This window comes from Chenopodium album, chromosome 23, assembly GCF_948465745.1.
Source record: "Chenopodium album chromosome 23, dcCheAlbu1.1, whole genome shotgun sequence".
NCBI lineage: Eukaryota > Viridiplantae > Streptophyta > Magnoliopsida > Caryophyllales > Amaranthaceae > Chenopodium > Chenopodium album.
Genome location: NC_137856.1, coordinates 18791754 through 18863842, shown reverse-complemented (window position 1 = coordinate 18863842; position 72089 = coordinate 18791754).

The following is a 72089-nucleotide window of genomic DNA, read 5'->3' as shown; positions in this document are numbered from 1 at the left end:
CATCTCCGGTGGTAGTGAGTTCATTGCCAACAAGGCCAAGATCTCATACGTGTACCAACCTTGTCTTAGGGTTGTACATCGTCTATTGGGCTATGTCTTGTTCCCCAAGCAAGAGATGGGGAAATTGAGTAAATTGGAGCTCAAGGTCCTTTGGCTTTCTACTCGCCCGGAGTTTGTGGGCCGGTTGAACTTGGGCTACATCTTTGCCCAATATTGCTTGGAACTTCGCAAAAGGAGGATGGGAGAGATCCCTTGTGGGGGTACGGTGACTAGGCTTGTGACTCACCTTCGCCTCAATGATTATCTTCCATTTTGTAAGGAGATCGGGGATGCGGCTTCCATCTATCTTGATATGCAACAATTGGGCCAAATCCAATTTATCTCCAAGGGTTTCAGTGAAGGGAGATATGAGTGGCTAAGGGGCAACGAGCATTGGTGCTTCTTGCCTAACCCTAGCTTGACTTCTTTGGCTAGGATTGCCAACAATGTTTGGCATTTTCCCAAGTCTTTCCGGCATCCCACTTTGATTCCGAGGAGGATGAAGAAGAAGAAGGAGATGAGGAAGAACAACAAAATCAACAACAACAAGAACATCAACAACAACAACATTTTTCTCCACAACAACAAGCTTCTCATGAGCAAGAGCAAGAGCAAGGGCAACATGCTTTTGCCAATGATTACTTGAGAACTCTTAGTGAGCAAATGAGTGGATTGAAAATCCACATTGATGGCATGTATGATCAAGACTTTGGGGCACTCTATGACCAAATAAGAGGTATTCAAGAAGTGCAACAAGGTATGTTTTCGCAACAACAACAACTCTATGATATGGAAGTTAACCGTGGGAACATCACTCCCCCGGTTAACTATCCGTATTTCCCGCCCCAACAAGGTCCTCTACCTTCGTTTGGGCATCCTTATTGGTCGGGGCCTTCTAACCTCGACACCGAGCGTCACTATTACCCGGATGAGCATGGCAACTATGATTACAAAGCTTCGGGTGGTAGTGACTATAGGGGGGATCCTAACTACCCCCATGTCCATCCTAACCACCCTTTTGAGCTCACTTTGCCCGATAACTACACCCCTCTTGCTCCTTGGCAACAAGATCTTTTCAAGGGGCATTATGGGTGGCCCGATGGGTACACCGGAGGATGGGAGCCTTACCCTCATCCCTTCGATAACCCCGAGCGCAACAAAGACCCCGATGGGGCCGGGCCTAGTGGGAGTGGTGGTGGTGATGGTAGTAGTTATTAGTTCCCTTTTAGCTTCTCATGCTTTTTACCTCCATCCCTTATATTTTTGATACTTGCTTTGTTTTGTTTGGGATGTTGAGATGTATTTTCTATCTAGCTTGGGGGAACTAGTAACTTGCTCGGTGACCATGTTGTTGTTGTGTACATATTTTAGTTGCTTGCATGTTTATTTTCATTCCTCTTTTTGGTTTCCTCATTTTCTTGATCTCTAGGCTACTTTCCTTGTAGTTAGCTTGTTTGCCCTATTCGCTTGGATGCTTGTTGTTTGTGGAGATGTTTTGCTTGGCATGTTCTTGTTGATGATCCCTTAAATCCAAATCCCTCAATCCAAATCTCTTAAATCCAAATCTTGTAGTTTAGAGTAGTTCTTTAGTTTGTTTAGATTTTATTTCTTTTATTCTTTATTTTCTTTGGTTAGTTTAGCTTTTCTTTCCTTTAGTTGTATATATTCCTTGCTTTGTTTATTTTCTTTTATTTGTTGTTTTCTTTTCTTTGTTTTGAAGTTACTAACCATTTTCTTTGTTCATAGTTTCTTTTATTTCTTTTTCTCACTTGGTTCCTTGAAGAGCTTATGGATATGGAATGCTACGAGGTGGTTTCTTATTGCTTCGTTTATTTTTGCTATGCTTGGAATCCCGGTGAGACCTTTCTTTTTTTTTTCTTTTTATTTTCCTTGGTTGCATAGAATAGGATTAGTTTAGGAGAAGTTGAATGGTTCGAGGATGGATGCTTGTTAACACGTAATGTGTTTGGGATCGGTGACTTTGTTGTCTATCGATCACTTGTTTGTCGATTGGGATTTTTATGTGTTTAACATGCTTTCTAGACCTTTGCATGCTTTTCTCCTATGTTTTCCTCTCCTATGTCTCCTTTTCTTTTCTTTTACTCTCTTTTATTTTACCTTTTTCTCTTATTTTCTTTTATTTTTCTTTTTATTTTTGATGTGATTTTGAGGCATTGTTTTTCATTTCTTTTCTTTTGAGATGAACATTGTACATTGGACTTGTCTTTTGCATGACTTTCTTCCTAGGTTGTAAAGGTATGCACGGTTTGAGATTATGTTCGGTTGACTCTAGGATAGTGTATGCTAGGGTAGCTGGTTTGAACTTGGAGGATCATGAAGCCGGATTCTACTTGTTTGTGGTATGTTGGTAGTTGCTTCCTATAGTTGATTTGACACCATTGGTGAGTTTTTGCCACGACCTTGTGAGGTTACTTGTTTTTCTAGCCTTCAACATTCCTTGTATGAGCGGCGTGGATCCTTGACTATGCAAACCTAATCTAATAAAGCTTGATGTATGATTCTCAAACACGAGACCGAACTATCTAGGAAGGACAAAGGCACATTTTTCGGGGTGGTATTTTTCATTTTTACTATATTTTGTTATTTTCTTTTATTTTGGGTTTACATTTGCCTTCTTGCAACCATTTGAGCCTTATCCCTTTTTTTCAAGCCACATCTTTAGTTATTTGACCATTTGTTTCATTTTCTACCTTTCTTGAATTTTGTGAAGCAATATGATCATTTGAGATGAAGTTTGTGGTGGTTAAGTTGGAAATTTGGTTTTTATGAAAGCAAGATTGTGTTATGATTTCTTTGTGAATAATGGCAAATGAGTTTGAGTAAAAGCCGTCCTATATTATAAAAGGCATGGACAAATAAGTGCAAAAGTTGTAAAAGCCGTCCAAAGTTAAAAAAGGCAAGGACTTTGCAATTACAAGTTAAAAACACAAAAAAATGTGAAAAGTGAAAAATTCAAAAATATTTTGATGTATTCTTTTCTCCTACTAAGCATTGAGGACAATGCTCCATTTTAGCTTGGGGGAGAAGCGTGTACGCTTTTTGTATATATTTTTGTGAGTATAGCTTCAAGTAAGCTTGGGGGTGTTGTTTTTGTTTGGTAATTTCTTGATTGTGGTGTTAAGGATTGATCACCCTTTTGCTTCACTTTTTAGGAATATCACCAAATTTTTAAATTTTAGCCTACCTTCACCCTTTATGCCTTACGTTACAACCTTGGGGAAAGACCTTTCGACCTAGATAGTTGAGTCACTATTCGGAGGAGGGCATCATGGGTCATTGCCTAAGGAAAGGGGATGCATAGTCAAGATGTCGAGTAGCCTGAAAATATTTCTTTTCCGGTTCCTTCGAGGAATCATTGGGACACTCACTAAAGGGAGATTTGAGACTAGTGGGAAGAACGCGGTAAGATTGTTTGGGATGAAAGTGAATTGTGATAACTAGTTCCTATGCCTAGCATACCCTATGTTTCAATCAACCTAGGATATCTTGAAACGTGCATACCTTAACTACTTGAGAAAGATCATCATTCATTTGCTTTATAGTCTTTATGTAGATTCATTTCGTAAAGGTTTGTTTTTATTTCATTTTCTTTCTTTTAATTCTTTGGTTTGCCTCATTGATGTTTGGTTGAGAGTTATGGGTCAAACTCTTAGGATACCCTTACGAGACCTCACTCGTCCTCATAGGCGACTTTGGGGTTTAAAGGGCTTGTTGTAGCTAAAAACAACCGTGATTCCTACGACAATGAGTTTTAGTGTATATTCTTATCTTGAGTCTTTCTTTTTCGTTTTTAATAAAATTTTCATCCCCTCTTTTCCTTGCTTTGTTTTGCTCGAGGACGAGCAAAAGTTTAGCTTGGGGGAATTTGATGAGTGACATTTTTGGCACTCATTTGGTTCCTTTTTGGATGATTTTTATTTCATTTTATCTCTCTTTTCTTTAGTTTTCCTTAGTTTTATTCTTGTTTTCCTCATTTTATGCTTTTTGTAGTTTATTTCTCTTTTTCATGTCTTTTTCTAGTTTACTTGTTATTTTTCTCTTTTACTTGCTTTTTATCTTTTGCTTGTAGGTGGTAATTGATTGTCCAAGAATTCCCGAGCCTCCTCTCTACGAGTTTTCATTGCTTTTATGCCTAAAGAAGGTGCAAGAAGTTTCAAGTCAAAGGTGGATCCAAGGGGCAAGCTTCAAGGCTTTGTTTATGCCTTATTCATGGCTTTCATTCTTCAAGAAATTCAAGAAAGTTTCTGCCCACTTTGTCCTCCATCATCATCATCCTGGATGCGTGCACCACTTGAGCTAGGGCGAAGAGAAGAAGGGGAGGAAACCCAGCTATGTGCGGGCGCACAAAGGGAGTGTGCGGCCGCACATTGGTCGTGTGCGGCCGCACACCAGGTGCGTGCGGGCGCACATGCCTGGGTGTGTCCCGTGCGCGCCATTCTCCCTCCTCCGAGCGCCCGCACTTACGAGGGTCTATTTTTGGGCGTCATTACCGACCTCCTCCTTGTATGTATAGTTATTTCTACCTATTTTTAGAAAGGAAGTTTTAGATTGAATTTGATAGTTAGTTTTTGGGAGAATTTTAGAGAGAGAAACTCAAGAACTAGAGAGAGAAACTCATGATCTTTGGTGTTTGTTCAAGAATTCATCATTGTTTTTGATCTTTTGATCAAAGTTTTGTAAGGATCTTCTTCTTAATCTCAATTCAAGTTTGACTTTAGTTGATTTCATTAGTTTTTCATGTTGTTGATGATTGATTTGGTTATTGATTGAATTTTGATTGATTTTGATTGATTGTTGGTTTAATCTTTGAATTCAAGCATGTTGATGATGAATTTGATGAATGTTGTAGTTTTGATCTCCATTTCTATGGCTAGTGAGTAGTTTCCTAGCTAGGGAGATGGTGAAGCATATATGAATGATGGAATAGTGTAATTTGGGGATAATTGATGGAGTTGATGATATGATTAAATTGGTTGATCTTTCATGTGCATGTGTGTGATTAATTGAGGTTTGGCCATCTTTGATTAATACACTAGATTGCATTATAAGCTTGCTATGATACGGACCATTGATTAGTAGACTTGCAATTTCACGATTGAGGTGCTTTGTGACGTTCCCTAGTTAGTGTTTAGCGTAGTTGACGCTAGTTAGACCTCTAGGTGAACCACCTTAGTATGCTCTTTTGGATACATGATGATTTTCCTTCATATCGTTTGACCTCCCAAATTACCGATTCCATTATGATTGCATGTGGATCCATTGCCCTAGTGTCTTAGATTAATTTTATACAAGTTTGCATTACCTAGTTTAGACCTAGTTCTACCTCAAACCCCTTCTTGATTCCGAAATAGCTTGATCTAGACTTCGTGCACTTGATATCCATTCCATTGGGTTCGACCTTGACTTGCCACTACGCTATATAGGGGTTAGTTAAGCTATAAATATTGTTTGATAGGGTGCGGTGGTAGCCCAACGACCTACCATTCTCCTCCACATCACGTCGGTGCGGGCACTCGAAGGAGAGAAAATGGTGCGCACGGGAGCACACCCAGGCAGGTGCGCCCGCACGCACCTGATGTGCGGCCGCACACGACAGATGTGCAGCCGCACACTCCTCTAGTGCGCCCGCACAACGCTGCTGCTTCCTCTTTTCTTCTTTGCCCTAGCTCACGAGGTGCACACATCCTAGATGATGATGATGGAGGACAAGGTAGGCAGGAACTTCCTTGAATTTCTTAAAGGATGGAAGCCATGAGGAAGGCATAAACAAGACCTTGAAGCATGCTCCTTGAACCTCCCTTTGACTTGAAACTTCTTGCACAAGCTTTAGGCATGAAAATCAATGGTAAACTATGGAAAGGAAGCTCGGGAATCCTTGGACAATCAATCACAACCTACAATCAAAGGATAAAAAGCAAGTAAAAGGGAAAAAAAGCAAGTAAACAAGAAAAAGCATGAAATAGAGAAACTAACTACAAAAATCATAAAATGAAGAAAACAAGAATAAAACTAAGGAAAACTAAAGAAAAGAGAGATAAAATGAAATAGAAATCATCCAAAAAGGAACCAAATGAGTGCCATAAATTTCACTCATCATGTTTGTATTGGTAGAATTGATGATCATGTTTGAGTAGTTGTTTGGTTAGGGATTTGGTGAAGCTTATGATGTAATGAATTGATGTAAATTGGGGATAATTGATGGAGTGGATGATGTGATTAAACTTGGTTGATTGATCATGTGCATGTGTGTGATTAATTAGAGAGTAGCTAACTTTGATTATTGCAGTAGAGTGCATTGTAAGTTCACATTGATACGGACCATTGATTTGTGGCTTGAATTTACACGATTGAGGTGTCTTGTGATGTTTCCTAGCTAGAGTTTATCGTAGTTGACGCTAGTTAGACCTCTAGGAGAATAGCTTGACATGCTCTTTCGGTTGCATGATTGATTTTCCCTCACATTGCTTGACTTAGTCGACTTTCCATTCCAATTTGCATTGTTCATTGCTATTATAAGTGAATCCTAATCCCTAGCTCTTATATTTGTTTGGTTTCTTCGTTTTAGTAGTTGTTAGAGTCACCTTTTATCTCTTGTCTTCGACCTAGCTTAGGCATATAATTGGAAGCACTTAGGCATTACCGTTCCTTTGGGCCCGACCCTTGACTTACCTCTATAATTGTATTTAGGTTTGTTGAGTGTTTATAAATTTTGTTTGGCTTAGGGAGAATTAGCCCAACGACCTAGTTTTCCCAAGTCATTGATTCAAAAAGCTTTATTTGAATGTTTGACTTTCATTTAATTCAATTAGCTTTGATGAATGCATTTGATTTTCATTTGATTTAAAAAGCTTTGTTTGAATGTGTTTGACTTTCATTTGACTCAATTAGCTTTGTTGAATGCATTTGACCCGAGAACCATAATCTTTCTTAGAAAAGGACTGATTCAAAAAGCTTTGTTTGAATGTGTTTGACAATCATTTGACTCAATTAGCTTTGTAGAATGCATTTGACTTTCATTAGACTCAATTAGATTTTTATGAATGCTTTTGACTTTCATTTGAATTAATAAGCTTTGTTAATTGCATTTCACTTTCATTTAATTCAAAAAGCTTTGTTTGAATGTGTTGACTTTCATTTGACTCAATAAGCTTTGTTGAATGCATTTCACTTTCATTTGATACAAACAGCTTTGTTTGAATGTGTTTGACTTTCAATTAACTAAATTAGCTTTGTTGAATGCATTTGACTTTTATTTGATTCAAAAAGCTTTGTTTGAATGTGTTTGACTTTCATTTGAATCAAGTAGCTTTGTTGAATTAATTTAACTTTCATTTGATTCAAAAAGCTTTGTTTTAATGTGTTTGACTTTCATTTTATTAAAAAGGTAGTGTTGAACGAGTTTGACTTTCATTTGACTCAATTAGCTTTGTTGAATGAATTTATCTTTCATTTGATTTAAAAAGCTTTGTTTGAATGTGTTTGTCATTCATTTGATTCAAAAAGCTTTGTATGAATGTGTTTGATTTTCATTTGAGTTAATTTTCTTTGTAGAATGCATTTGACTTTCATTTGAATAAAAAACCATTGTTTGAATGTGTTTGACTTTCATTTTACTCAATTAGCTTTGTTGAATGCATTTGACTTTCATTTGATTCAAAAAGCTTTCTTTTAATGTGTTTGACTTTCATTTTATTAAAAAAGCATTGTTGAATGAGTTTGACTTTCTTTTGACTCAATTAGCTTTGTATGAATGTGTTTGACTTTCATTTGACTCAATTAGCTTTGTTAATTGCATTTCACTTTCATTTGATTCAAAAAGCTTTGTTTGAATGTGTTTCACTTTCATTTGACTCAATTATCTTTGTTGAAAGGATTTGACTTTCATTTGATTCAAAAAGCTTTGTTTGAATGTGTTTGACTTTCATGTGGTTCAAAAAGCTTTGTTGAATGAGTATGACTTTCATTTTACTCAATTAACTTTGTTGAATGCATTTGACTTTGATTTGATTAAAAAAGCATTGTTTGAATGTGTTTGACTTTCATTTGACTCAATTAACTATGATGAATGCAATTGACTTTGATTTGATTCAAAAAGTTTTGTTTGAATGTGTTTGACTTTCATTTGACTTAATTACCTTTATTGAATGCATTTGACTTTCATTTGATTCAAAAAGCTTTCTTTGAATGTGCTTGATTTTCATTTGACTTAATTATCCTTGTTGAATGCATTTAATTTTCATTTAATTTAAAATGCTTTGTTTGAATGTGTTTGACTTTTATTTGAGTCAAAAATCTTTTTTTAATGCATTTGACTTTATTTGATTAAAAAAGCTTTGTTTGAATGAGTTTGACTTTCATTTGGCTAAATAATCTTTGTTGAATGCATTTGACTTTCATAAGGTTCAAAAAGCGTTGTTGAATGTGTTTGACTTTCATTTGACTCAATTAGCTTTGTTGAATGCATTTGAGTTTTATTTGATTCAAAAAGCTTTGTATGAATGTGTTTGACTTTCATTTGACCCAATTACCTTTGTTGAATGCATTTGACTTTCATTTAATTCAATATATCACATTTTTTTTGCTATTGAAAACAAGTTGTCTTACTAGTTGTTGCAAGGTTTCATCAAATTTTGTCTTGTTTCCATATATCAACAAATTCTGACAACTAATATTTTATTTGTAGCGATTTTGAAACAAATATAGGCAACAAATTTTTGAATTGTTCCTATTAGAAATTAGCCATCTCACTAGTTGTTGTATTTTACATTAATTTGATTCAAAAGGCTTTGTTTGAATGTGTTTGACTTTAATTTGACTCTATTAGCTTTATTGAATGCATTTGAGTTTTATTTGATTCAAAAAGCTCTGTATGAATGTATTTGACTTTCATTTGACCCAATTACCTTTGTTGAATTCGTTTGACTTTCATTTGATTCAATATATCTTTTTTTATGTTGCTATTGAAAATAAGTTGTCTTACTGGTTGTTGCTAGATTTCATCAAATTTTGTCTTGTTTCCATATATCAAAAAATTCTAACAACGAATTTTTTATTTGTAGCGATTAAGAAACAAATTGAGGCAACAAATTTTTGAATTGTTACTATTAGAAAATAAGCATCTCACTACTTGTTGCATTTTACATTCATTTGATTCAAAAAGCTTTGTTTGAATTTGTGTGTTTTTCATTTGACTCAATTAGCTTTGTTGAATGCAGTTGACTTTCATTTGATTTAAAAAGCTTTGTTTGAAAATGTGTTTCACTAGCTTTATTGAATGCATTTTACTTTCATTTGATTCAAAAAGCTTTGTTGAATGTGTTTGACTTTCATTTGAGTCAAAAAGCTATGTTGAATGCATTTGACTTTCATTTGATTCAAAAAGCTTTGTTTGAATGTGTTTGACTTTCATTTGACTCAATTATCTTTGTTAAAAGGATTTGACTTTCATTTGATTCAAAAAGCTTTGTTTGAATGTGTTAAACTTTCATTTGACTCAATTGTCTTTGTTGAATGTATTTGACTTTTATTTGATTCAAAAAGCGTTGTTGAATGTGTTTGACTTTCATTTGACTCAATTAGCTTTGTTGAATGCATTTGAGTTTTATTTGATTCAAAAACATTTGTATGAATGTGTTTGACTTTCATTTGACCCAATTACCTTTGTTGAATGCATTTGACTTTCATTTAATTCAATATATCTTTTTTTTTGTTCCTATTGAAAACAAATTGTCTTACTAGTTGTTGCTAGATTTCATCAAATTTTGTCTTGTTTCCATATATCAACAAATTCTACAACTAATTTTTTATTTGTAGCGATTTAGAAACAAATTGAGGCAACAAATTTTTGAGTTGTTCCTATTAGAAATTAGCCGTCTCATTATTGTTGCTAGATGACAACAGATTTTTTATTTATTGTCATTTAGCAATTCCATTTTACAAAACTTTTGGCAACAAATTTCTAGTTGTTGCTATTGGGGACACTTGTTTTACTATTTGTTGCTAAAATGACATCACATTTTAATTTGTTACTATTAGAAATAAGTTGTGTTATAAATTGTTGTTAATTTATTAAGAGTCATTGAAGTAATTTACATAATATATTATAATAAATAAAACGAAAACAAGTCATCTTGTTCTATAAAAAAAGAAATATTAGAAGGAATTAATAATCGTTCAATCACTTTTAGCAATAAACGAAGGCGATAAAATAATATATATTATTTTATAAGTTCATTAGAAAGAGCATGTAGAAAATGGGAATGCTTCTTACAATTTTACCCGAATTTGCTTGATTTTGGTTCTACAAGACCTTAAAACCTTATGAATTGCTTTGTTTTTGTGATTTATTTTGTGAGGCAGCTATGAATACATATATTTGACATGAATCAAGCCTTTTAAAGTTTATTAGAAAGAGCATGTAGAAAATGGGAATGCTTCTTCCCATTTTGGCCGAATTTGCTTGATTTTGGCTCTACAAGACCTTAAAGCCTTATGACATGCTTTATTTTTGTGATTTATTTTCTTAGGAAGTTATAAATACATATATTTGACATGAATCAAGCCTTTTCAAGTTCATTAGAAAAGAGCATGTAGATAATGGGAAGGCTTTTTCCCATTTTGCCCGAATTTGCTTGATTTCGGTTCTACTAGACCTTAAAACTTTATAACTTGCTTTATCTTAGTGATTTCTATGCTTAGGCAGTTCCTAATGCATATATTTGACATGATTCAAGCCTTTATAAGTTTATTAGAAAGAGTATGTAGAAAATGGGAACGCTTTTTACCATTTGGGCCGAATTTGGTTGGTTTTGATTCTACAAGACCTTAAAACCTTATAACATTCCTTTGTTTTTGTGATTTCTTTTGTTAGTAAGTTATAAATACATATATTTGACATGGATCAAGCCTTTTCAAATACATTAGAAAGAGCATGTAGAAATGGGAATGCTTCTTGCTATTTTGCCCGAATTTGTTTGATTTTGGTTCCACAAGACCTTAAAACCTTATAACTTGCTTTGTTGTTGTAATTTCTTTTGTTAGACAGTTATAAATACATATATTTGACATGAACAAGCCTTTTTAAGTTCAATAGAAAGAGCATGTCGAAAATGGGTACGCTTTTTCCCATTTTGCCCGAATTTGCTTAATTTTGGTTCTACAACACCTTAAAACCTTATCACTTGCTTTGTTTTTGTGATTATTATGCTTAGAAAATTATAAATACATATATTTGATATGATTCAAGAATTTATAAGTTCATTAGAATAGCATGTAGAAAATGGAATGGCTTCTTACTATTTTGCCCGAATTTGCTTGATTTTGGTTCTACAAGACCTTAAAACCTCATAACTTGCTTTGTTTTTGTGATTTATTTACTTATGGAGTTATAAATACATATATTTAACATATCCAAGCATTTATAAGTTTATTAGAAAGAGCATGTAGAAAATGGGAACGTTTCTTCCCAATTTGCCCAAATTTGCTTGATTTTGGTTCTACAAGACCTTAAAACCTTATAACTTGCTTTTTCTTTGTTACTTATTTGCTTAGGAAGTTATAAATATGTAAATTTGACATTATTCAAGAATATAAAATTTTATTAGAAAGAGCATGTAGAAAATGGGAGTGCTTCTTACTATTTTACCCAAATTTGCTTGATTTTGGTTCTACAAGACCTTAAAACCTTATGAATTGCTTTGTTTTTGTGATTTCTTTTGTGAGACAGTTATAAATACATATATTTGACATGACTCAAGCTTTTTCAAGTTCATTAGAAAGAGCATGTAGAAAATGGGAATGCTTCTTCCTATTTTGGCCGAATTTGCTTGATTTTGGCTCTACAAGACCTTTAAACCTTATGACATGCTTTATTTTTGTGATTTATTTTCTTAGGAAGTTATGAATACATATATTGGACATGAATCAAGCCTTTTCAAGTTCATTAGATAGAGCATGTAGAAAATGGGAACGCTTTTTCTTATTTTGTCCGAATTTGCTTGATTTCGGTTCTACCATACCTTAAAACCTTATAACTTGCTTTGTCTTAGTGATTTCTATGCTTAGGCAGTTACAAATACATATATATGACATGATTCAAGCCTTTATAAGTTCAGTAGAAAGAGCATGTAGAAAATGGGAACGCTTCTTCCCATTTAGGTCAAATTTGCTTGATTTTTGTTCTAAAACACCTTAAAACCAAATAACATGCTTTGTTTTTGAGATTTCTTTTTTTAGGAAGTTATAAATACATATATTTAACATGAATCAAGCCTTTTCAAGTTCATTAGAAAGAGCATGTAAAAATTGGAAACACTTCTTCCCATTATGCCCGAATTTTACAAAATGTGTGAAATCTCGACGCCATAGCCTCGACGCTGGTGGGTTACCGTCAAGGTAAAAAGAATTATCCCGTGGTTTGGCGACGCTTTTCTAGGTCGAACTAATTTTTAGACTTGGAAAAGCGTCGAGATTTAGTGATATCACATGTCTGGCACGTGAGATATTAGATAAGCTGCACACAAATCCAAAGAAAGGGAAGACTATAAACTACCGCTTTCAACACTATTGAAAAATCCCTCATTTCTACCAGATCTACTCTCCACCGCCGCAAATTGAAATTGTGTAACTGGTTTGCAATCTTCTTGCTTGATGATTTGAATGTTTGATAGATATATCAATTTCTTCCATGGCCGGCCTATTGTCATACAGATTTTAGGTATAATCTTATTACTCTTTAAATTTCGATTTTTGGGTTTTAATTTCTTACTTTTTTCTTCTCATAAATCTCTCCTAATTTATCATGGATGAAGAAGAGATGAAGAAAGGAGTAATGGATTGTGAATTTGTTGTCATGAAGTAGTCAATTCTCACCTTTACATACGAGTATATTCTCTCCTTTAGATTACTATTTTTCAAACTATTTGAGTATTAATTTCATCGATTTCTAATGATTTAGGTTTATTTTGTTTGTTTTGGCGATTTAGGGTTTGAGAATTTTGTTGTCAATTAATTGATAAATCAATTGGGTAAATATGCTGTCAAAAAAACATATATTTTTTTCTTGAAAACAATCGATTAAAATCTGATTTAGTAGCAAGTTTTTCATTTTAATTTTTATATATTTTGTATAAATTTTGTTCTTTTAGTTTATGTTGTGTAAATATGTTATATCAGTATATAGCAATCATTAGGGTGAAGGTTATGCTATGAAATTGTATTTATTTGCTCTTGCATTTGTCTGTTGAAATCACCTATGATTTTTAGGATCAAGTGTATGTATTGATGTTGTGCTTTGCTTGGAACCCGTGATACTGAAGAAATTGGAAGAATATGGAGGAAATTGACTTTTGAGAAATATTAGTTCCCTTCTCGGTGGGTCTAAGTGATCAAATCTATATGTACATTTTTCATTTGTATGATGCAGAGTTTTTTAAGCTACTTCACCCACCCAACCCTTTAAATTGAAATAATAAACTTTTTTAGATGGTAGTATCCGGGTCTTAAAAAAAATCACACACACAACATAACTGATGTCTTGTTGTGTGGCTGTTCTGCTGAGTAAGGTTGTTACTTGTTAATAATTGTTTGATAACTCAAGTTTTTTTATTATCAAGCACTTGTTATTTTTGAGAAATCAGACCATTAGTTTCAAGAGTGAGGAGAAAAGCCTCTTGGTTACGTTGGATGCCTTTTTATGGGAGGTTGTAATTGATTATATCTGGTTATTTCAGTTGTTTGGACTTTTTTGTTGATAGGTTGCCATAGTTGGGAGTTTTTATGCTCCAATTTATACTCGTGATAAACTATCAAGTGTTTGAAATTCAAATTAGAGTTTTGCTGCTGTTTGGAAGACTGTAAAATTTTTTTAGTGTTCTGTTTTAGAGGTTTATGCTTAAAGAGAAACCCACAATATGTATTTTGATCAAGATATTACTAAATCAGTATAACTTTTTTTTTCCCCTACTTTTTTAAGGGTGAGATTTTTTTTGAGTGTGTTTTGTTCTAACTAATCAAGCGAAGACATTTAAGATAAGCCGTATCATTTGTTCTGTTGTATCTTTGACATGAATTTCAGAAATTTTGTATAGTTAATGTGTGCTCTGATTGTACCTATTGGTTGTGAATGCAGGCAGCAACTTATTTCAGTGGTAACTATAGTAGGAGTTTGAATTGAGTTTATACTTGTTAGATCCTTCAACTCTTTAAAGGTGTGCTCTCATAATGATTGGTAGTGTTTCGTCATCTTGGATTAATGTTTTCGTTTTCAGTTAAGAATTATATAATCAATTTATATATATTCACATGTGGGTGTCTAAGTAATAATTAAGATAGGCTCTGAGTGTCTAACTATATTTACTAGTGTGGGAGCATTTGATTTGCAGAAATATAGTGTATGACATAATGCATGGTTTTATGACTCATATCTACTTATTCACTTTAGTTACTTATATTTTTATTTCAAATACAAAATTTTAACAATTTCTTACATATTTGATATATTGATTGTCAATTATATTCTTACTAGGTTAGATCCCGTGCCATGCACGGTAATTTCAATATTTATCATTAGTTTAATACAATTATTTTATTATAAAAATAATATCAAATTGCAAAATAGGATAAAAGTTCTATAATTACAATTTTTTTGAATCTTTAAAGAAAACAGAGGAAGAAATGCATGCACGACTAATAAAAATAGCCATGGATTACATTACAAAGTTATAGATAATATTACATTATTGTATTATATGACTTTGTTCCCGTCATAAAATAAATAAACATATAAATCTTTGTTGACTGTGTAAAAATGAATACTTGCCAAATAGAAAAGAAATATTATTGTAAATTGAGTATTAAATTAAATACTTCTCTAAGAAGCTTTGAAGAAAAAAAAAAAAAAAAAACCTTTTGGAGGGAAAATTTTTAACCAGGTTATGACAAGTGTCATTTCTGGTTTCGCCTTTAGTATAGGTATATATTGATTAAGAGTGTTTAAACAACGATGATGTTTAACTTTTCAATTTTGTCGACTTATTTTATTCTATCTCTGACGACGTCAAGTCACCTCACTTTGGGTATTTCTAGTTACTACTAATACTTTACTCAATTCGTATTAATTTGAGATTGCTGTAATTAAATTTTATATGATTTATTTGGGATTACTCAAATTATATTCATCTGATTTATTTGTCAATTAAGTGATGGGTGAATTTTTTGTGTATTTCAAGCTATGTCTTAATTGTCCTAATATTTTGATTGTATTTTATTAATATTTTAAGCTAATTTTCTGTATTTGGGGTTAGGAAATTTAGATGAAAATTAAACTTGTCCAATTTTTATTTTTAACTTCAAATTGCAAGATTACAAGATTATCTCAAATTTTTATTTTAGAGTTGATCTTAATAGTATGATAAAGTATCGAACATGTTTTGTTTCTGAAATTCCTCTATGCCAACTACATGGAAGTGACCAACTCTTTCTGTGTTTATATTCTGATCTGAATGTAGTTTTTATACATGTTCTTGGCTTGATATTCGTCTTTCCTTCTTTTTATTTTTGCCAAATAAGGAATAAGAATAAAACAAATTATCTGTTACTTTGTTTGCCATGTTGTAGTGCTGCCCTTGCCGTTTCATGCTACTGCAGTGCTTCGATGCTTTTTGGATGCTATACATTAACTCTTTTAGTATATTTCAGTTAGGTGATTATAAATTATATAAGGTGTCTTAGAAATGGTTTTTTTTTATAAATCATCTTAATTAGAATTATAAGTTGTAGAAACATCAATGTTGTTGCTACAGGATGCTGTCTCTGTACCTTGCTACTGTTGTTGCTTCACAATGTTGCTACTGAATATTGATGTTGTCTGTCTCCCTAGGCAAGGCCACACTAAACCACTTGTTCCTGCCCAAGGATCCAGAAACATCATAGGGAAATGAGCATATTAAGGAGAAACTACATTGGAGATTGATTGAAGATTGCAGCACTTATGGTCACAATCTAAACTTCGCCAGGCCATACGGCCTCTTGCAACCTATGGAGCAGCAAAATTAAAGGTTGATTGAGGGTTTTTTGTGAAGCATGTCATGGAGCAGATTTATTCCACTACAAGTCACAACTAAATTATAAGTTGGATTTATATTTGTTATAATAGAAAACTCAATACTATGATATATTGTACAAATACTATATAATATATATATATATATATATATATATCTGTATGGAATAAAAAAATTTGGCCTAATTTTGTTGGATTTAAATTTGTTTATATTTTGGTAATAGTTTTCAGTTTGAGTTTCTTTTTTTGGTAAAATATTCTAGATTTTTATATAGAACATGGAAAAGAAAAAGCGTTCCCTACATACTAAACACCAAATATATATGATGTTAAAGGCACAAAAAAGCGTCACCAATTTTACAAATACAGACACAAAAAAGCGTCGCTAAAGTTGAGAAAGTGCGCCAACAAATGCAAATTTCGACGCTTCGTATAAAAACTAGGACACAATTAAGCGTCGAGATTTGTGACGCTTTTTGATGTCCCATAATTTTCTCGACTCACGTTTTTTCGACGCTTTTAACGCTTTTAAAAGCGTCGGGAAAAAAAATTTCGACGCTTTTTAGCGTCGCAAAAGAGCTTTAAAAGCGTCGTAAAAACGCGGATTTTGTAGTAGTGTTTGCTTGATTTCAGTTCTACTAGACCTTAAAACCTTCTAACTTGCTTTGTCTTAGTGATTTCTATGCTCAGGCATTTAGTAATACATATAAGTGACATGACTCAAGCTTTTTCAAGTTCATTAGAAAGAGCATGTAGAAAATGGGAATGCTTCTTCCCATTTCGGCCGAATTTGCTTGATTTTGGCTCTACAAGACCTTAAAACCTTATGACTTGATTTGTTTTTGTGATTTATTCTGTTAAAAAGAGCATGTAGAAAAAGGGAATGCTTCTTACTATTTTACCCGAAATTGCTTGAGTTCTACAAGACCTAAAAACCTTATAACTTTCTTTGTTTTTGTGATTTCTATGCTTATGCAGCTATAAATAGATATATTTCACATGATTCAAAAAATTATAAGTTCATTAGAAAGAGCATGTAGAATTTGGGAATGCTTCTTACTATTTTGCCCGAATTTGCTTGATTTGGGTTCTACAAGACCTTAAAACCTCATAAATTGCTTTGTTTTTGTGATTTATTTTCTTATGGAGTTATATATACATATATTTTACATGATCCAAGCATTTTTAAGTTCATTAGAAAGAGCATGTAGAAGATGGGAACGTTTCATCCCATTTTGCGGGAATTTGCTTGATTTTTGTTCTACAAGACCTTAAAACCTTATGACTTACTTTTGCTTTGTTATTTATTTTTTTAGGTAGTTAAAAATATTTATATTTGACATGATTCAAGAATTTGTAATTCCATTAGAAAGAACATGTAGAAAATGGGAAAGCTTCTTACTATTTTGCCTGAATTTGCTAGATATTGGTTCCAAAAGACCTTAAAACCTTAGTTATGCTTTGTTTTTGTGATTTATTTTCATAGGAAGTTATAAATACATATATTTGACATGAATCAATCCTTTTCAAGTTCATTAGAAAGAGCGTGTAGAAAATGGGAACGCTTCTTCTCATTTTGCCTGAATTTTTTTGATTTCGGTTTTACCAGACCTTACAACCTTATAAATTGATTTCTATTTGTTATTTATTTGCTTAGGAAGTTACAAATACATATAATTGATATTATTCAAGCCTTTATAATTTCATTAGAAGGAGCATGTAGAAAACGGGAACGCTTCTTCCCATTTTGGACGAATTTGCTTGATTTTGGTTCTACAATACCTTAAAACCTTATAACATGCTTTTTTGTGATTTCTTTTCTTAGGAAGTTATAAATACAGATATTAGACATGAATCAAACCATTTCAAGTTCATTAGAAAGCGCGTGTAGAAAATAAGAACGCTTCTTCTCATTTTGCCTGAATTTGCTTGATTTCGGTTCTACCAGACCTTAAAACCTTATAACTTGCTTAATTTTTGTAATTTTTATGCTTAGGCAGTTACTAATAAATATATTTGACATAATTCAAGAATTTATAAGTTCATTAGAATGATTATGTAGAAAATGGGAACGCTTCTTACCCTTTTGCCCGAAAATGCTTGATTTTGGTTCTACAAGACCATAAAACCTTATAACATCCTTTTTTTGGTGATTTATTTTGTTATGAAGTTATATATATATATATTTGACATGACGCAATCCTTTTCATGTTCACTAGAAAGAGCATGTTGAAAATGGGAATGCTTCATCCCATTTTGCTCGAATTGCTTGATTTCGGTTCTACAAGACCTTAAAACCTTATAACTTACTTTTTTTTTGGTGGGTTCTATGCTTATGCAGTTATAAATACATATATTTGACATGATTCAAGCATTTATAAGTTCATTAGAAAGAGCATGTAGAAAATGGGAATGTTTCTTACTATTCTGCCCGAATATGCTTGATTTTGGTTCTACATGACCTTAAAACCTTATAACATCCTTTGTTTTTGTGATTTCTTTTGTTAGGAAGTTATAAATACATATATTTGACATGAATCAAGCCTTTTAAAGTTCATTAGAAAGAGCATATAGAAAATGGGAACGTTTCTTCTCATTTTGCCCGAATTTGCTTGATTTCGGTTCTACCAGACCTTAAAACCTTATAACTTGATTTGTCTTAGTGATTTCTATGCTTACCAAGTTACTAATACATATGTGTGACATGACTCAAGCCTTTTCAAGTACATTAGAAAGAGCATGTAGAAAATGGGAATGCTGTTTCCCATTTCGGCCGAATTTGCTTGATTTTGGCTCTCGAAGACCTTAAAACCTTATGACTTGATTTTTTTTTGTGATTTATTCTTGTAGGAAGTTATAAATACATATATTTGACATTAATCAAGCCTATTCAAGTTTATTAAAAAGAGCATGTAGAAAAAGGGAATGCTTCTTACTATTTTACCCGAATTTGATTGATTTCAGTTCTACAAGACCTGAAAACCTTGTAACGTTCTTTGTTTTTGTGATTTCTATGCTTATGAATTTATAAATAGATAATTTTCACATGATTCAAACAATTATAAGTTCATTAGCAAGAGCATGTAGAATTTGGGAATGCTTTTTACTATTTTGCCCGAATTTGCTTGATTTTGGTTCTACAAGACCTTAAAACCTCATAACTTGCTTTGTTTTTGTGATTTATTTTCTTATGGAGTTATAAATACATATATTTGACATGATCCAAGCATTTATAAGTACATTAGAAAGAGCATGTAGAAAATGGGAACGTTTCTTCCCATTTTGCCTGAATTTCCTTGATTTTGGTTCTACAAGACCTTAAAACCTTATGACATGCTTTATTTTTGTGAGTGTTCCGTTAGATAGGAACATATTTGATAAATACTGATAAATCTCGGATAGAGCATTATTTGTAACCGTTCTTTACTTGGGCGGCTGGTGTTTTGGGTGTTTTTGTCCCTCGGGAGAGTTACAGCTCGAACACTGGTCCGGAGCGGCCTGTACCTGCAAGACAAACGGAGAAACCTGTTGGTTGGTGCTCCGCCTCCGACGATCAAGTTAGTAACTTGAAAGGAGAGAAAAAAGGAGCGGAAATTTAGGTGGGGATCTGCTAGGTTTCCTAGCTCAGTTGTCTCTATCAAAGGGACAGTTTGTAATAAATGGAAAAACGTGCCCTCAAAAAGAGGGGAATCCCCCTATTTATAGGGTCCTTGGGATCTGTGCCCCTGATTAGGTGATAGAACCCTAATCAGTGATGGGCTGCGCCGCATTGCGGCTTTCTCGGGATTTGGGCCTGAAGGCCGACTTTTTCCCCCCAAATATCTGGGATGACACGTGTCAAACAAGGATAGGTCCGTTTTGGACCATCCCCGGGCTGACACGTGTCGCCCTCTGATTGGGCCACATGGCGAGGTAAAATTACCCTAAGCATTTGACCCTCACAGATGTGACGTGGCACGCCACGTGGCATCTGTGACACGTGCCACTCTTTGAGCGGTGGTAAGTTTTGCCGCCAAAATTTTACAATTCAACTTCTGAGTAAATTACGGGAATATCCCTTCATTTTACCCACTTTATATAGCCGTTTACCCTCATATTTTTGGTACGTTTTACAAAAATTTTCAGAATAAACTTAGAGAGAATCTTGAAAGAGAGAATCAAAAGTCATCCGTCTGAGTCAGACGCAAGTTCGAAGAAAATCAGTCGCACCAACACAGGCGGACCCGTCTACCTTCAAATCTCAAATCTAAAGGTACCGTTCACCAGGGGCGGCTGAGTCTAGGACTGGTAGTGCCGTCTCAGGGTGTTGGAACCACCCTCATGCTTGGATTCCGACCATTTGCGCGTCTGTGCAAGACACAATGGCTCGGACAATGCAGACGGCACAAGACCCGAACTATAGAAGCGAAGGCTCAGGCGGCCAAACGCCTGAGGGAGAGACGTCTGGCTCTGAACACCAGATGGCTCCAGAGAGATCCCCTCCGCGTGGCCCCCCAAGTCCTCCTGATTCATTTTTAGAAGAGTGCGACCAAAGCGGGGAGGAGGTCGACGACCAAGGCGGTGAGGAGGCCGCCTCAGCTTTCGTTTCTCTATCTGGGGAGTCTCGCAACTTACCCCCAATTCTTGGGCAAATATTCTGGGGTATGTTGCCGCCTGTAAATTCCAACGGATTCACCCCGGCTGGGAAGCCTTCGCTAAGATGCAATATCTTAGCCGCAACCCAGGCGGGTACAGAGCGTGGTATACTCTAACCACGTTCCCACAATATATGATGACCTAGGATAAGGTCTCCAAATTTGACGGCTGGAAGCATAGGTTCTACCTGCTGACGGCTCCCACCAAGTGGGAGAACTTCGAGCTCCGCCAATATAATAAGAAGCCCGACCTTTTGGGTCGGAAGTGTTGTCTTCCTCGGATCCCGGATGAGGACTTCGACAAAATAATTGAGGCTGATTTCTTCGGCCTCACAGACGCGACACTGTCAACCGGGGAAACAATAAAAGTTCCCAAGAACTGGATCCCCAAAAGCGCCAGGTTTAGGGACGAAAGCTTCCTAGCCGCCTGCGGGCTAGGGCACATGTTTCACAGACGTATGCGCCTGAATAATTTGCGTCTGTAGTACTTTTGTGTCGGAAATATTTTTTGATAATGTTCTAACTGTTTTCCCGTTTGATCTTGCAGAAGAAGCATTAAACATGTTTCCTGAAGAGAAGACCCCCAAACGGTCCTCAGCGCAGATCCGCCGAGATTTGCCGGAAGCCCTGGCGCGAGAGCTTAGGGCCAAGGTAAACGCCTGACCCTGTTATGAGTTTACTTTCAAAGTTTCCTTTCTTCGTCTGCTAACATTAAGTTGTTATTTTTTCAGGGAGGCAAAGTGGACAAGACGTTTGAGAAGAGTCTCAAACGGGCTAGGGAGGAGACCCCCGTCTCTAACCCCAGCAAGTCTTCCAAGAAGGCCGCCTCCTCTGCTACTCCTGTCGCCCCGTTTGGGAGGCAAATGCGGATAGCAGGGAGGAAGGAGCAAGTGTCCGGCTCCCTTGGCCTAGACTTGGCCCACCCTCTTCCTGCAATCGGGGGGTTCTCAACGGCTGCCAGCGGCTCTTGCCTGGCCGGCTTTACAGGTAAGAACCCTTTTGAATCCCCGCCTGAACTGGGATGGCCGTTGCGAGTGAAATCACACTCCCAGCAGACGTCATCCTCAGACGGTCTGAACCAGATAGGCGCTGCTTTAGTAACTCAATCTGACGCTGATTGTGGTGCAGATCAATCGCCCTGTTGGCCAGACGTCCAGAAGCATTCCAGAGCCATGCTGGATGCTGTCGGCAAGCGGGATAAGGATGCTATCCCGGGGATAGAGACGTTCAACCTTGAACGTATTCTGACCTTCCTGGCTGAGGTAGTATACTTAATCAATTTTTCAATAACTGTTTCTGCCCCTTTCCCCGCCTGCATTCTTAACCCTGTTTATTTTTGTAGGCCTTGCTGCTGGTAGACGGGCTCAAGCGTCCTTACACCCGCAAAAGGGATGAGGTAAGACGGGCCAAGCAGTCCGCCACAAATGCCAATGATGTTGCTTTGCACTCCTCTATAGTTAACGAATTTAACACTAAAGCAACCCAAATGACGCAGGCGGCCAAGATTACAGAGCTGGAATCAAAGCTACAGGCGGCCAACCAGAGGGCTGAGGCTGCTGAGGCGGCCCCGAAGTAGGCGGAAGTCGACCTCCCTAAACTTAGGGAGGACCTCCAGAAAGCCCAAGAGAGCCTCCAAGCGCTTCAAGGAACCTCTTAAGAGAATGCTGATCTGAAGAGCAAAATTTCTAAGATGGAGGAGGAGGCGGCCAAAGCTCAAGAGAACTTCCGAGCAACTATCCAGGCGGAGCAAAACCGTCTGGTTGCTGAGATGGCCGCCGATAACGAGGTTATGATGAGGATCGCCTGGAGCGCCTTGTATCTTGAAAAGGATTATGGCGTCTGGGCTTTGGCTCACAAGTATGTTGATGAAGGTCATCTACTTGCGAGAGAAGGGTGAGCCAAAGCCTGAGTCCTTCCTCACCTGGGCAGAAACGGAGCAACCTGAACATGAAGCCGAAGCTGAAGCTGAAGCTCCAGAGGTTGAAATCATTGAAGAGGGTGAGAGGAACAAGGAGGGGCCGCCTGCAGGGCAGTAGTTTCAGTGGCTGAGCGCCAAGTCTTCTTTTTTTATTTTTTCTGCGGCAGTATGCCATCAAACTTGCTTTTCCGGCCTGTGTGCCGAGTATATTTGTAACTTTACCGGCTGTAGGGTTGTGTTAAACAATTTCCTTTTCCCGGACGGGGTCCGGTTAACATTTAATCCATCACAGCCGTTTGGCTGGGTGGAAATTCAATTAATGCACCGACTGAGTCGGTTTTTATTACTTTGCGCTTGTGTTTGCACTTCAACTTTTGCATTTTCAATTTTTGCCTAACTTATCAAAAGTATGCGGCTGTCCTTGCCCCTGGACGGCTGTGTGGTTGGTTTCAAGTGGAGTTGGTTGATTGACTTGGGAACGTCTGATGCTGCAAAGAGCATGATGCGTTTGTAAGTCAATCAACCACAGTAGTGATTGCCCCAAACCAACTACACAGCCGTACATTAACAGGCGTTTCAGTCACTAGCTAGACGGGGTTGACCGTGTAAGTAGAGATTGTATAGCTATTGCACAGCTTTTTTGCCCCAAACGAGGATGTGCACAATTTAAATGCGAAAAACACTAAGTAAGAAAAGCAGTCAGTCGCTGACTGATGTCCGTGGACATCCGGGTTCCCAACCTTAATCATTCTTTAAGTTGTTCGGGCAGACAGCTATGAATGGCTGATTCAGCAAGTTGGCTTCTCTCTGCGACGATTGCACCCGGAGGGGTGTCATCGGACGCCTTAGTCCATGTAGGGACAGGCGAATTTATAGGAAAATCAGCCATCTGGCCATTGACCTCTGGTCTTGTTTTAGACCGGCTGTGTAGCTACCAAGCGTTTTTGTGCTTAGCTTGGCCTCTCGTCAATCAGACGTTAATTCAATTTCCAAGTATCAAACTCAGAGAAACAAACATGTAACCCGTCTGGAATTCAGGCAGGGTATAAGACAATCAAAAGTGAAAACAAAAAGCAATTTCTCATTAATGTACTTCTTGTTTACAAGAATTATTACAACATCTCAGAAGTAGTATTTTTTCAAATTATCTACCTTCCAAGTTCTAGGCAGGCGCCTGCCGTCTAGGGTTTCCAGGTGGTAGGTGTCGTCTCTTACTTCTTCAAAAATCCAGTAGGGGCCTTCCCAATTAGGGGTTAGCTTTCCAAGCTCATTGGCCCTACCGGTTGCCTCCATTTTCCGTAATACTAGGTCATCCACTTTCAAAGGGCGCCTATGTACTCTCTTGTTGTAGGCTCTTGTCATTCTCAGACAGTAAATCTCATGACGCAAGGCGGCATTGCCCCTGCGCTCTGGAAGTGAGTCCAATGCTAGGCGCATTGCCTCCCAGTTTGCCTCTTCATCATATAGCATGACTCTGAGAGTTGGCTCATAGTGCTCGATGGGCAAGACGGCTTCAGCACCGTAAACCATGAGAAATGGGGTTTCACCGGCTGCCCCCTTTGCAGTTGTCCAGATGGCCCATAGGACATGCATTAATTCTTCAGCCCATAAGCCACCGGCTCTTTCAGTTTTCTTCTTTATACCGTCTGAGATCAGTTTGTTGAAGGCTTCAACTTGGCCGTTTGCTTGGGGTCGGCCAACTGATGCAAAATAACTTGAGATCCCCTGATCTCACAACCAAGTCTTAAACTGAGGCGTCTCAAACTGAGGACCATTATCAAACACCATAGACATAGGAACCCCGTACCGGGTGATAATATTCTTCCAGATGAAGGAGATGACGTTTGATGTCTTGATGTTCTTTACCGCCTCAGCCTCTACCCACTTGGTAAAATAATCCACAGCCACCAAGATGTAACGCTTTCCGCCTGGAGCAGGCGTGTAAGGACCCAAAATTTCCATGCCCCATTTTGCAAACGGGATTGGGCTGTGGATGGCCGTTAGATCAGTAGCCGGACGGTGAATAAGATTGCCAAATTTCTAGCACTTGTCACATTTTCTCACCAATTCCTTGGCGTCTGCCTCTAGAGTGGGCCAAAAATAATGCCGTCTGGCTCTGACGGCGAGAGATCTGCCGCCTATATGGGAGGCGTGGAACCCTGAGTGCAAGTCTTCGAGAACTTCCTTCCCCTTTTCTGGGGTTACACACTTCAAAAGAGGCTTAAGAAACCCCGCCTTGAAAAGCTCTCCATTTCACAACTCGAGGTTTGCAGCTCGCTTTTTCAGAATGGCTGTCTCGTGTGGCGAATCAGGAAGTGTCCCGTCTGAGAGATATGCCCGGATGCCATCCATCCAGGTAGAGCTTCGGTCTAGGACTCCAATGGATCTTCATAAATGCTTCTTTTTTCAAGTACTTCCCAAAAGACTGACCGAGGCGTATCATGGCAGGCGGAGGATGCAAGCTTTGACAGAGCCTCCTCTTTGACCGCCTGTAGATATTTGATCATAGCCGGGTGAGTTGCTTCAAATGTTCCCTCATATTGGCTAACGACCAACTGTGAATCAGAGTAGGCGTCAATTTTTGTTGCCCCTGCCGCCTTACACATGCGGATTCCGGCTAGCAGGGCTTCATATTCCGCCTCATTGTTTGAGGCCTGAAACTTGAACCGTAGTGCATACTCATATCTGTCCCCCTCAGGAAACTCATAAATTACGCCTGCACCACAGCCGTTCTTTGTTGAACTCCCGTCTACACACTTTCCAAACCTGATCCAGATTATCCGGAGCCACCGGATGGGTCATTTCCACAATGAAGTCGGCAAACGCCTGACCTTTCACTGCCTTTCTTGGTTCGTAAGTGATTTCCAGACTTTGCATTTCAATAGCCCATTTTAACATTCTGCCGGATGACTCCAAGGTAGACATCGACCGTTTGAGTGGCTGGTCGGTGTAATTCACCACCGGATGATCTAGAAAGTAAGGCTTCAACTTTTTGAATGCCATGTACAAAGCAAGACCAAATTTTTCAACCACGGGGTACCGGAGTTCAGCATTTTTAAGAACATGGGTAATGAAGTAAACCGGGAGCTGGACGCCGTCTCGCTCAGCAAGGAGAACGGCACTGAGAGCATGATCTGAGACGGCTAAATACATATACAACGTCTCCCTAGGTAGAGTGCTGACCAGCCTAGGCAGAGAGTGCAAGTGCTCTTTTAGCTTCTGGAATGTCGTCTCAGCATCGTCTCCCCATTCGAACCTGGTCTTTTTCCTGATTGCTTGGAAGAAGTAAAGGCATTTGTCACCTGACCGGCTGAGGAACCTTCCCAAGGCGGCCAGGCAACCAGTTAGTCTCTGAACTCCCTTGACAGAACGGGGTGACTTCATGTCAATTACCGCCTGTATCTTTTCGGGGTTAGCCTCTATCCCCCTTTGATCAATCAGGAATCCGAGAAACTTCCCAGACTCAACACCAAAGACGCATTTCTTGGGGTTTAACATGACCTTATGCCGCCTGAGGGTGGTGAATGTTTCTCGGAGATCAACAAGGTGATCCGTCTGTTGCTTGGATTTTACTATCATGTCATCTATGTACGCCTCCACATTCCTCCCAATTTGATTAATGAAGACCGTATTAATCATCCGTTGGAAAGTGGCAGGCGCATTCTTCAAGCCAAACGACATCACAGTATAACAGAATAACCCCAAATTAGTGACGAAGGCCGTCTTCTCTTGATTTTTTTTCCAGAGGGGTATCTGATGGATACCGGAGTAGGCATCCATAAAGCTCATCAAGGCGTGACCGGCTGTAGAGTCGACCAGACTGTCGATCTTTGGAAGCGGGTAACTGTCCTTTGGACACGCCTTGTTGAGGTCTGTGTAGTCAACACACATGCGCCAGGTCCCATTCGGTTTCTTGACAAGGACGACATTGGCCACCTAGTCGGGGAAATTACAGGGCCGAATGAACCTGGCGTCTAGCAGCTTTTTGACTTCGGCAGCTGCCGCCTGACTTCTTTCCTCGCCATGGTTTCTTTTCTTTTGCCGGATGGGCTTCTTTTTGGGATCCACGGCGAGTTTGTGGACAGCGAGATCCGGGCTGACGTCTAGCATCTCTTCCACTTCAAAGGCAAAGATGTGTTTGAATTCTTTCAGCAGAAGCTGCAAGCTTCCACTAAGAGTAGCATAAGCAACCGTCCCAACCTTCACAGTATGCTCTGGGCGGCTGTCGTCCAGAACGAGATCAATATTTTCTCCAGCCGGTTGGGGACGGAGCTCGTCTGACCGTTCCCCGGTCAGTGATTGCTATTTTTTCTCTTTCTTCATCTCCACTGGCAGAGGTGCTTTTCTTTTCTTACCAACTGCTGGTGGGGCAGGGTTGGCATCCTTGACATCGTCAAGGTCTATTGGTTCCTTCTCTTGGCCATCTGAGGCTACAGTATCTTTCACGGCTGAGAGATAGCACTCCCTAGCCGTCTTCTGATCCCCGTTCAGGGAACCAACAGAGCCGTCATCCCGCTCATACTTGATGAACATGAGAGACGGGATGATCACCGCCTTGGCTTCGTTGAGGGTTGGCCTACCAAGGATGATATTATAGGCGGTCAACTCCTCCACGACCAAGAACCTGACGACAATATGTCGTCCCTGGCTTTTTTCTCCCAGCCGGATGGGCAAGTCAACTCTGCTGGCTGGGTAGACCATCCCACCCCCAAAACCAACCAAGGGGTGGGTGACCGGATGCATGCTGCTGACATTGTATTTCAGCTTCTGCAAGCACCAGAGGCTGATAATATCCGACGAGCTGCCGGTGTCAATAAGGATCCGTCCAACCAGCTGGTTGGCAACCTTACATTCAATGACGACCGGGTCGTCATACGGACGGCGGACGCTGCCCCTATCCTTCTCAGTTATGAGGACGTCTGGGAAGGTAGAGGAGGCAGACGTCTGCTCATCATCATCCTTGTCCATCTTTCGAAGATGGCTTTTGGTGCCCCGGATGGTAGGGCCACCACATGAAAATCCGCCTGCTATGGTGTAGACCGGATCCTTGTCGGTTTCCGAACTACTAGTAGACTGGGGGCCAGCCTTGGAGGACTGACCCTTGTTCTTCTTCTTTGCCCCAGCTGGGGACTTAGAAATGTAGGACTTTAGAAGCCCCTTGTCATCCAGACAGCCCAACGTCCGCTGTAGACTGAAGCAGTCGTTGGTGTCATGGCCAACCTCCTCATGGAACTGGCAAAATTTATTTTTGTTTCGCGACTGGACGGAACTCTTCATCGGATTCGGCTTCTCAATAGACAGCCGGTCCTTTACCTCCATGAGGATGGAGTTGCAATCTTTGTTAAACTCGTACTTGGGGACGTACGGTTTAAACTCTTTCTTTTTCTTCTGGGACGACTGGTCAGAATCACTAACCGCCCAGACTTCTTTTCTCTTTTTGCTCTCTTCTTTTTTGTTACCCGGCTGAGCTGACCGGCTTTCTTTTTGTTTGTCAGACTTCTTGGAGTCTAACTAGCTACCAGGCGAGCAGAGGTCAGTAGCCTAAATGTAGCTCTCCGCCTCCCTTAGGGCTGCCTGTAGCGTAAATGCCCCTTTTCGAACAAGGTTGAACTTAAAAGCCGACCCGTCCTTCAGACCCTTGAAAAAGTCTGTGAAAGCTACCTCGTCAGACAGTCCCTGGATCTGTATTCTGACCAGGTTGAACCGCCTGACATATGAGCGTAGCCCTTCTCTCTCACCCTAACTAACGGTGCTAAAATCAAGGCTCGTTTTCTTGGCAGGAATGTTCATTGAGAAGTTGGTAGCAAACAAGCAGGCTAGCCTCTTGAAGCTATCAATAGAACCGGCTGGCAAGTTGCCAAACCACTGCTGGGCAATGCCCTTCAGTGTAGCCGGGAAACAACGACACCAGGTGGCATCGTCCCAACCCTGCAAGCACATGAGGTTGGTATATGCCATCAGGTGGTCTTCTGGGTTGGTGGTACCATCATAGGTGCCCACCAATACATTCTTAACCTTGACCGGCTGAGCCGCCTCGGTTATATTGGCTGCAAAGGCAGACGGCTGTTCGCCTAGCCTCATTAGCCGGAGCTGCCAGTCTAGAGGCTGGGCAGGGGTATATGCCGCCTGACCTCCAAAAGGAGGAGGCTGCATGAATTGAAGGACATATTGCCCATACTGCGCCTGGGGTGCGTATGGCATAGACCCTATCATCAGCTGAGGTTCGGTGTTGACGGATTTACCGCCTGTCCGACTCTCATGCAATGACAGAAATTTCCTCGTAGAAGCTTCCTTGAAGCTGGTTGGAAAGCTTGAGGTAGAAGCTGACTCAGACTGTTGCTGCCTCCTTCGATTGATGACTTCTCTAGCATCGAAGGTAGACGTCTTCTTGGCCTCCGGCTGGGGTCGCCGAGGCATCAGAATCTTAGACCAGTCAAGTTTTGCGGCTGCCTTTTCCTTTGGATGGGGAGTTGGCTGCCTGTCCTTGACTGGCTTCTTCTTCTTCCCATCATTGGGAGTTTTTTTAGCCGGCTGACTCTTGCTAGAGCCTGCCTTGTTTTGGTTGATCATAGCCTTGATTTCATCTTTGAAAGAGGTCATGAATTTCATGAGCTCATCTCGGGTGACTGGGGCTTGACCTTTGGCCTTCTGGGTTTCCCCTTCTGGCCTTCCAGATGGGCGCCTGCTTGGGCCCGCATGGTCCACATTTCGCTCCAACTGATCCCTGGAACGAATGGATTTAGAGATGAGGGAGCCATCCTTAGATGTGTAGGTCTCCACATCATTATCTTCTTCTTCTTCCTCCTCCTCAATGAGTACCTCTGGCTGAGGCTGAGGTGGAGGTTGAGGGATTTCAAACCCTTCCGGCTGAATAACCGGTTGCATGTCGTTTGGGTTACCCGTCTGAGTACCCAAACGTAGGGAGGTAGAATTGAGAATTGGTACAGAACTTTGAACCATCTTGAGGTACTCTCCCCACAGACGGCGCCAAATGTTTTGGGTGTTTTTGTCCCTCGGGAGAGTTACAGCTCGAAGATTGGTCCGGAGCGGCCTATACCTCCAAGACAAACGGAGACACCTGTTGGTTGGTGCTCCGCCTCCGACGATCAAGTTAGTAACTTGAAAAGAGAGAAAAAAGGTGCGGAAATTTAGGTGGGGATCTGCTAGGTTTTCTAGCTCAGTTGTCTCTATCAAAGGCATAGTTTGTAATAAATGGAAAAACGTGCCCTCTTAAAGAGGGGAATCCCCCTATTTATACGGTCCTTGGGATCTGTGCCCCTGATTAGGTGACAAAACCCTAATCAGTGATGGGCTGCGCCGCATTGCGGCTTTCTCGGGATTTGGGCCTGAAGGCCGACTTTTTCCCCCGAAATATCTGGGATGACACGTGTCAAACAGGGATAGGTCCGTTTTGGACCATCCCCGGGCTGACACGTGTCACCCTCTGATTGGGCCACATGGCGGGGTAAAATTACCCTAAACAGCTGGAATCTCCCTGTTCCATCTAGTGGATCCCGCTCTAATCGCTCCGAATCAATTAAATACATGCATTAAGATACAAAGGCTTCGTATTCCACAACAACGAAAGCACTTTTTCACTCTTTCATATACCCTTACTTGATTTATTTTATCAAAGAAACTTTGAAACTTTATAAGCTTTATTATGTTGATTCATTTCGGATATAGTGAATAAGTCATCGAATTAGTATCATGTATCGGAATTGAATGTAAAACAGCGTGCCTATGTATCTATTTATCTACAAAATAATAGGAAATATTTATTTTCTTAGGAAGTTATATATACATATATTTGACGTGAATTAAGCCTATTCAAGTTCATTAGAAAGAGCATGTAGAAAATGGGAACGCTTCTTCTCATTTTGCCCGAATTTGCTTGATTTCGGTTCTACCAAACCTTAAAACCTTATAACTTGCTTTGTCTTAGTGATTTCTATGCTTAGGCAGTTACAAATACATATATTTGACATGATTCAAGCCTTTATAAGTTCATAAGAAAGAGCCTGTAGAAAATGGGAACGCTTCTTCCCATTTGGGTAGAATTTTCTTGATTTTGGTTCAACAAGACCTTAAAACCTTATAACATGCTTTTTTTTTTGTGATTTTTATTCTTAGGAAGTTATAAATACATATATTTGACATGAATCAAGCCTTTTCCAGTTCATTAGAAAGAGCATATTGAAAATGGGAACGCTTTTGCCCGAACTTGCTTGATTTCGGTTCTACTAGACCTTAAAACCTTATAAATTGCTTTGTCTTAGTGATTTCTATGCTTTGGCAGTTACTAATACATATATTTGACATGATTCAAGCCTTTATAAGTTCATTAGAAAGGGCATGTAGAAAATGGGAACGATTTTTACCATTTGGGCCGAATTTAGTTGATTTTGGTTCTACAAGACCTTAAAACCTTATAACATCCTTTGTTTTTGTGAGTTTTTTTGTTAGGAAGTTATAAATACATATCTTTGACATGAATCAAGCCTTTTTAAGTTCATGTAAAAAATGGGTGCTTCTTCCTATTTTGCTCAAATTTGCATGATTTCGGTTCTACCAGTCTTTAAAACCTTATAACTTGCTTTGTTTTTGTTATTTCAATGATTAGGAATTATAAATACATATATTTAACATTATTCAAGTTTTTTTTAGTTTATTAGAAAGAGCCTGTAGAAAATGGGAATGCTTCTTACTATTTTGCCCGAATTTGCTTGATTTTGGTCAAACAAGACCTTAAAACCTTATAACTTGGTTTTTTTTGTGATTTCTTTTGTTAGGCAGTTATAAATACATATATGTTACACGAATCAAGCCTTTTCAAGTTTATTAGAAAGAGCATATTGAAAATGGTTACGCTTTTTCCCATTTTGCCCGAATTTGCTTGCTTTTGGTTCTACAGCACCTTAAAACATTATAACTTGTTTTGTTTTTGTGATTTATATGCTTAGTAAATTATAAATACATATATTTAATATGATTCAAGAATTTATAAGTTTATTATAAAGATCATGTAGAAAATGGAAAGGCTTCTTACTATTTTTCCCGAATTTGCTTGATTTTGGTTCTACAAAACCTTAAAACCTTATCAATTGCTTTGTTTTTGTGATTTATAGGAAGTTATAAATACATATATTTGAAATGAATCAAGCCTTTTCAAGTTTATTAAAAAGAGCATGTAGAAAAAGGGAATGCATATCTTTATTAAAAAGAGAATGTACAAATAAATATATTTGACATGATTCAAGCCTTTATAAGTTCATTAGAAAGAGCATGTAGAGAATGGGAACGCTTCTTCCCATTTGGGCTGAATTTTGCTTGATTTTGGTTTTAAAAGACCTTAAAACCATAAAACATGCTTTGTTTGACATTCATTTGATTCAAAAAGCTTTGTATGAATGTGTTCTACTTCCATTTGACTCAATTATCTTTGTTGAATGCAATTGACTTTCATTTGATTCAAAAAGCATTGTTTGAATGTGTTTGACTTTCATTTGACTCAATTAGCGTTGTTGAATGCATTTCACTTTCATTTGATACAAAAAGCTTTGTTTGAATGTGTTTGGCTTTCATTTGACTAAGTTAGCTTTGTTGAATGCATTTGACTTTCATTTGATTCTAAAAGCTTTGTTTGCATGTGTTTGACTTTCATTTGATGCAATTAGCTTTGTTGAATGCATTTGACTTTCATTTGATTCAAAAAGCTTTGTTTAAATGTGTTTGACTTTCATTTAACTCGTTTATCTTTTTTGAATGCGTTTGACTTTCATTTTATTCAAAAATCTTTGTATGAATGTGTTTGACTTTCATATGACTCAATCATCTTTATTGAATGCATTTGATTTTCATTTGATTCGAGAAGCTTTTCTTGAATGTGTTTGACTTTCATTTGAGTAAAAAAACATTTGTTAAATGCATTTAACTTTCATTTGACTTAAAAAACTTTGTTTTAATGTGTTTGACTTTCATTTGACTCAGTTAGCTTTGTTCATTGCATTTCACTTTCATTTAATTCAAAAAAGCTTTGTTTGAATGTGTTTGACTTTTATTTGACTCAATTAGCTTTGTTGAATGCATTTTACTTTCATTTGATTCAAAAAGCTTTGTTGGAATGTGTTTGACTTCCATTTAACTCAATTAGCTTTGTTGAATGCATTTGCCTTTCATTTGATTCAAAAAGCATTGTTTGAATGTGTTTGACTTTTACTTGGCTTAATTATCTTTGATGAATAAATTTGACTTTCATTTGATTCAAAAAGCTTTGTATGAATGTGTTTGATTTTCTTTTGACACAATTATCTTCATTGAATGCATTTGACTCTCATTCATTCAAAAAGCTTTGTTTGAATGTGTTTGAATTTCATTTGAGTCAAAAAGCTTTGTTGAATGTATTTGACTTTGATTTAATTCAAAAAGCTTTGTTTGAATGTATTTAAGTTTTATTTGACTCAATTATCTTTGTGGAATGCATTTGACTTTCATTTGATTCAAAAAGCTTTGTTTGAATGTGTTTGACTTTCATTTGACGCATTTATCTTTGTTGAATGCATTTGCTTTCATTTGATTCAAAAAGTTTGTTTTGAATGTGTTTGACTTTCATTTTACTCAGTTATCTTTATTGAATGCATTTGACTCTCATTTGATTCAAAAAGCTTTGTTTGAATGTGCTTGACTTTCACTTGAGTAAAAAAGGTTTGTTGAATGCATTTGACTTTCGTTTGATTCAAAAAGCTTTGTTTTAATGTGTATGACTTTCATTTGACTTAATAAGCTTTGTTAATTGCATTTCACTTTCATTTAATTCAAAAATATTTGTTAGAATGTGTTTTACTTTCATTTGACTCAATAAGCTTTGTTGAATGCATTTTACTTTCATTTGATGCAAAAAGCTTTGCATGAATGTGTTTGAGTTTCAATTAACTCAATAAGCTTTCTTGAATGCATTTGACTTTCATTTGATTCAAAAAGCTTTGTTTGAATGTGTTTGACTTTTATTTGACTTAATTAGCTTTGTTGAATGAATTTAACTTTCATTTCATTCAAAAAACTTTGTTTTAATGTGTTTGACTTTCATTTTATTAAAAAAGCATAGTTGAATGAGTTTGACTTTCATTTGACTCAATTAGCTTTGTTGAATGAATTTAACATTCATTTTATTCAAAAAGCTTTGATTAAATGTATTTGACATTTATTTGATTCAAAAAGCGTTGTATGAATGTCTTTGATTTTCATTTCAGTCAATTATCTTTGTTGAATGCACTTGACTTCCATTTGATTCAAAAAGCATTGTTTGAATGTGTTGGACTTTCATTTGACTCAATTAGCTTTGTTGAATGCATTTGACTTTCATTTGGTTCAAAAAGCTTTTTTTGAATGTGTTTGACTTTCATTTGACTCAATTAGCTTTGTAGAATGCATTTGACTTTCATTTGACTCAATTAGCTTTGTATGAATGTGTTTGACTTTCATTTTACTCAATTAGCTTTGGTAATTGCATTTCACTTTCATTTAATTGAAAAAGCTTTGTTTGAATGTGTTTTACTTTTAATTGACTCAATTAGATTTGTGTAGGGAATATTTCAAGCATCATGACCCCAAACTTGAACCCCACTGTGATCATACACTGAAGTACGGTGGCGTTCCAAAGGGAAGAAAAAGAGAGCAAAAGAGTCGCCAACAAGTTTTAGGAACTTGTAAACCCAAAAGACAATCAAAAAGAACCATCAACTCCATAAGGTCTTGAACCAAACAGGGTCCGAGGATGAGGGTACGAATCCAATCTACAAAAGAAAAGACCCGCCCTTTAAAATAGGCCTCTACTTTGTTCTGCTCGTATTCATACGCGCTTTTCGAATAACATACAAACATTATATTAAACCTACCCTGTTTAATCTATGTTAGTTAAATATTAATGCACAAACAAGACTATCATTGGCGATCACTTGAGTTAAAATTTTATTAGCCTAAACCAAATTATAAATTATCTTATTAAGCGTGATTTCAAGTACAAATTCCCTTTAACAATCATAAAAGGTGTGATCAAGCAATAACAATAAAATATATCAAGCAACATAATAATAAATCAACAATAATAATGATGATAATAGCATGATAAGGAATAATAAAGCTTAATAATAATAGCAATATCCTAGGCATGATATTAACAAGATTAATAACAAATCCTAGCATGTCACTAAACAATAAAGATCAAAGCTTTAAACCTAACATGGTACTAACATGATATTAGAAAGAGTAAAGGCACCCTAAACATGATACTAGAAAGCAATAAATCACATCCTAACATGACACTAGGAATTAAATACATCCTTACATGATACTAGAAATATTAAACAATAATAAGCATGCAATCTACATTGTGAAAGAAATAGAGAGTAAGCTAATCTACTTACTTTGAAGCCTCGTACCTCTTTCTAATAACAAAATACACAAGTTAGTAAACTTCAATGAAAATCAACAAAGAATAATTAAAGAATTAAATTGGAATCAAATTAAATAAAGTTTTGACTAGTTTTGGACCAAACCCTCAGAAATTATCAAACCTTGCATGTCTAGGGCGAAGGCAACTTCGAACTTGGCTAAGTAATTCTAAATCTTGTGAATGCGGAATATTGTATTTTGTAAAAAGGTTGGTTTAGAAAGAGAGAGAAAGAATTAAGCTATACTGCTTAGAGAGAGAATAGAGAGAATTGATGATGAGAGTTGGTGATCTGAAAACAGAAGTTCGGGACCCTATTTATAATGAAAATAGTCCGGAAAAATAAAGAATTTGATAAGGAATAAAACTACACGCTGTCGCCAGGAATCAACTCTGTCACGAGGCGACAGGGTCTATCGCGTGGCGACAACCTGTATTAGCGCGTTTTCTTCACGCGGAATCCGATCTTTAATCAACTTGATCTACGGAATCCGTACAGAAGATAAAATACGTATTTTTTAAGATAATAATAATAATAAAATAATGTTTTACTCCAAATAAAATCTATTTAAAATAAATAATTATTAAATCTAATAATATTAGAATTAAAAAGAACCTTCTAGAAACTTCTAGAAAATTATAATTAATCCTAATGATTTTAGGAATAATAATAAATTTTGGGCCCTCCTCTAGATCATGGGGCCGTATGTAAATAATTAACCAGGCACAGTTTAGTATTTTGGCCATAACTTCCTCATTATTCATCGGAATTGGGCTTATAATATATCATTGGAAAGGTCTTTTCGAGCCCCATCCAACTACACTATTATTGGACCTTAATTATGGAACAAAATAAACTGGTTTGACTATTTTCAAATAAATAGAGTCATTTTAAAAAACAAAGAGAAGAGAATTTTAATAAATCTAAACCGCAACACTTAACTTTAAACGACTTTCACCTCATTCGATTATGGTTCGATGTGAAAGGCATTCATCACTTGGTTTGGTTTTGGGGAGACACAAATGGGTGTCTACACTTTGTTGAATGCATTTCACTTTCATTTGATTCAAAAAGCTTTGTATGAATGTGTTTGACATTCATTTGACTCAATTATCTTCGTTGAATGCATTTGACTTTCACTTGATTTTAAAATCTTTGTTTGAATGTGTTTGACTTTTATTTGGTTCAAAAAGTTTTGTTGAATGAGTTTGACTTTCATTTTACTCAATTAGCTTTGTTGAATGCATTTCACTTTCATTTGATTAAAAAAGCATTTTTTGAATGTGTTTGACTTTCATTTGACTCAATTAACTATGATGAATGCATTTGACTTTGATTTGATTCAAAAAGCTTTGTTTGAATTTTTTTGGCTTTCACTTGACTCAATTAGCTTTATTGAATGCATTTGACTTTCATTTGATTCTTGAATGTGTTTGACTTTTATTTGAGTCAAAAATCTTTGTTTAATGCATTTGACTTTATTTGATCAAAGCTTTGTTTGAATGAGTTTGACTTTCATTTGACTCAATAATCTTTGTTGAATGCATTTGACTTTCATTTGGTTCGAAAAGCGTTGTTGAATGTGTTTGACTTTCATTTGACTCAATTAGCTTTGTTGAATGCATTTGAGTTTTGTTTGATTCAAAAAGCTTTGTATGAATGTATTTGACTTTCATTTGACCCAATTACTTTTGCTGAATGCATTTGACTTTCATTTACTTCAATATATCTTATTTTTGTTGCTATTGAAAATAAGTTGTCTTACTGGTTGTCGCTACATTTCATCAAATTTTGTCTTGTTTCCATATATCAACAAATTCTAACAACTAATTTTTTATTTGTAGCAATTTAGGAACAAATTGAGGCAACAAATTTTTGAATTGTTCCTATTATAAATTAGGCATCTCACTAGTTGTTGCATTTTACATTCATTTGATTTCAAAAGCTTTGTTTGAATGTGTTTGTTTTTCATTTGACTCAATTAGCTTTGTTGAATGCAGTTGACTTTCATTTGATTCAAAAAGCTTTGTTTGAATGTGTTTGACTTTCATTTGAGTTAAAAAGCTTTGTTGAATGCATTTGACTTTCATTTGATTCAAAAAGCTTTGTTGAATGTGTTTGACTTTCATTTGAGTCAAAAAGCTATGTTGAATGCATTTGACTTTCATTTGATTCAAAAAGCTTTGTTTGAATGTGTTTGACTTTCATTTGATTCAATTATCTTTGTTGAAAGCATTTGATTTTCATTTAATTCAAAAAGATTTGTTTAAATGTGTTTGACTTTCATTTGACTCAATTGTCTTTGTTGAATATATTTGACTTTAATTTGATTCAAAAAGCGTTGTTGAATGTGTTTGACTTTCATTTGACTCAATTAGCTTTGTTGAATGCATTTGAGTTTTATTTGATTCAAAAAGCTTTGTATGAATGTTTTTGACTTTCATTTGATCCAATTACCTTTGTTGAATGCATTTGACTTTCATTTAATTCAATATATCTCTTTTTTGTTGCTATTGAAAACAAGTTGTCTTACTAGTTGTTGCTAGATTTCATCAAATTTTGTCTTGTTTCCATATACCAACAAATTCTGACAACTAATTTTTTATTTGTAGCGATTTAGAAACAAATTGAGGCAACAAATTTTTAAGTTGTTCCTATTAGAAATTAGCCGTCTCATTATTCTTGCTAGATGACAACATATTTATTATTTGTTGCCATTTAGCAATGCCATTTTACAAAATGTTTGGCAACAAATTTCTAGTTGTTGCTATTGGGGACACTTGTTTTACTATTTGTTGCTAAAATGACATCACATCTTAATTTGTTGCCATTAGAAATAAGTTGTGTTATAAATTGTTGTTAATTTATTAAGAGTCATTGAAATAATTTACATAATATATTATAATAAATAAAATGAAAACAAGTCATCTTGTTCTATAAAAAAGAAATATTAGAATGAATTAATAATCGTTCAATCACTTTTAGCAATAAAACAAAGGCGATAAAATAATATATATTATTTTATAAGTTCATTAGAAAGAGCATGTAGAAAATGGGAATGCTTCTTACTATTTTGCCCGAATTTGCTTGATTTTGGCTCTACAAGACCTTATGCATTGCTTTGTTTTTGTGATTTCTTTTGTGAGGCAGTTATGAATACATATATTTGACATAACTCAAGCCTTTTCAAGTTCATTAGAATGAGCATGTAGAAAATGGGAATGCTTCTCCCCATTTTGGCCGAATTTGCTTGATTTTGGCTCTACAAGACCTTAAAACCTTATGACATGCTTTATTTTTGTGATTTATTTTCTTAGGAAATTTTAAATACATATATTTGACATGAATAAAGCCTTTTCAAGTTCATTAGAAAGAGCATGTAGATAATGGGAAGGCTTCTTCCCATTTTGCCCGAATTTGCTTGATTTCGGTTCTACTTGACCTTAAAACCTTATAACTTGCTTTATATTAGTGATTTCTATGCTTAGGCAGTTTCTAATTTATATATTTGACATGATTCAAACCTTTATAAGTTTATTAGAAAGAGCATGTAGAAAATGGGAATGCTTTTTACCATTTGGGCCGAATTTGGTTGATTTTGGTTCTACAAGACCTAAAAACCTTATAACATTCCTTTGTTTTTGTGATTTCTTTTTTTAGGAAGCCATAAATACATATATTTGACATGAATCAAGCATTTTCAAGTTCATTATAGAGAGCATGTAAAAAATGGGTGCTTCTTCCTATTTTGCTCGAATTTGCTCGATTTCGATTCTACCAGTCCTTAAAACCTTATAACTTGCTTTGTTTTTGTTATTTCTATGATTAGGAATTATAAATACATATATTTAACATTATTCAAGTTTTTTTTTAGTTCATTAGAAAGAGCATGTAGAAAATGGGAATGCTTCTTACTATTTTGCCCGAATTTGCTTGATTTTGGTTCTACAAGACCTTAAAACCTTAAAACCTTTGTTTTTGTGATTTCTTTTGTTAGAAAGTTATAAATACATATATTTGACATGAATCAAGCCTTTTCAAGTTCATAGAAAGAGCATGTTAAAAATAGGTACGCTTTTTCCCATTTTCTCCGAATTTGCTTGATTTTGGTTCTACAACACCTTAAAACCTTATAACTTGCTTTGTTTTCATGATTTATATGCTTAGAAAATTATAAATACATATATTTGATATGATTTAAGAATTTATAAGTACATTAGAAAGAGCATGTAGAAAATGGAAAGGCTTCTTACTATTTTGCCCGAATTTGTTTGATTTTTGTTCTACAAGACCTTAAAACCATGTAACTTGCTTTCTTTTTGTGATTTATTTTGTTAGAAAGTTATAAATACATATAGTTGACATGAATCAAGCCTTTTCAAGTTTATTAAAAAGAGCATGAAGAAAAAGGGAATTGTTCTTATTATTTTGCTCGAATTTGCTTGATTTCAGTTCTACAAGACCTAAAAACTTGATTTGTTTTTGTGATTTCTATGCTTATACATTTAAAAATACATGTATTGCACATGATTCAAACAATCTTAAGTTCATTAGAAAAAGCATATAGAATTTGGGAATGCTTCTTACTATTTTGCCCGAATTTGCTTGATTTTGGTTCTAGAAGACCTTAAAACCTCATAACTTGCTTTGTTTTTGTGATTTATTTAGTTATAGAGTTATAAATACATATATTTAACATGATCCAAGCATTTATAAGTTCATTAGAAAGAGCACGTAGAAAATAGGATCGTTTCTTCCCATTTTTACCCGAATTTGCTTGATTTTGGTTCTACAAGACCTTAAAACCTTATAACTTGCTTTAGCTTTGTTATTTATTTTCTTAGGCAGTTATGAATTTGTATATTTGACATGATTCAAGAATTAATAATTTCATTAGAAAGAGCATGTAGAAAATGGGAATTCTTCTTACCATTTTGCCCGACTTTGCTTGATTTTGGTCCTACAAGACCTTAAAACCTTATAAATTGCTTTGTTTTTGTGATTTCTTTTGTTAGGCAGTTATAAATACATATATTTGACATGAATCAAGCCTTTTAGAGTTCGTTAGAAACAGCATGTTGAAAATGGGTACGCTTTTTCCGATTTTGTCCGAATTTGCTTGATTTTGGTTCTACAACACCTTAAAACCTTATAACTTACTTTGTTTTTGTGATTTAAATCATTAGAAAATTATAAATACATATATTTGATATGATTCAAGAATTTATAAGTTCATTAGAAAGAGCATGTAGAAAATGGAAAGGTTTCTTACTATTTTGCCCGAATTTGCTTGATTTTGGTTTTACAAGACCTTAAAACTTTATAACTTGCTTTGTTTTTGTGATTTATTTTGTTAGGAAGTTATAAATACATATATTTGACATGAATCAAGCCTTTTCAATTTTATTAAAAAGAGCATGTAGAAAACGGGAATGCTTCTTAGTATTTTGCCCGAATTTGCTTGATTTTAGTTCTACAAGACCTTAAAACCTTATAACTTGCTTTGTTTTTGTAATTTCTATGCTTATGCAATGATAAATACATATATTTCACTTGATTCAATCAATTATAAGTTCATTAGAAAGAGCATGTAGAATTTGGGAATGCTTCTTACTAATTTTCCCGAATTTGCTTGATTTTGGTTCTGCAAGATCTTAAAACCTCATAACTTGCTTTGTTTTTGTGATTTATTTTCTTATGGAGTTATAAATACATATATTTGACCTGATCCAAGGATTTATAACTTCATTAGAAAGAGCTTGTAGAAAATGGGAATGCTTCTTACTATTTTGCCTAAATTTGCTTGATATTGGTTCCAAAAGACCTTAAAACCTTAGTACATGCTTTGTTTTTGTGATTTATTTTTTTAGGCAATTATAAATACATATATTTGACATGAATCAATCCTTTTCAAAATCATTACAAAGAGCGTGTAGAAAATGGGAACGCTTCTTCTAATTTTGCCTGAATTTGTTTGATTTCGGTTCTACCAGACCTTACAACCTTATAAATTCCTTTCTCTTTGTATTTCATTTGCTTATGAAGATACAAATACATATAATTTATATGATTCAAGCCTTTATAATTTCATTAGAAGGAGCATGTAGAAAATGGGAACGCTTCTTCCCATTTTGGACGAATTTGCTTGATTTAGGTTCTACAATATCTTAAAACCTTATCACATGCTTTTTTGTGATTTCTTTTCTTAGGAAGTTATAAATACATAAGTTAGACATGAATCAAGCCTTTTCAAGTTCATTAGAAAGAGCGTGTTGAAAATAAGAACGCTTCTTCTCATTTTGCCTGAATTTGCTTGATTTCGATTCTACCAGACCTTAAAACCTTATAACTTGCTTTTTTTTGTGATTTTCTTGCTTAGGCAGTTACAAATAAATATATTTGACATGACTCAAGAATTTATAAGTTCATTAGAAAGAGCCTGTAGAAAATGGGAAAGCTTCTTACCATTTTGCCCGAAAATGCTTGATTTTGGTTCTACAAGACCTTAAAACCTTATAACATCCTTTTTTTGTGATTAATTTTGTTATGAAGTTATAAATACATATATTTGACATGACTTAAGCCTTTTCATGTTCATTAGAAAGAGCATTTTGAAAATGGGAATGTTTCTTCCCATTTTGCTCGAATTTGCTTGATTTCGATTCTACAAGACCTTAAAACCTTAAAACTTGCTTTTTTGTGAATTGTATGCTAAGGCAGTCATAAATACATATAATTGACATGATTCAAGCATTTATAAGTTCACTAGAAAGAGCATGTAGAAAAGGGGATTGTTTCTTACTATGCTGCCCGAATATGCTTGATTTTGGTTCTACAAGACCGTAAAACCTTATAACATTTTTTTTTTGTGATTTTTGTTAGGAAGTTATAAATACATATATTTTACATGACTTAAGCCTTTTCAAGTTCATTAGAAAGTGCATGTAAAAAATGAGAACGCTTCTTCTCATTTTGCCTGAATTTGCTTGATTTTGGTTCTACCATACCTTAAAACCTTATAAATTGCTTTCTCTTTGTTATTTATTTGCTTAGGAAGTTACAAATACATATATTTGACATGATTCAAGCCTTTATAAGTTCATTAGAAGGAGCATGTAGAAAATGGGAACGCTTCTTCCCATTATGGCCGAATTTGCTTGATTTCGGTTCTACAAGACTTTAAAACCTTATAACATGCTTTTTTTATGTGATTTATTTTCTTAGGAATTTATAAATACATATATTAGACATGAATCAAGCCTTTTCAAGTTCATTAGAAAGAGCGTGTAGAAAATGGGAACACTTCTTCTCATATGATGTTATTTGGTAACAATAATTTTCATTTTGATGACCTTAAATAGTTAATTGACCTAAAAGAATGTCATTCTTCTAAGTGCTTTACTTATTTTGTCTAACCTTTGCTGAAAAGGTCAATAAATTTATTACATTTGCTAACACACAAGACAATGTCGTGATAGATGGTTTGATGAAATGTCCATGTGCACAGTGTCGAAATATTCCTGACAAGGGAATAAACGCGTCGTCAATTGTCTATCCCTAGATCAAATACAATTTAGGGGAATTCCCATTGGTACCACTAAGGAATTGACTTTTCTCAGTGGCACCACTAATTTTTTTTGACTTCTTTGTGGTACACCTCAGTTTATTACTTGTTAACTCACGTGATTAGTTCGTTAATCAATCGTTAATAACTTAGTAATTCTAGGTTAAAAGCTGAGATTAGGTTAATAAAGTAGGAAAAGACAAAAATGACCCCTTTTAATCCTTCCCTCCATCACCCATAATTAAACCCCTTCCCCTTCCATTTATGTCGATTTGACATAAAACAAATTCTCTTTCAAATTTCATCTCTCTCTCCTCTGCTCTCTGGTGAAATCACGACGAAGTCCAAGGGTTTTGCAAGGGAAATTCGCTGATCTTTTTGGTATACACAACAATTTGAGGATAATCTTGCATAATTCAGGTACATTAGCACTACTACTGTTCATTTTTGCATGATTTGGTGAAGATGTGATGTTCTGTTTTTTCGTTTCGAATTTAGGTTAAATTCATGATGTTAATGTTCTGTATTTTTGCGAATTTAGGGTTTTTTTTTCAGGTGTATTAAGTGCGTGATATTGTGTGTGCAATTATTTATGTAGAGTATGTATTTAATTTGGATGAAATCGCATGATCCTGTTTCATTGATTGCATGTTACTTGAATTGGAATGTAGTTTCTTATTTGATTGATTGTTGGATACCTGTTTTGGGATTTTTGTGCATGTTATAGTTAGTAGGATACCTGTTTTGGAATGTATATGCATGTTGTGGTTTGTTGGATATGATTTGGAATTTATATGCATGTTGTAAGTGTGTATAGTGTTTACCTTCTTTTGCAGAATGGGTGAGGTTGTGTTAAGGTTTCATTACTTTGACAAGCATGTTGATCTCAATGTTGACTTAGATAGATGTTAGTTGCTTGATTTGGTTATGGAGTTTGAGGACACTGCTGTAGTAGACTCTGAGTTTCCCATAGTCAACCCATCATTTGGTTATGGTTTCAATGAAAAGAATCACCCTTTACTAGATGATGCTGATCTTTTTAAGATGGTTCATACCCTAGGTGACTGTGAGGTTTACCACATTTGGGTAGGTTTTGCTAAGAAACCAACTGTTTTGAATAGAATGACCAATAGGCTAAGGATGAAGTCCAAATCTGCACAACCATTTGCTGCACCTTCCCAATCTGAACAACCCCATGTTGATCAACCTTCTCATAATGCACCCTTAAATGAACAACCCCTTGAAATGGAATCAGATCAACTTGTTCCTGAAACTGAAGCTCCCATTCCTGACCCTTCTCAAACTGATGCTCCCATTTCTGACCCTTCTGAAAATGAACCTCCCCTGTCTGACCCTTCCCAAACTGAACATCCCCTTTCTATTGAAGAGATAAACCTTAATAATGAGGCCTCTCCACCAAGGTATAATGAGGGTTATGAATCACCCCAAGAAGAAAGAAATCAGTCTGCTGCTGAGTATACCAAGGGTAGAAAAGAGTTTGAGAAAAGTATGGAGAAGATAGAGAAGTCTAGGAAAGGCAAGGGTGCAGCAAAGGGTAAGAAGAAAGCTACCACTAAAACAGCACCAATGCAACCACCATCTCCCAAGTCTCCAAACACAGTCTTCAAGGGTTTAGCACTTAGAAGGAGTCCTAGATTTTCACCTTTGACAGTGACTGACACACCTTCTGCTTCTGCTGGTGACACATTGACAAATGCTTCCCAAACAACTGTGTTTAGGAAAAAGGTATCTAGATCAACAGCTATAAGAAAGGGGTTAGGGAAAGGATCAACTGTTACTGAGAGAAGGATGCTAGGTGTTGGTGATAGAGTGAGTCAGCTACAAGGATCAGCTTCTAGGGTTAATGCAAATATGAGTGAGGGTAGTAGTGCTGGTGAAAATGTGGGTGAGAGGCAAGGCACAACTGATTCTAGAGTTAGAAGAAAGATGACTTTTGTTGTTGAAAGTTCTGAGTCTGTAGAGACACAACCAAATCATGGTGTCAATGTGAGTGAAGATGATGAGGATTCTGATGGGGATGTTGCACCAAAGGATTCAATTCCAGCAGATGAGTTAGCACAAGTAAATAGGATTCCAAAAGTGAAGGACAGTTGGAAACCATCAAAATGGTTTGATTTTTTTGATGATGAAGATGATGAGGATTATTTTCAGAGATTGTACAAGAATGGTGAGATGTATGAGGATGCTGACTTTGGTAAAATAACACTCAGGCCTTGGATGATTTTTACTGACAAGGCTCACTTCAAGGACACTCTGAAAGATTTTGCTGTCCAAGAAAGGTTTGCTATCAATGTAGAGTATGCTGACAACAAGAGATACAGTGCAGTTTGCCAATCTGAATGCTGTGATTGGAGATTGCATGCGAGCAGACTTGCAGATGGCAGAACATGGACAATTAAGAAAATATGGCCCAATATACACACTTGCAGGGGCTTAGAGACTTACAACCCCATATACAACCTAAACAAGCCTAATACGAGTATAAGGCAAGCATAGGGGTCGAACCACAGAGAACGGATAAACACCATCAAATGTTATCGACAATTAAGCTAGTCCGGAATAGGAGATAAATAAACTAAAGTCTAAAAATGCTAAAACAAGAAATAAAACGTTAAGGGAAATGGTTTAGATATAGCATTCACTTGAACATAAACAAAGGCATAGAAATTGAATTAACTGTGAACTAAACATGCTCAAATATCGAAATAAAGGGTCCAATCTAGCCGCCTTCCGGGGTCAATTGGCTTCTCCTAACATAGCCTCTATGTTTCCACATTAGAACCATATACTAAGAGGTACTATGAAATAACAATCGATAATAATGAACCTTAACTAAGTCAACTTTCGTTCCTTGTTAGCAAAGATTCACCTTTAATCAACCAACAATGTGCACTTGCAAGAAGATTAAAGAATATCAAGCATATAAAGACTTTAATCACAAATAAATCAACTCTAAACCTAGAACATGCTCAAGATCCAACTACACCACAACCATCCCCTTAATGGGGAAATTACTCACTAATCATGATAATAACAAGATTAATTAACAAATAACCAAGAATCAACATGATCAACAAGCAATACCAACAACAAAAATAATAATCAAAATAAAACAATAAAAATAGAGGAGAGAGAGTTAGAGATTCTCATTGATTGAAGATGTAAATCTATAGAAAAGATGATCAATTTCTTCTTCAAAATCCAAGTTCAACAATGGTGAAACCATCACTTTCTCTCTCTAAACTACCCTAATCCTAAGCTAACCATAGAGAGAGAAGATCTCCTAAAAACTAATTAGAGAGTAGAATATTAGCTAAAAAAGTTCTCCTTCTAATTACCCCAAAAATGGGTATTTATACCAACTTCATAAAACTAGGAAAAATAGAAAATAAAAGAAGAAAATAAATAAAGAAAGAAAAGGAAAATAAAAATAAAAAAAAGGAAAAGAAATAAAAGAGAAAAGAAAATAAGAAAAGGAAAAGGAAAAGAAATAAAGATAAAGAAAAAAGCAAAAGAAAAATAAACCCACAAATTTCCCCAAAAACCATCAGAAACCCGATTTCCCCTTCTTTTTCAATCTTGGCTGCTATGAACCTTCATCCAACATCACGCAACATCATCTTTGTTCATATTCCATCATCATCAGCAATTATCACTCAATCAAGAAATCGTGGCCGTCCAATTCTCATTAAAAATCACGTGAAAAGCTCGTGATTGACTCTCGTTTGTGCGCCCGTGCAGACATCGCACAGAGGTCGCGCAATTGCTTCTGCCTAGACTCTGTTTTTGGACTTCAATTACGTGCGCCTTCTAACAGGGCTGCGCGGCCGCGAAGGTCAGGGTAGCTGCAATTGTTGCGGTGCTGACGCTGGTAGCTGCTGATAATCGTGAGAGAAGGAGAGGGAAAGAGGGGAGTGCTGTTGGTGGTTTGCGGGGTTTAATTGGTGAGTAGTTTGGTGGTGATTGATGGTGGTTTTGGCGGTGGCTGGTGAATGGAGAGGGGTACTGCTTGGCTGCTGGTTTTGGGGCTGCTGCGTGCAGAGGTGGTGTGGTGGCTGTAAGGGGTGATTGCGGTGGTGGTGCTGGGCGTTGTGGGATTTTGCTGCGGTGGAGAAGTAGGGGAAGGTTGATGTAATTGGGGTTGCTGGTGTGTGTTTGGAGATGCGGTGGCTGGCTGGAGGTTTGATTGGTGGTTTAATTGGAAGTGTTGGTTGTCGTTGTTGGTGTTGTGGGTTTGCATGACTGCTGTTGGTGTTGGTGATGGTGGTGTTGCGTAGGAGCAAGGGAATTGGGTGCGTGAGGTGTGCTGGAGGTTAAGGTGTATAAAGAGGGAGTGTGTGGTGTAGGATAGGAGATGGTGGGAGGTAAGCTGGCAGTGCAGGCTGCTCTTGAAGAGGAGAGAATTGTATTGAACCTTGATGTCACCTACACATCAAACCAATGACAAAAATGGAAAAACGAGAAATAAAATAAAATTAACTATGAAAAATAAAGTAAAATAAAATAAGATAAATAAAGTAAAATAAAATGCTAAAACTAAAGAAATAATAAAGTAAAATGAAATAAAATAAAATAAAATACGAAAATAGACTAAAACTAATAAAATAAAGAAAATAAACTAAAACACTAAAAAAAAAACCAAAATAAACTAGAAACTTTATTAAAGAGAAAACAAGAGAATAAAAGGAAAAATAAGGGAAAACAAACACGAAAATAACCTAAACACTACCCCTAGGAGTGACATAAATGTCACTTATCAAATTCCCCCAAGCTAAACCTTTGCTAGTCCTCGAGCAAAGCTAAGTCAAAAGAGAACAAGATGGAATTATTGAAAGCAAAAGAAACAAAATAGAAATAAGGAGAAAGAATGTACACTAACTCACTGTCGTAGGAATCACGGTTGTTTTAAGCTACAACAAGCCCTTAAAACCCCAAAGTCGCCTATGAGGACGAGTGAGGTCTCGTGAGGGTTTCCTAAGAGCTTACCCCACAACTCTCGACAAAAGCCAAGGCAAGGAAACAAAAGGAAAAGGAAAAGAAACACGAAGAGAAAAAGCAAAACACATGCTCATATATGGACAAGAGATGAGGACAAGTACTAATGAATGCAAACCTTTTTAAATCAACAAATGTACGCACGTTCCAAGATGTCAATGGTTGATTGAAACATAACACATGCTAAGCATAGTGAACTACTTAGGACTCAATCCACCCTAGCCCCAACCAATCGGGCCACGTTCTCTCCACTAGCTTCAAATCAACCCTTAAGCTAGCTTCTCAAGATTCCACGAAGGAACCGGAAAAATATAAAGAAATGAGAAATTTGAGAAGGTAATCCCGACGTCTCAACTATGCATACTCTTTCCATAGGTTTGAAGTCTATCTCCCTCCACCGTTCTTTTGACCTAACCCACTAGAGTCTAAGGGTCTTTTTATTGGTTGTAACGTAAGACTAAGGGTTATGGCGGGGTAAAAATTTGAAATTTGGTGAAATTTCCTAAGTGAAGCAAAAAGTACGGCCGACACTCAAAAATAACTCAAGAATTCACTAAATATCAAGCAAAAATACCACTAATGCCATTCCCCCAAGCTTATTCAACACAAACACACAATATTCCCCCCAAGCTTGAACAAAGCATTGTCCTCAATGCTTAAACTAAGGAAGAAAATGAAACCAACTAAAATATTTTTGTTGTTTTTGTTTTTTTTTTCTTTTTTTTTTTCAATTCAATTTTTTTTTTTTTTTTTTTTTTTTTACTTTATTCATTGTCCTTGCCTTTTTCAAATTATGGGCGGCTTTTTCTTGAAACTTCATTTGATTTTCATGAATTGCATCATTCATCACAAGCTCAACTTTAACCAAATCTCAAAGTGCTTCTTGTTTATGATCAACATTCTCAAAACTCAAACCTCACATGCCAATGCTTCACTAACTATAAGGGTTGGTTAACATAGGCCACTAGGTTTGTAATGCGGTTTAAACAAGAGCGGGAAACATAAGGCTCAAATTGGTTAGCAAGTAGGTTTATGCAAAATAGAAAATCAAATTTGTAACAAAATAAAAAGAAGATAAAGAAAAATGAGAAAGAAGTGCCCTTTTCCTCCCCTAGAGTGCTTCGGTCACGATCTTGGGAGCTATAAGTCAAAACAAGGATCAAGACATGCATAGGTAAGGATCCAAATGTGCCACATAACAAAGTGATGAAGGCTATCTCACACGGGATTATAACTAAGCAAATACCAACTAAGGGTGTCAAATGCACTATAGAGAGCAACACCATCTTACCACATACCACGTGAACTAGGGCTTCATGGATTCCTAAAAGTTCTTAACCCGGATACCTTAGCATGTAATATCCTAGAGTCAACCAATGACACTTTCAAACCGTGCACACATTAACCACTTAGGAAGAAAGGCATTCAAGAGTAACAAATCCAAAAGATATATAATGTCCAAAATAAGATCAAACAAACACAATTTTGCTAAACTTGCCTTGAAGTAAACAAAAATCTTTTTGGATTTTCCAAAAGCATGAAAAACATGGAAATGCATATACTCAAGTGCATGACATATATGAATCAACATCCCACCAAACATGATAGAATACCCTCCCCCAAGCTTGAATGAAACCAAGCTCTCAAATAATAAACGATGAAACCAAGGAGGGAAAAACAAGGAAAAATTAATCCAACATTACCAACACATGATCATCAAGTCACAATAAGTAAGAGAGAGAGGGAAAAGAAGGATATTACCGGATATGGGATAAATGCAAAATCACACAAAAACCCAAAATAACCTCATATGAGCTACAATCTCTACAAATAAGGCTTGAATTCCACATGATATATAAGTTGAGGCACATTTCCTTGATTCTTGATCATCACCAATGCGCAAGAGTATATCAAGTTGTGTACCTATCAAGGAACACAAACATGTCCATGAGAGAAAATCTAATCTAAAAACAAAAGAAAATGAAAGCAATAAAACACGGGTTACTTCCCGCAAAAGCTTGTTTAACGTCCAAGCGAGACCAATCTAGTAAATAACCCGACAAAGAACGCAAAAGCTTGTCATATGCACCGGCAAAAATATCAAGAAATAGAGCATACGCGATGCTCATATGACAAGCAAACATAAAGTACAAGGAGACTTTATGTTTGAGAAAAGGGGGAAAAGAAATAGTAAAAGAATCAAAAGAAAAATCAATAAAATAAGAAGAAAAAGAAAGATAGGGAGGCAAACTATCCTCACAAAAATCTTTTTGGTTGGCATTATAACTCTTTTCCTCATCAACAATAAAAGAGTTGGGGGCTTCGGAAGCATGAATAGGACAAGGATTCCTAAGCGATTCTTTGAGAAAAGAAGGGAGGAACACAGGATAGTAGGGGATATGGCTAAACCTTTGGGAGAAAGGTGTATGAGAAAGGGGAAAAGGGGTAGCTACTCCCTCACCACAAGGTCTCACATCACTAATGAGGGCATGGAAATCAATCATGGAATCCTCAAATGAAGAACCCTCGCGATCTACATCTCCCTCAAGCTCAAAAACTCCAAATGATTCAACCTCAACCTCCTCTTCACCATCTTGAACAACATCTCCCATACCTTTCTCAAGGCCTACCATCTCAAAATCAGGAGTGAATGGGGGCAAATTTCTCTCAAACTCATCTCTTTCTAATGAAGCCTTATCAATGGACTCACTCATAAGGTTATAGGCTACCGTTTGAAACTCAAGAAATATTTATGCCATAATCTCAATTGAGTTCAAATCATCATGGATAGACGAGTCAAAAGCTTGCTCATTGGAATCATCTAGGGAACTATGGGACACACCTTTAGAATTCATGCAAAAATCGGATGCAATATAAGAAAGAACATGCACTTCATCATCATTAGAATGTACCTCATTACATTGAGCTATAGAGGGAGGGGAGTTGAAATCATGCATTACATGGTCACTATGGGGAGCATCAAGCACATCATGGGAATTCATATTAGACAAATCATGACAATTAGCATATTAAAATCATGAGAATCCCGAACATAACTCTCTTGATTGGCCCTCTCCCAATCATAATTATCCCTAGCTAACCATGAATAGAAATCCCAAGCTTTGTCCGAAGACATAGTTTCAAGATCACCATTTAGCATATTATCAACCACTCCTCTAAAATGCTCATTTAATCCCAAATTAATGATTTCACAATAATCACCCTTGGTAAAACCCTTAACACCATCCAAGAAATCCTCAAGTCTATTAAAATACACCCAAAACGGTTCATTATCAAATTGAGGAATAGAAATACAAGCCATTTGTTTTTCAAAAACGCAACACAAATAAAAACCAACACATATAAAGATAAATATACACAATGGACTAGTCTCAATAAGATAACACAATGGTAATGGAAGCCGTTCCCCGGCAACGGCGCCAATTTGACAAGGGAACAAACGCGTCGTCAATTGTCTATCCCTACATCAAATACAATTTATAGAACCTAAACAAACCTAATACGAGTATAAGGCAAGCATAGGGGTCGAACCACAGAGAACGGATAAACACCACCAAATGTTATCGACAATTAAGCTAGTCCGGAATAGGAGATAAATAAACTAAAGTCTAAAAATGCTAAAACAAGAAATAAAACGTTAAGGGAAATGGTTTAGGTATAGCATTCACTTGAACATAAACAAAGGCATAGAAATTGAATTAATTATGAACTAAACATGCTCAAATATCGAAATAAAGGGTCCAATCTAGCCGCCTTCCGGGGTCAATTGGATTCTCCTAACATAGCCCCTATGTTTCCACATTAGAACCATATACTAGGAGATACTATTAAATAACAATCGATAATAATGAACCTTAACTAAGTCAACTTCCGTTCCTTGTTAGCAAAGATTCACCTTTAATCAACCAACAATGTGCACTTGCAAGAAGATTAAAGAATATCAAGCATATAAAGACTTTAATCACAAATAAATCAACTCTAAACCTAGAACATGCTCAAGATCCAACTACACCACAACCATCCCCTTAATGGGGAAATTACTCACTAATCATGATAATAACAAGATTAATTAATAAATAACCAAGAATCAACATGATCAACAAGCAATACCAACAACAAAAATAATAATCAAAATAAAACAATAAGAATAGAGGAGAGTTAGAGATTCTCATTGATTGAAGATGTAAATCTATAGAAAAGATGATCAATTTCTTCTTCAAAATCCAAGTTCAACAATGGTGAAACCCTCACTTTCTCTCTCTAAACTACCCTAATCCTTAGCTAACCCTAGAGAGAGAAGATCTCCTAAAACTAATTAGAGAGTAGCATATTAGCTAAAAATGTTCTCCTTCTAATTACCCCAAAAATGGGTATTTATACTAACTTCATAAAACTAGGAAAAATAGAAAATAAAAGAAGAAAATAAATAAAGAAAGAAAAGGAAAATAAAAATAAAAAAAAAAGGAAAAGAAATAAAAGAGAAAAGAAAATAAGAAAAGGAAAAGGAAAAGAAATAAAAATAAAGAAAAAAGAAAAAGAAAAATAAACCCACAAATTTCCCCAAAAACCATCAGAAACCCGATTTCCCCTTCTTCTTCAATCTTGGCTGCTATGAACCTTCATCCAACATCACGCAACATCATCTTTGTTCATATTCCATCATCATCAGCAATTATCACTCAATCAAGAAATCGTGGCCGTCCAATTCTCATTAAAAATCACGTGAAAAGCTCGTGATTGACTGTCGTTTGTGCGACCGTGCAGACATCGCACAGAGGTCGCGCAATTGCTTCTGCCTAGACTCTGTTTTTGGACTTCAATTACGTGCGCCTTCTAACAGGGCTGCGCGGCCGCGAAGGCCAGGGTAGCTGCAATTGTTGCGGTGCTGACGCTGGTTGCTGCTGATAATCGTGAGAGAAGGAGAGGGAAAGAGGGGAGTGCTGTTGGTGGTTTGCGGGGTTTAATTGGTGAGTAGTTTGGTGGTGATTGATGGTGGTTTTGGCGGTGGCTGGTGAATGGAGAGGGGTACTGCTTGGCTGCTGGTTTTGGGGCTGTTGCGTGCAGAGGTGGTGTGGTGGCTGTAAGGGGTGATTGCGGTGGTGGTGCTGGGCGTTGTGGGATTTTGCTGCGGTGGAGAAGCAGGGGAAGGTTGCTGTAATTGGGGTTGCTAGTGTGTGTTTGGAGATGCGGTGGCTGGCTGCAGGTTTGATTGGTGGTTTAATTGGTAGTGTTGGTTGTCGTTGTTGGTGTTGTGGGTTTGCATGACTGCTGTTGGTGTTGGTGATGGTGGTGTTGCGTAGGAGCAGGGGAATTGGGTGCGTGAGGTGTGGTGGAGGTTAAGGTGTATAGAGAGGGAGTGTGTGGTGTAGGATAGGAGATGGTGGGAGGTAAGCTGGCAGTGCAGGTTGCTCTTGAAGAGGAGAGAATTGTATTGAACCTTGATGTCACCTACACATCAAACCAATGACAAAAATGGAAAAACGAGAAATAAAATAAAATTAACTATGAAAAATAAAGTAAAATAAAATAAGATAAATAAAGTAAAATAAAATGCTAAAACTAAAGAAATAATAAAGTAAAATGAAATAAAATAAAATAAAATACGAAAATAGACTAAAACTAATAAAATAAAGAAAATAAACTAAAACACTCCAAAAAAACCAAAATAAACTAGAAACTTTATTAAAGAGAAAACAAGAGAATAAAAGGAAAAATAAGGGAAAACAAACACGAAAATAACCTAAATACTACCCCTAGGAGTGACATAAATGTCACTTATCAATTCCTTCTTAAGATCTTGGTACCATTAAGGAGCATCTCTATAGGTATGGTTTTTTGCCTAACTATTTTGAATGGGTTCTTCATGGTGAACTGCACTTCCAAAGAGAATCCCAAAGTAGCAGCTCCATATCGACCGAGGATGCATTGAACCCATATAAAAACATGGTAGTAGATGCCTTTGGACTAAAAGGTGGTTTATAAAATATTGAAGAAGAGCCACATGCTAGTTACAAGAAGTTCTTTGACATGTTGAAGGCAGCGGAAGAGCCATTGTATGATGGCTGCAAGTTGTCTGTATTGTCTGCTGCTGCAAGGATGGCAAACATCAAGTGCCAGTATAATATTCCACATAAAGCTATAGATGGTGTTGCTTCCTTAATGAAAGACATGTGCCCAGATGAAAACAAGATGACAAATAATTTTTACAAGACTAAGAAATTACTTGAAGGGCTAGAACTTCCGCACCAAAAGATTCATGTATGTCCAAATGGATGTATGTTATTTTGGAAAAAACACAAAGATCTCAAAGAATGTCTATATTGCAAAAGGAAGTCGTTGTAAGACACTTAGAGAAAGTGGCAACAATTCTCCTCATAGTGCTCTTATTTAATTTCCTATAGGCCCGAGATTACAAAGATTATATGCAACAAAATCTACTGCGGAGCAGATGAGGTGGCATAAAGATAATACTCGAGTTCATGGCCTTATGTCTCATCCAAGTGATGGAGAGGCATGGAAACACCTAGATGATGAGTACCCTTCTTTTGCTGCGGAGCGTAGAAATGTCCGACTAGGTCTTTGTACCGACGGATTTTCACCATTTGGAAAGACAGGAAGGCAATATTTTTGTTGGCCCGTCATTTTAACTCCTTATAATCTTCCACCTGAATTGTGCATGAAGAAACCTTTTATGTTTCTATGTTTGATAATTCCAGGTCTGCAGAATCCTAAAGGGAATCTCGATGTGTACTTGCAACCTCTTATTGAAGAGTTAAGCAATTATGGGAGGTTGGGTTACCGACTTACGACATCTCGCAAAAATAAAATTTTAAATTGAAGGATGCATTGCTTTGGACTATTAGTGTTTTTCCGGCTTATGGCATGCTTTCATAATGGACCACGTCGGGTAGATTAGCTTGCCTATTTTGTATGGAAAACACTAAAGCTTTCACTCTTAAAAATGGTGGAAAACAAAGTTGGTTTGATTGTCACCGTCAGTTTTTACCCCATGATCATAATTTTTGATAAAATAAGAGTGCTTTTTTTAAAGACAGAGTTGAGAATGATTCCCCACCACCACGAATGAGTGGTGAGGACATCTGGAATCGAGTATCTTTATTTCCAAAAATTGTTGAGCAAATAAGGGGTGATGATAACGAAGCAGAAGGATATGGAAAGTTTTACCATTGGACAGAGCAAAGCGTCTTTTGGGAGCTTCCATATTGGAGCAAGCTCTTAATACGCCACAATCTTGATGTCATGCACATTGAAAAAAATGTATTTGATAATGTGTTTCACACTGTAATGGATGTTAAGGGTAAAACTAAAGACAATGTGAAAGCAAGAAGAGACTTGGGGGAGTATTCTAAAGGACGAAAATTGGAGGCACAAGATGTTGTTAATAGTAAAGGGGAATAACCGACTTTGAAACCGAATGCTCCTTTTATGTTGCCTAAAGAGAAAAGGAAACTTATTTGTGAATGGGTGAAGAACTTAAAGTTTCCTGATGGATATGCTTCTAATTTAGGTAGATGCGTTGATTTAAAGAAGTGTAAGCTATTCGGTATGAACGTCATGATTTCATGTTTATATGCAACAATTGCTACAGCGGTATTTAAAGACTTGTTACCCTGTAATGTGTGGAATGTTATTACTAAGTTGAGCCAATTTTTTAGAGATTTTTGCTCCACCACCTTAAAAATTACTGACATGGTGCGATTGGAAAAAAATATTCCTAAAATTATTTGCAAATTAGAGAGAATATTTCCGCCTGGTTTTTTTAATAGTATGGAGCATCTTCCTATTCATTTGCCATATGAGGCAAAAATTGGTGGGCTGGTTCAATATAGGTGGATGTACCCTTTTGAGAGGTAATTATATAAAATTCATCTTTTACTTTCTTTTTTTTAAATTAATTTGAAGATACTTAGCATTTTTTATTATAGGTTTTTATACCATTTAAAGAGGAAAGTGGGTAATAAAGCGCGAGTGGAAGCCTCAATTTGTAATGCCTACCTACTCGAGGAGGTAACAAATTTTTGCTCCCTTTATTTTGAAGAAGAAGTTGACTCTAAGGTGAAGGATTTAGGATTGGGTGCACATGCTGAAAGTGAATTGAACAATAATCCTGACTTACCTGAGATGTTGTCTTCAACTTTTGGACATAGTTCGTCAGAAGGTCAACTTTGTTACCTTGTTGAAAAAGATTACAAAGTTGCTCACCGATATGTTCTACGTAATTGTGAAACTCTACAACAATATAAAAGGTAAATTTTTATAAAAGTAACATAACATGTTGCTCGTAACATATCTATATGTTTCTATACTAATATAATTAACAGTTTGTTTGAAGAACAAAAGATCAGAGAACATAGATGCCAAAGTTCAGATGAAGTTTGGATCAAATATGAAGACATATATCCTGATTGGTTCAAAGATTATGTAAGTCACTTAACTAATATAAAATACTTATTAAATATATGATTAACTAGTGTTTTTATCATGTTAGTATATGACATTTTTAACCTTTGATTAATATAGGTATTGGAAAAGGGCATCAAAAATGACATTGTTCGCTCGTTAGCATTTGGACCACTAACAAGAGTTCGAAAATTCAATCACTATCACATCAATGGCTATCATTTTCATACTCTATCTCATGGAAAAAACAAGTCAACTATGAATCATGGTATATGTGTGAAAAGTGTCCAAGGAAGTGATTATTATGGAATTCTACAAGAAATAATAGAGTTAACTTATGTTGGAGCAAGAAAGCGTTATACAACAGTGTTGTTTAAGTGTGAGTGGTTTGATGTTGCACCTGGCATTAGGATACATGATAAGTATAATATTGTTAAGGTGAACCATTCAAAACAATATAATATCCAAAGTATGATCCGTTCGTACTGGCATATCAAGCCGAACAAGTATATTATGTTCCTTGTCCTAGTAGTAGTAGTAGTAGTAGTAGTAGTAATGAAAGAAATCAGTGGTGGTTTGTTTTCAATATTAAGGCAAGAGGAGTTATTAATGCGCCCGTTGAGCCTAATGCATTCCAAGTTGCTTTCTTATAATGAATATGAGGAAGTGGAAGAGGGAGAGGATGAGGAGGAGGAGGAAGAGGAATTAGAGGAAGATGATGATGAAGAGGAATATGAAGAAAATAGTTCATTTTAGATTAGACATTTTACTTTTTACTTTGGTTTATCTTAATTTTCAAATATTTTTAATGCCATTAACTTCTTGTTATTGTAATTTTGATAATTAAATTTTATATTATATGAAATTTATATCATATAGTTAATATTACTTCTTTAATATATTTAACTCTTATAGTGCCTATATTACCTTGTCTTTCTCATTTTCTAGTGTGCAGAAACACAAAAATGGTTCTAACTAGAGGTGGCTTTAATGGGAGGGTCCAATCATTAGGCGTCAACCTAATGTTTCATCACAACTTTCTTCTCAACAAACACCATCACATGGTGAAATGAATGATAATTCTCATATAGAAGAACTATATAGGGATCAAGAGGAGATGGAAATTGATGATGCAGATGGTGCTGGCTATAACGAAAATGAAGAGGAAGTAGAGTTTCTTGATAACATGGGTAATCTAGATGCTTCTCAAGTATTGCACAAAATTGAGGACTATGGTGAGTAACCCTAGTTAATACAATTGAATTGGTAATATATATATACATACATGTATATATACATTTATATACATTTATTTTTTGTTTCTAATTTCAGTGTTTATGAAAGGTTTCATTCTCGTTAAGTTGTGGATGAAGTTGTTGAAACAAAGCTAATTGAGTCAAATGAAAGTCAAACACATTGAAACAAAGCTGTTTGAATCAAAAGAAAGTCAAATGCATTTAACAAAGCTAATTAAGTCAAATGAAAGTCAAACACATTCAAACAATGCTTTATGAATCAAATGAAAGTAAAATAAATTCAACAAAGATAATTGAGTCAAACGACAGTTAAAAAAGTTTTTAAAATCAAATGAAAGTCAAATGCATTCAATAAAGTTTTTGACTCAAATGAAAGTCAAACACATTCAAACAAAGCTTTTTGAATAAAATGAAAGTCAAATGCATTCAATAAAGATAATTCAGTCAAATGAAAGTCAAACACATTCATACAAAGTTTTTTTATTTAAATGAAAGTCAAACACATTCATACAAAAATTTTTTATTCAAACACTTTCATTTGACTTAATTGTCTTTGTTGAATGCATTTGACTTTCATTTGATTCAAAAACCTTTTTTGAATGTGTTTGACTTTAATTTGACTTAATTATCTTTATTGAAAGCATTCGACTTTCATTTGATTCAAAAAGCTTTGTTTGAATATGTTTGACTTTCATTTGAGTCAAAAAGCTTTGTTGAATGCATTTGACTTTCATTTGATTCAAAAAGCTTTGTATGAATGTGTTTGACTTTCTTTTGACTCAATTATCTTTGTTGAATGCATTTGACTTTCATTTGATTCAAAAAGCTTTGTTTGAATGTTGTTGACTTTCATTTGAGTCAAAAAGCTTTATTGAATGCATTTGACTTTCATTTGATTCAAAAAGCTTTGTTTGAATGTATGTGACTTTCATTTAACTTAATTACCTTAGTTGAATGCATTTGACTTTCATTTGATTCAAAAAGCTTTGTATGAATGTGTTTGACTTTCATTTGACTAATCAATTATATTTATTGAATGCATTTGACTTTCATTTGATTCAAAAAGCTTTGTTTGAATGTGTTTGACTTTCATTTGAGTCAAAAAGCTTTTTTGAATGCATTTGACTTTGATTTAACACAAAAAGCATTGTTTTAATGTGTTTGCCCTTCATTTGACTCAATTATCTTTGTTGAATGCATTTGACTTTCATTTGGTTCAAAAAGCTTTGTTTGAATGTGTTTGACATTCATTTTATTCAAAAAGATTTGTATGAATGTGTTTGACTTGCATTTGACTCAATTATCTTAGTTGAATGTATTTGACTTTCATTTGATTCAAAAAGCATTGTTTGAATGTGTTTGACTTTCATTTAACTCAATTAGCTTTGTATGAATGTATTTTGATTTTCATTTGACTCAATTAGCTTTGTTGAATGCATTTGACTTTTATATGGTTCAAAAAGCTTAGTTTGAATGTGTTTGACGTTCATTTGATTTAAAAAGCTTTGTATGAATGTGTTTGACTTTAATTTGACACAATTATCTTTGTTGAATGCATTTGACTTTCATTGGAATCAAAAAACATTATTTGGATGTGTTTGACTTTCATTTGACTCGATTAGCATTGTTGAATGCATTTTACTGTCATTTGATTCAAAAAGCTTCGTTTGAATGTGTTTGACTTTCATTTGACTCAATTAGCTTTGTAGAATGCATTTGACTTTCATTTGACTCAATTAGCTTTTTATGAATGTGTTTGACTTTCATTTGACTCAATTATCTTTCTTAATTACATTTCACTTTCATTATATTCAAAAAGATTTTTTTGAATGTGTTTGACTTTCATTTGACTTAATTAGCTTTGTTGAATGCATTTGACTGTTATTTGATTCAAAAAGCTTTGTTTGAATGTGTTTGACTTTCATTTGACTCAATTAGCTTTGTATGAATATGTTTGACTTTCATTTGACTCAATTAGCTTTGTTAATTGCATTTGATTTTCATTTGATTCAAAAAGATTTGTTTGAATGTGTTTGACTTCATCAAATGAAAGTGAAATGCATTCAACAAAGCTAATTAAGTCAAATTAAAGTCAAACACATTCTAACATTGCTTTTTAAATTAAATGAAAATCAAATGCATTTATCAAAGCTAATTGAATCAAATGAAAGTCAAACAAAGCTTTTTGAATCAAAAGAAAGTCAAATGCATTCAACAAAGTTAATTGAGTCAAATGAATGTCAAACACATTCAAACTATGCTTTTTTAATCAAATTAAAGTCAAACTGATTCAACAAAGCTAGTTGATTCAAATCAAAGTCAAACTCATTCAACAAAGCTTTTTAAATCAAATGAAAGTCAAACACATTCAAATAAAGCTTTTAAAATCAAGTGAAAGTCAAATGCATTGAACAAAGTTAATTGAGTCAAATGAAGGTCAAACACATTCATAGACAGCTTTTTGAATCAATTGAAATTGCAATGCATTCAATAAAGCTAATTGAGTCAAATGAAATTCAAACACATTCAACAAAACTTTTTTAATCAAACGAAAGTCAAACACATTAAAACAAAGCTTTTTAAATCAAATGAAAGTTAAATGCATTCTACAAAGTTAATTTAGTCAAATGAAAGTCAAACACATTCAAACAATGCTTTTTGAATTAAATGAATGTAAATTGCATTCAACAAAGCTAATTGAGTCGAATGAAAGTCAAACACATTCAAACAAAGATTTTAGATTCAAATGAAAATCAAATGCACACAACAACGATAATTGTGTCAAATTAAAGTCAATCACATTCCTACAAAGTTTTTTGAATCAAATGAATGTCAAACACATTCAAACAAAGCTTTTTGAACCAAATGAAAGTCAAATGCATTCAACAAAGCTAATTGAGTTAAATGAAAGTCAAACACATACAAGCAAAGCAATTTGAATGAAATGAATGCAAATTGCATTTAACAAAGCTAATTGAGTCAAATGAAAGTCAAACACATTCAAACAAAGCTTTTTGAACCAAATGAAAGTCAAATTTATTCAACAAAGTTATTTGTGTCAAATTAAAGTCAATCACATTCATACAAAGTTTTTTGAATCAAATGAATGTCAAACACATTCAAACAAAGATTTTTGAACCTAATGAAAGTCAAATGCATTCAACAAAGCTATTTGAGTCAAATGAAAGTCAACCACATTCAAACAAAGCTTTTAGAATTAAATGAAAGTGAAATGCAATTAACAAATCTTATTGAGTCAAATGAAAATCAAACACATTCATACAAAGATAATTGAGTCAAATGAAAGTCAAATGCATTCTACAAAGCTAATTGAGTCAAATGAAAGTCAAACACATTCAAAAAAAGTTTTTTGAATCAAATGAAAGTCAAATGCATTCAACAAAGCTAATTGAGTCAAATGAAACTCAAACAAATTCAGACAAAGCTTTTGCATCAAATGAAAGTCAAATGCATTCTACAAAGATAATTGAGTCAAATGAAAGTCAAATACATTCATACAAAGCTTTGTGAATCAAATGAATGTCAAACACATTTAAACACAGCTTTTTGAACCAAATGAAAGTCAAATACATTCCACAAAGATAATTGAGCAAAATAAAAGTCAAATGCATTGAATAAAGATAATCGAGTCAAATGAAAGTAAAATTCATTCAACAAAGCTAATTGAGTCAAATGAAAGTCAAACACACTCAAACAAAGCTTTTTGAACCAAATGAAAGTCAAATGCATTCAACAAAGACAATTAAGTCAAATGAAAGTCAAACTCATTCAAACAAAGGTTTTTGAACCAAATAAAGTCAAATGCATTCAACAAAGATTTTTGACTCAAATAAAAGATAAACACATTCAAACAAGCTTTTTGAATCAAATGAAAGTCAATCACATTGAAACAACGCTTTCCGAATCAAATGAAAGTTAAATGCATTCAAAAAAGATAATTTAGTCAAATGAAAGTAAACACATTCATACAAAGCTTTTTGAACCAAATGAAAGTCAAATGCATTCTAAAAAGCTAATTAATTTAAATGAAAGTCAAACACATTCAAACAAAGCTTTTAGAATCAAATGAAAGTCAAATGCATATAACAAAGCTAATTGAGTCAAATGAAAGTCAACCACATTCAAACAAAGCTTTTTGAATTAAATGAAAGTGAAATGCAATTAACAAAGCTAATTGAGTCAAATGAAAATAAAACACATTCATACAAAGCTAATTGAGTCAAATGAAAGTCAAATGCATTCAACAAAGCTAATTGAGTCAAATGAAAGTCAAACACATTCAAAAAAAGCTTTTTGAATCAAATGAAAGTCAAATTCATTCAACAAAGCTAATTGAGTCAAATGAAAGTCAAACAAATTCAAACGAAGCTTTTTGAATCAAATGAAAGTCAAATGCATTCAACAAAGATAATTGAGTCAAATGAAAGTCAAACACATTCAAAAAAAGCTTTTTGAATCAAATGAAAGTCAAATTCATTCAACAAAGCTAATTGAGTCAAATGAAAGTCAAACAAATTCAAATGAAGCTTTTTGAATCAAATGAAAGTCAAATGCTCTAAACAAAGATAATTGAGTTAAATGAAAGTTAAACACATTCAAACAAAGCTTTTTGAATAAAATGAAAGTCAAATGCATTCATCAAAGCTAATTGAGTTGATTGAAAGTCAAACACATTTAAACAAAGGTTTTTGCATAAAATGAGAGTAAAATTCATTCAACAAAGCTTATTGAGTCAAATGAAATTTAAAAACATTCAAACAAAGCTTTTTCAATTAAATGAAAGTGAAATGTAATTAACAAAGCTAATTGAGTCAAATGAAAGTAAACACATTAATACAAAGCTTTTTGAACCAATTGAAAGTCAAAGACATTCAAATAAAGCTTTTTGAACCAAATAAAAGTCAAATGCATTCAACAAAGCTTATTGAGTCAAATGAAAGTCAAACAAATTCAAACGAAGCTTTTTGAATCAAATGAAAGTCAAATTTATTAAACAAAGATAATTGAGTCAAATGAAAGTCAAACACATTCATACAAAGCTTTGTTAATCAAATGAATGTCAAACACATTCATACAAAGCTTTTGAACCAAATAAAAATCAAATGCATTCCACAAAGATAATTAAGCAAAATAAAAGTCAAATGCATTCAACAAAGCTAATTGAGTTTATTGGAAGTTGAACACATTAAAACAAAGGTTTTGCATAAAATAAAAGTAAAATGCATTCAACAAAGCTGATTGAGTCAAATGAAAGTCAAACACATTCAAACAAAGCTTTTTGAATTCAATGATAGTGAAATGCAATTAACAAAGCTAAATGAGTCAAATGAAACTCAAACACATTCATACAAAACTAATTAAGTCAAATGAAAGTCAAATGCATTCTACAAAGCTAATTGAGTCAAATGAAAGTCAAACACATTCAAACAAATCTTTTTGAATTAAATGAAAATCAAATGCGTTCAATAAAGCTAATTAATTCAAATTAGGTCAAACACATTCAAACAATGCTTTTTAAATCAAATGAAAGTCAAATAAAGTTTTTTGAATCAAATGAATGTCAAACACATTCAAACAAAGATTTTTGAACCTAATGAAAGTCAAATGCATTCAACAAAGCTATTTGAGTCAAATGAAAGTCAACCACATTCAAACAAAGCTTTTAGAATTAAATGAAAGTGAAATGCAATTAACAAAGCTTATTGAGTCAAATGAAAATCAAACACATTCATACAAAGATAATTGAGTCAAATGAAAGTCAAATGCATTCTACAAAGCTAATTGAGTCAAATGAAAGTCAAACACATTCAAAAAAAGTTTTTTGAATCAAATGAAAGTCAAATGCATTCAACAAAGCTAATTGAGTCAAATGAAACTCAAACAAATTCAGACAAAGCTTTTGCATCAAATGAAAGTCAAATGCATTCTACAAAGATAATTGAGTCAAATGAAAGTCAAATACATTCATACAAAGCTTTGTGAATCAAATGAATGTCAAACACATTTAAACACAGCTTTTTGAACCAAATGAAAGTCAAATACATTCCACAAAGATAATTGAGCAAAATAAAAGTCAAATGCATTGAATAAAGATAATCGAGTCAAATGAAAGTAAAATTCATTCAACAAAGCTAATTGAGTCAAATGAAAGTCAAACACACTCAAACAAAGCTTTTTGAACCAAATGAAAGTCAAATGCATTCAACAAAGACAATTAAGTCAAATGAAAGTCAAACTCATTCAAACAAAGGTTTTTGAACCAAATAAAGTCAAATGCATTCAACAAAGATTTTTGACTCAAATAAAAGATAAACACATTCAAACAAGCTTTTTGAATCAAATGAAAGTCAATCACATTGAAACAACGCTTTCCGAATCAAATGAAAGTTAAATGCATTCAAAAAAGATAATTTAGTCAAATGAAAGTAAACACATTCATACAAAGCTTTTTGAACCAAATGAAAGTCAAATGCATTCTAAAAAGCTAATTAATTTAAATGAAAGTCAAACACATTCAAACAAAGCTTTTAGAATCAAATGAAAGTCAAATGCATATAACAAAGCTAATTGAGTCAAATGAAAGTCAACCACATTCAAACAAAGCTTTTTGAATTAAATGAAAGTGAAATGCAATTAACAAAGCTAATTGAGTCAAATGAAAATAAAACACATTCATACAAAGCTAATTGAGTCAAATGAAAGTCAAATGCATTCAACAAAGCTAATTGAGTCAAATGAAAGTCAAACACATTCAAAAAAAGCTTTTTGAATCAAATGAAAGTCAAATTCATTCAACAAAGCTAATTGAGTCAAATGAAAGTCAAACAAATTCAAACGAAGCTTTTTGAATCAAATGAAAGTCAAATGCATTCAACAAAGATAATTGAGTCAAATGAAAGTCAAACACATTCAAAAAAAGCTTTTTGAATCAAATGAAAGTCAAATTCATTCAACAAAGCTAATTGAGTCAAATGAAAGTCAAACAAATTCAAATGAAGCTTTTTGAATCAAATGAAAGTCAAATGCTCTAAACAAAGATAATTGAGTTAAATGAAAGTTAAACACATTCAAACAAAGCTTTTTGAATAAAATGAAAGTCAAATGCATTCATCAAAGCTAATTGAGTTGATTGAAAGTCAAACACATTTAAACAAAGGTTTTTGCATAAAATGAGAGTAAAATTCATTCAACAAAGCTTATTGAGTCAAATGAAATTTAAAAACATTCAAACAAAGCTTTTTGAATTAAATGAAAGTGAAATGTAATTAACAAAGCTAATTGAGTCAAATGAAAGTAAACACATTAATACAAAGCTTTTTGAACCAATTGAAAGTCAAAGACATTCAAATAAAGCTTTTTGAACCAAATAAAAGTCAAATGCATTCAACAAAGCTTATTGAGTCAAATGAAAGTCAAACAAATTCAAACGAAGCTTTTTGAATCAAATGAAAGTCAAATTTATTAAACAAAGATAATTGAGTCAAATGAAAGTCAAACACATTCATACAAAGCTTTGTTAATCAAATGAATGTCAAACACATTCATACAAAGCTTTTGAACCAAATAAAAATCAAATGCATTCCACAAAGATAATTAAGCAAAATAAAAGTCAAATGCATTCAACAAAGCTAATTGAGTTTATTGGAAGTTGAACACATTAAAACAAAGGTTTTGCATAAAATAAAAGTAAAATGCATTCAACAAAGCTGATTGAGTCAAATGAAAGTCAAACACATTCAAACAAAGCTTTTTGAATTCAATGATAGTGAAATGCAATTAACAAAGCTAAACGAGTCAAATGAAACTCAAACACATTCATACAAAACTAATTAAGTCAAATGAAAGTCAAATGCATTCTACAAAGCTAATTGAGTCAAATGAAAGTCAAACACATTCAAACAAATCTTTTTGAATTAAATGAAAATCAAATGCGTTCAATAAAGCTAATTAATTCAAATTAGGTCAAACACATTCAAACAATGCTTTTTAAATCAAATGAAAGTCAAATAAAGTTTTTTGAATCAAATGAATGTCAAACACATTCAAACAAAGATTTTTGAACCTAATGAAAGTCAAATGCATTCAACAAAGCTATTTGAGTCAAATGAAAGTCAACCACATTCAAACAAAGCTTTTAGAATTAAATGAAAGTGAAATGCAATTAACAAAGCTTATTGAGTCAAATGAAAATCAAACACATTCATACAAAGATAATTGAGTCAAATGAAAGTCAAATGCATTCTACAAAGCTAATTGAGTCAAATGAAAGTCAAACACATTCAAAAAAAGTTTTTTGAATCAAATGAAAGTCAAATGCATTCAACAAAGCTAATTGAGTCAAATGAAACTCAAACAAATTCAGACAAAGCTTTTGCATCAAATGAAAGTCAAATGCATTCTACAAAGATAATTGAGTCAAATGAAAGTCAAATACATTCATACAAAGCTTTGTGAATCAAATGAATGTCAAACACATTTAAACACAGCTTTTTGAACCAAATGAAAGTCAAATACATTCCACAAAGATAATTGAGCAAAATAAAAGTCAAATGCATTGAATAAAGATAATCGAGTCAAATGAAAGTAAAATTCATTCAACAAAGCTAATTGAGTCAAATGAAAGTCAAACACACTCAAACAAAGCTTTTTGAACCAAATGAAAGTCAAATGCATTCAACAAAGACAATTAAGTCAAATGAAAGTCAAACTCATTCAAACAAAGGTTTTTGAACCAAATAAAGTCAAATGCATTCAACAAAGATTTTTGACTCAAATAAAAGATAAACACATTCAAACAAGCTTTTTGAATCAAATGAAAGTCAATCACATTGAAACAACGCTTTCCGAATCAAATGAAAGTTAAATGCATTCAAAAAAGATAATTTAGTCAAATGAAAGTAAACACATTCATACAAAGCTTTTTGAACCAAATGAAAGTCAAATGCATTCTAAAAAGCTAATTAATTTAAATGAAAGTCAAACACATTCAAACAAAGCTTTTAGAATCAAATGAAAGTCAAATGCATATAACAAAGCTAATTGAGTCAAATGAAAGTCAACCACATTCAAACAAAGCTTTTTGAATTAAATGAAAGTGAAATGCAATTAACAAAGCTAATTGAGTCAAATGAAAATAAAACACATTCATACAAAGCTAATTGAGTCAAATGAAAGTCAAATGCATTCAACAAAGCTAATTGAGTCAAATGAAAGTCAAACACATTCAAAAAAAGCTTTTTGAATCAAATGAAAGTCAAATTCATTCAACAAAGCTAATTGAGTCAAATGAAAGTCAAACAAATTCAAACGAAGCTTTTTGAATCAAATGAAAGTCAAATGCATTCAACAAAGATAATTGAGTCAAATGAAAGTCAAACACATTCAAAAAAAGCTTTTTGAATCAAATGAAAGTCAAATTCATTCAACAAAGCTAATTGAGTCAAATGAAAGTCAAACAAATTCAAATGAAGCTTTTTGAATCAAATGAAAGTCAAATGCTCTAAACAAAGATAATTGAGTTAAATGAAAGTTAAACACATTCAAACAAAGCTTTTTGAATAAAATGAAAGTCAAATGCATTCATCAAAGCTAATTGAGTTGATTGAAAGTCAAACACATTTAAACAAAGGTTTTTGCATAAAATGAGAGTAAAATTCATTCAACAAAGCTTATTGAGTCAAATGAAATTTAAAAACATTCAAACAAAGCTTTTTCAATTAAATGAAAGTGAAATGTAATTAACAAAGCTAATTGAGTCAAATGAAAGTAAACACATTAATACAAAGCTTTTTGAACCAATTGAAAGTCAAAGACATTCAAATAAAGCTTTTTGAACCAAATAAAAGTCAAATGCATTCAACAAAGCTTATTGAGTCAAATGAAAGTCAAACAAATTCAAACGAAGCTTTTTGAATCAAATGAAAGTCAAATTTATTAAACAAAGATAATTGAGTCAAATGAAAGTCAAACACATTCATACAAAGCTTTGTTAATCAAATGAATGTCAAACACATTCATACAAAGCTTTTGAACCAAATAAAAATCAAATGCATTCCACAAAGATAATTAAGCAAAATAAAAGTCAAATGCATTCAACAAAGCTAATTGAGTTTATTGGAAGTTGAACACATTAAAACAAAGGTTTTGCATAAAATAAAAGTAAAATGCATTCAACAAAGCTGATTGAGTCAAATGAAAGTCAAACACATTCAAACAAAGCTTTTTGAATTCAATGATAGTGAAATGCAATTAACAAAGCTAAATGAGTCAAATGAAACTCAAACACATTCATACAAAACTAATTAAGTCAAATGAAAGTCAAATGCATTCTACAAAGCTAATTGAGTCAAATGAAAGTCAAACACATTCAAACAAATCTTTTTGAATTAAATGAAAATCAAATGCGTTCAATAAAGCTAATTAATTCAAATTAGGTCAAACACATTCAAACAATGCTTTTTAAATCAAATGAAAGTCAAATAAAGTTTTTTGAATCAAATGAATGTCAAACACATTCAAACAAAGATTTTTGAACCTAATGAAAGTCAAATGCATTCAACAAAGCTATTTGAGTCAAATGAAAGTCAACCACATTCAAACAAAGCTTTTAGAATTAAATGAAAGTGAAATGCAATTAACAAAGCTTATTGAGTCAAATGAAAATCAAACACATTCATACAAAGATAATTGAGTCAAATGAAAGTCAAATGCATTCTACAAAGCTAATTGAGTCAAATGAAAGTCAAACACATTCAAAAAAAGTTTTTTGAATCAAATGAAAGTCAAATGCATTCAACAAAGTTAATTGAGTCAAATGAAACTCAAACAAATTCAGACAAAGCTTTTGCATCAAATGAAAGTCAAATGCATTCTACAAAGATAATTGAGTCAAATGAAAGTCAAATACATTCATACAAAGCTTTGTGAATCAAATGAATGTCAAACACATTTAAACACAGCTTTTTGAACCAAATGAAAGTCAAATACATTCCACAAAGATAATTGAGCAAAATAAAAGTCAAATGCATTGAATAAAGATAATCGAGTCAAATGAAAGTAAAATTCATTCAACAAAGCTAATTGAGTCAAATGAAAGTCAAACACACTCAAACAAAGCTTTTTGAACCAAATGAAAGTCAAATGCATTCAACAAAGACAATTAAGTCAAATGAAAGTCAAACTCATTCAAACAAAGGTTTTTGAACCAAATAAAGTCAAATGCATTCAACAAAGATTTTTGACTCAAATAAAAGATAAACACATTCAAACAAGCTTTTTGAATCAAATGAAAGTCAATCACATTGAAACAACGCTTTCCGAATCAAATGAAAGTTAAATGCATTCAAAAAAGATAATTTAGTCAAATGAAAGTAAACACATTCATACAAAGCTTTTTGAACCAAATGAAAGTCAAATGCATTCTAAAAAGCTAATTAATTTAAATGAAAGTCAAACACATTCAAACAAAGCTTTTAGAATCAAATGAAAGTCAAATGCATATAACAAAGCTAATTGAGTCAAATGAAAGTCAACCACATTCAAACAAAGCTTTTTGAATTAAATGAAAGTGAAATGCAATTAACAAAGCTAATTGAGTCAAATGAAAATAAAACACATTCATACAAAGCTAATTGAGTCAAATGAAAGTCAAATGCATTCAACAAAGCTAATTGAGTCAAATGAAAGTCAAACACATTCAAAAAAAGCTTTTTGAATCAAATGAAAGTCAAATTCATTCAACAAAGCTAATTGAGTCAAATGAAAGTCAAACAAATTCAAACGAAGCTTTTTGAATCAAATGAAAGTCAAATGCATTCAACAAAGATAATTGAGTCAAATGAAAGTCAAACACATTCAAAAAAAGCTTTTTGAATCAAATGAAAGTCAAATTCATTCAACAAAGCTAATTGAGTCAAATGAAAGTCAAACAAATTCAAATGAAGCTTTTTGAATCAAATGAAAGTCAAATGCTCTAAACAAAGATAATTGAGTTAAATGAAAGTTAAACACATTCAAACAAAGCTTTTTGAATAAAATGAAAGTCAAATGCATTCATCAAAGCTAATTGAGTTGATTGAAAGTCAAACACATTTAAACAAAGGTTTTTGCATAAAATGAGAGTAAAATTCATTCAACAAAGCTTATTGAGTCAAATGAAATTTAAAAACATTCAAACAAAGCTTTTTGAATTAAATGAAAGTGAAATGTAATTAACAAAGCTAATTGAGTCAAATGAAAGTAAACACATTAATACAAAGCTTTTTGAACCAATTGAAAGTCAAAGACATTCAAATAAAGCTTTTTGAACCAAATAAAAGTCAAATGCATTCAACAAAGCTTATTGAGTCAAATGAAAGTCAAACAAATTCAAACGAAGCTTTTTGAATCAAATGAAAGTCAAATTTATTAAACAAAGATAATTGAGTCAAATGAAAGTCAAACACATTCATACAAAGCTTTGTTAATCAAATGAATGTCAAACACATTCATACAAAGCTTTTGAACCAAATAAAAATCAAATGCATTCCACAAAGATAATTAAGCAAAATAAAAGTCAAATGCATTCAACAAAGCTAATTGAGTTTATTGGAAGTTGAACACATTAAAACAAAGGTTTTGCATAAAATAAAAGTAAAATGCATTCAACAAAGCTGATTGAGTCAAATGAAAGTCAAACACATTCAAACAAAGCTTTTTGAATTCAATGATAGTGAAATGCAATTAACAAAGCTAAATGAGTCAAATGAAACTCAAACACATTCATACAAAACTAATTAAGTCAAATGAAAGTCAAATGCATTCTACAAAGCTAATTGAGTCAAATGAAAGTCAAACACATTCAAACAAATCTTTTTGAATTAAATGAAAATCAAATGCGTTCAATAAAGCTAATTAATTCAAATTAGGTCAAACACATTCAAACAATGCTTTTTAAATCAAATGAAAGTCAAATAAAGTTTTTTGAATCAAATGAAAGTCAAATGCATTCAACAAAGTTAATTGAGTCAAATGAAAGTCAAATGCATTCAACAAAGATAATTGAGTCAAATAAAATTAAAACTCATTCAACAAAGCTTTTTGAACCAAATGAAAGTCAAACACATTCAAACAATGCTTTTAAAATCAATTGAAAGTCATATGCAGTCAACGAAGTTAATTGAGTCAAATGAAGGTCAAACACATTTATAGAAAGCTTTTGGAATCAATTGAAATTGTAATGCATTCAACAAAGCTAATTAAGTCAAATGAAATTCAATCTCATACAATAAAGCTTTTTTAATCAAATGAAAGGTAAACATATTAAAACAAAGCTTTTTTGATCAAATGAAAGTTAAATGCATTATACAAAGGTAGTTGAGTCAAATGAAAGTCAAACACATTCAAATAATGCTTTTTGAATTAAATGAAAGTCAAAGGCATTCAACAAAGATAATTGAGTCAAATTAAAGTCAAACACATTCATATAAAGCTTTTTGAATCCAATGAATGTCAAACACATTCAAACAAAACTTTTTTAACCAAATGAAAGTCAAACACATTCAAATAAAGATTTTTAAGTCAAATAAAGAGAAATGCATTCAACAAAGTTTTTTTGACTCAAATGAAAGTCAAATACATCAAACAAAGCTTTTTAAATCAAATGAAAGTCAAATGCATTCAATAAAGATAATTGAGTGAAATGAAAGATAAACACATTCAAACAAAACTTTTTGAATCAAATGAAAGTCAAATGCATGCAACAAAGCTAATTGAGTCAAATGAAAGTCCAACACATTCAAACAAAGCTTTTTGAATCAAATGAAAGTCAAATGCATTAAAAAAAGATAATTGTGTCTAATGAAAGTCAAACACATTCAACCAAAGCTTTTTTAATCAAATGAAAGTCAAATGCATTCAACAAAGCTAATTGAGTCAAATGAAAGTCAAACACATTCAAACAAAGCTTTTTGAATCAAATGAAAGTCAAATGCATTCAACAAAGATAATTGAGTCAAATGAAAGTCAAACACATTCATACAAAGCTTGTTGATTCAAATGCATGTCAAACACATTCAAACAAAGCTTTTTGAAACAAATGAAAGTCAAATTCATTTAATGAAGATAATTGAGTCAATTAAAAGTCAAACACATTTAAACAAAGCTTTTTGAATCAAATGAAAGTCAAATGCGTTCAACAAAGATAATTGAGTCAAATGAAAGTCAAACACTTTCACACGAAGCTTTTTGAATCAAATGAATGTCAAACACGTTCAAACAAAAAATTTTGAACCAAATGAAAGTCAAATTCATTCAACAACGATAATTGAGTCAAATGAAAGTCAAACATATTCAAACAAACCTTTTTTAATGAAATGAAAGTGAAATGCAATTACAAAGATAATTGAGTCAAATGAAAGTCAAACACATTCAAACAAAGCTTTTTGAATCAAATGAAAGTCAAATGCATTCAACAAAGCTTTTAGACTCAAATGAAAGTCAAACACATTCAAACAAAGCTTTTTCAATCGAATGAATGTCAAATGCATTTAATAAAGATAATAGAGTCAAATGAAAGTCAAACACATTCATACAAAGCTTTGTTAATCAAATGAATGTCAAACACATTCATACAAAGCTTTTGAACCAAATAAAAGTCAAATGCATTCCACAAAGATAATAAAGCAAAATAA